Genomic DNA, 72,089 nt, shown 5'->3' with positions numbered 1-72,089 from the left:
CATAGACTTCAATGGGAAGGCGAACTTTAACATCTAGAAAAGACATTTCTGGCCAGAAAAATGATTTTAAAGTTGTTTAAAGGGTGCAACGACCTGGACAGTGGCATGCCAGAGGGGGATCAAGGGCAAAAATGTATCTGAAAAATCTGCCTGTGTGTGCTTGGAAGAGATAGTGTAGGGGGAGAGCTGTTAGTGATTTCAGGGACAGATGATAGTAAGTTTGCTGGCTAGTAATCTGCTTGATACTGCTCTGTATTGGAGGGACAGAAGTCTGCAGGGATTTGAGGGACATTTTAGCTTAGGTAGCTTTGCTGGCTAGTAATCTACTGTTCTCTTTAAACAACTGCCATACGTTGACCTTGTAGGCATTGTTTGGTGTTTTTTCTGGAGACGGTAATATTATGGATATTTAGACAGAATGTGAACAAGGTCACACAGCTCGATGGCGGGTTGAAGAAAACAGTGTGCAAATAATGCCTACAAGGCCAACGTATACACTACTACAGCGGTGGATACGGATTACGTAAAATATATGAATGCTGCTTGAAAAAAGTGACTCCGGTGTTTTTTCTGGAGACGGTAATATTATGGATATTTAGACAGAATGTGAACAAGGTCACACAGCTCGATGGCGGGTTGAAGAAAACAGTGTGCAAATAATGCCTACAAGGCCAACGTATACACTACTACAGCGGTGGATACGGATTACGTAAAATATATTATGGCTGCTTGAAAAAAGTGACTCCGGTGTTTTTTCTGGAGACGGTAATATTATGGATATTTAGACAGAATGTGAACAAGGTCACACAGCTCGATGGCGGGTTGAAGAAAACAGTGTGCAAATAATGCCTACAGGGCAAATAATGCCTAAAAGGTCAACTTATACACTACTACAGCGGTAGTAAAATAAAAAAAAGTAAAATAAAAAAAAAATGAATATTAAAAAAAAAAATTAAAGTTGGTGCTGCTGAACTACTAGGAGCAGCAGATTAGCACACCAGTCCCACTCCCCAACACTGCTAGACTAATAGCACTGGGCTCTTATAGTAGTAGTAGTAGTAGTAGTAGTAAAACAACAAAAAAATAAATAAAAGCAGTCCTTACAAGGACTACTGTTATTGCAGCAGTCAGCAGATGAGATCAGAAGCAGGACAGCTGCCCACTGCAGCTACATACAGAGCACTGCAGTAGAAGGTAGATTACTAGCCAGCAAAGCTACCTAAGCTTAAATGTCCCTCAAACCCCTGCAAACTTCTGTCCCTCCAATAACAGAGCAGTATCAAAACGATTACTAGCCAGCAAACTTTCAACTGTCCCTGAAATCACTAACAGGCAGCAGCTCTCTCCCTACACTATCTCTTCAGCACACACAGGCAGAGTGAAAAAACGCTGCAGGGCTTCGGTTTTTATAGGGAAGGGGAGTGGTCCAGGGGAGAGCTTCCTGATTGGCTGCCATGTACCTGCTGGTCTGGGGTGAGAGGGCAAAAAAAGCGCCAACAATGGCGAACCCAAAATGGCGAACGTCGCGCGACGTTCGCGAACTTCCGGCGAGCGCGAACACCCGATGTTCGCGCGAACAAGTTCGCCGGCGAACAGTTCGCGACATCTCTATCCTTAACCCTAACCTGTTAATATTTCTGGATATACTTACCATACTCTAGAAACTTTCTGGTGCCCCTCCTAATCACTGCTCTGGGCCATGCAGTTTGTGAACCTTTGGTATAGAAGACTGGGTGCGTCTAAATTATGGTTTTACCCTTCATATTCAGCAAATACCATTGCAGTCTTGTGTGTTATTTATTCAAGTTTATGCCATAGGAATTGCAGTAACACAGGGTTATTATTATTTTTATTATTAAGGTTTTTGGGTGGGCCCCTGGTGTCCCAGTCCGACACTGTAAGTGACTGGATATGATGGGTGAAGGACAGGGCAGAATCTAGGTTAACCCCAAGTCACCGGGCCTGGGGAGATGTGGTGATAGTGGAATTTTTAACTATTACACGGTTGCCACTAAGCATGGGTCTGTAACTGGTTCCCTTGGCTTAATCTTTGGGTTTCACCATATACTTCACTTATAGTTGACAGCCTGTCCTAAAAACTCTGCCAAAAACTACAAAGGAATATATTTTTAACCTGTTCAAAGACACACAATTGGCATAACCTTGACATGCAAAAGATTCATGTCCTGTCTATGAGATAAATGTTAGTAAATCAATAAACACAACACCAAAACCTAGAATAAAAAGTTTGCAGTTACTCACAGAGCAAGTTATATGAAAGTTGAACACGCAACCTTATCAAATTGTACAGACCATCAACAATCTTCTATTTATGAAATATATGTAAAATAAATGTTACACTGGTTAAGGAACCGTTATATATACTGAAACAAGTAGAGAGTTGCTTCATTCCTGTTGAGAATCAAAATAACATGCATTAAATTTGAGACACCTGTAGTCCATCTACAAGGTATAGGGCATTATGCAGTACATCCTACTAATGGCTGGCATAGTGGTATAGACATGTTTTTATTTGTCAGCTGTTTGTTCAGGGGCCCTTTATTTGCTAGAACCCCAGCTGAAACATTCATAGTGAGACAAAATGATAATTAAGAGCAGGCTCTGGGCACATTGTAATCTCATTTGTATTTCATTTTGCCGTTAAAAATAAATCACTTTTCCCCAAAATGTAGCCTGAAATTACTAAAAAGAGGTCATTAACTCCAGCTGAAGGTCTAACAGCATTACAATATATTTACAGAGCTCATGGGCAAACTACACTGGAAAACAGATGGCTTTGATTCTCTCCATCACTCTCATTTTCTCTTGCTACCTCTGTCTGTCTTTCTTTTGCTGTTTCCTTTTTCTTAACCCCTGTTCAAAGGGGATGACTAGGGGGCTTGCACTTTGTTGGCACAATTCAGACCGAAAACCCCCAAAATGTAGAACAGAAAACAGTTTCATTCAATTATATCAAACCCCATAATACCATATAGATTACTATGACATCTCATTTTGGGTTAATTTTGTTACAAAGAAATAGCTGTAACTTTGAAGTTTTGAAGCAATACCAGACTCACCTACTCTATTTGTCAGTGTGTTTATCCCAACATTCGCCAAAAACTGGATGTCTCATTAGGTTCATGTAACCCATTGGTATTATGTCCACATTTCAGCTATAATTACTGGTTTCCTCATTTTAATTTCTTTGCAGACATTTTTCGAGGAACAGTGGCTCAGGAAATACTGTCATGGAAGCTTGAGAAAAAAAAGCTATATCCAATGGAGTGAACCATGGGGTTCTTGCCAGCAATGTCTGCTCATTCATGTGGGCCAATTGAATGGGTTTTTTTTCACATTTTTAGTTATGATTTTGCACCAGAATTACTCTACTTTTCCTACACATCATTCTTTATGTCACTGTTTACTTCATTTCATTAATTACCCTTAGTGTTGGTTTATCTTATTTGTAGTGTCTGTTTCCAATTATAAACGTGCCAGATCGATTCCAAGTGTCCTGTTGGAAGAGAGCCTGATATCATTCAGAACATGTTTCTCATATGACCTGTAATCTATAAATCCTTTAGGTTTGTGGGTTTACAAATAACCACTGGCAGATGGAAACTCCAAAACATGTCAGGAAAGGAAACAGCACAGTCAGTTGAGAGTGAAAGGGCTCTTTCTAGGATTGCACACTTACAAAATCGATCAGGCCTGAAACTATAGAGGTCAATTTCCCACGTTCAGGAACATGACTGATTTCTCCCTAATGATTCTCCCTAATGATTTGTTCAAAACTTGAATGTGTGGGGACATTGTGTGAATGCCTCAGATAAGTAGAATAAATACATTTTTCTTTATTATTTTCCTAGACATTTTCTCATTCCAGAGTTACATGTAGATCTTGAGATCACTATAGCCTTGGATATTGTGCTTGGCCAACAAGTTTTTCAAGCCACTCTAAATAGCATTTCTGTAATTTGCTAGCACAACATGGCCCTGCAGGGTATTCCACAGATACCTCGCTGTAAGAAAACATTTCTGCTGCTTCAAGTGTAAATTCTGTTCCTCGGGTCTAAAGGAGTGGCCCGTTCTTCCTTTTTATATAAAAAATATTCCCCCACTATCAGTCTATTGTCCTCTAATGTACTTATAAAGAGTGTTCATGTCCCTCACAAGCTCTATTTCTCTTAAGTAAAAACCTTGATACCTTGAAACCTTGAAAGTAGTGATGGGCGAATAAATTCACCAGGCGCCATTTCGCAGCTAATTTCCACACTTCAGCCAACATTTGCAAAACTGTTGAGAAAATTCGGTGGTGAAAAATCCGCTGCGTCAAAAAAATTTGGGCGCGCATGAAAATTGGTGTGGGTGTCAAAATAAGTAAACGTCTATTGACTTCAAATCGTTTCGCTATTTTTTTACCATTTCACAAAATTCTCAAGTTTTTTGCGAAGCGAAATGGGACAAATTTGCCCTTCACTACTTGATAGTACATTTGCACATGTTTTTATGCATAAAATTGTAGCCCTTTTTATAACTGTAGAAACATTCACTAGTAGACACTGACTGGCACTGCCTAGAGATGCACAGTCTGTTATTTCCAATAACGCCCAAATTCTTCTCATTTAAGGATTCACCTACACCCTTCTATTAAGTGCATATCAAGCATTTATAGTATATCTACCCAAGTGCATAACTGTACATTTATCAACATTGAATCTTATTTGATAATTTGCTGCCCGGTTCTCCAATTTACACAAATCTCGCTGCAAAATGGCAATGTTGATAGTCCATTCAGTTTTGTTAACAGGCAATGAATTTAAATCCATTAAACAGAATTTCTTTTTCTAAAGAACAGTATGAAAAACAGGAGACAACATAATTTCTGGTTTTGATAAAATGCTGAGCTGATCAATGATGAAGTGACTAATAGGCATTGATTTAGCTCTTCAATTATGCTGAGTTGCAATTCACACGTTCTGGGTTTTATTGGTCTTCCCATTAATCTGGGTTAATTATTCTTTTTAATTAGCCGTGGAATACACAGGGGATAATCTGGATGAAGAACCGAAAGGACATCTGGCTCCACATGCTAGGCCCTGTCAGAGCTTAGTCAAAAGCCAGGTATTGCCCTTTGTCATTCACTCTTGGTATTTGCAATTATCTGGCAAGACTTCAAATAGCAACATTTGGAAGCATAAATCATTTCTCACTGCTACCAAAATAAAGTGCATTTCCTCTTTATACAGGCAACAGTGACCTGTTTATTGAATGGGAGAAAAGAAGTTAAATGCCTTATCCTTGTATGTGTTAAGTACCCGTTGGCAAGGAAATGATTACAAGAGTTGCAAACAGGCAATACTTATATTTGGGATTCTCAAAGTAGGAAACATAGGAACTGAAAATATTATGTCCGTTGCTATTTAGTTCACAATGCTATTTAGTTCACAATTCAATCTACACGTTCTCATTGTAGGTCCCTCCTGACATTGTACTGAGTAACAGTATACATAATTGGGTTATGCTTCATCATAGTTAGGCCTAGTGTTGTTATGTAGCCCTGGGCCCCCCTGTCCGACCCTGCCGGTGCAGTTTTCTGCTGATAGGAACACCGGCCCGGGGTTTCAGGTAAGTTGATACAATCACCTGGGAGTGCCTAATACATTGGCCCCAAGTGCACAAAGACTTTCCTTCTCCTTTAAGACAAATTAACCATCTAACAGATTTAGTCAGTGATTACTAGGATTTGCCTAGGTCAAGGGGTAGTTTAAACATCATGTACAATCAGCTTAACTTGTTTCCAGAACAAACTATAATGGGGAATTCCCAAAAAATATGTGAGCGAGTACATTTTGCCCCATAGCATATCTCCCAACTGTCCCGTTTTCAGTGGGACAGTCCCGCTTTTGACAGCTCAACCCGCAGTCCTGCATTTATACTGACAAGTCCCAACTTGTTCTGCACTGAACAGCCAGAAAAAGATACAAAGTTTCTAACTTAATTGGCTTTTGGCAGAGAGTCCAGAACAGCCACCATGTGCATCTAAGATACTTTTGTAACAATCTTGAGATAAGCAAATAAGTATTTGTAACAATTTAGATAAACAGGTCTCTTGGGAGAAGTTACACTCACTGCTTAAAGGGCAATTCACCTTCATTAGCAACAATTTAATAATTGAAACAAACCACAGAAATATGTTTAAACTTTCAGGCCCTGCCAAATGAACATGGTAATTAGGGGGTGTGGCCACAAAATGGACTTGGTCAAAGAGAATTGCGGCAACTTTTTTGTCCCTCTTTTTATTTCCAAAATGTTGGGAGGTAAGCCAAAGCCCCTACATCACTTTATCAGCGATTTTGGCTATATAGTGAGTACTTTGTCAGTATTCTGTGAATCTTTTCTTTATGTCTTACACAGAGTGATGATGTTCAAGCATTTTCCCAGATATGCAAACAGTAACTTAGTTCTTTCTAAAAAAAACAATTTTCCCAATATGCCATTTAAAGGAACAGTAACAACAAAAAATAGGTGTTTTAAAGGATTAAGAATATAATTTAATGTTGACCCACAATGGTAAAATGGATGTGTTTTGGTTTTGAAATACAACTATAGTTTATATAAACTGCTGTGTAGTCATGGAGGCAGACATTCATGCACAGAAAACACAGATAAGTTCAGAAGAATCCCATGTATACTACACAGCGTGAAACGACATTATATTTTCAGTACTTTAAAACACTTTCTTTTTTTTTTTTTTTTTTTTTGCATTACTGTTCCTTTATGAGGATTTTGGAAAATCATCCACAGGGAGTTAAAACATGCAAAAATGTATAAGCTTTTTTTTTGGTTTAGCCCCCTGAGGCAGATCTATTTAAAGCTTCCCATAGCTATATCTGTTTGTTCAACTAAGAGGATGGAAATATTGTGATTCACATGTAGATATTGAATCTATTATAGGGAAGATTTCAGGCAAAAGCCAATATGATTCTAATAAACCAACCCTGTGTTTATTTTTGGGTTATTATAATCATATAAGAAATCCTATAAATGCCAACATCATTTCCTGCATATCAACATGTGTATGGTATGTAGAGAGGGTCTTTTAGGCATCTCAGGTAGTAGTGAGGAAGTTCATGGTATGCGGCTTCAATATATCAAGAAATCAAAAATCTTTGTTATCTAATAATGTCTTATAAAACATGTTACATGTATAGACCGGGTAAATAACAAAACACCACATATTTTATAAATTTGTCACACAATTTTGTTGCCCATAGACTTCAATGGATTTCCGCGAATTTTCACAGTTTCGCAAATTTTTGGCTAAGCGACATGATTCAGATTCACCATCACTACTCGCCAATTAAAAGTTACCAAAGTCCTATAGAAGTCAGTGGGAGGTGTGCTGATCATACTGGACTATTTTAAATCAATCAGAATTTTAGAGGTTTTCGAAAAAAAAATTCGCAATGAGTTTTCTAAAAACTCAAATAATTAGAGCTTTTCATTTTTATAGTGCATCTTTCTGCAATTTTGTCCATTGCCGTTTTCTTTATATGTTTTGGGGGTTAAACAAACAGTGCACTATTTCAATATACTACTACTGGTAGTTTAGAACAGAGATACCGGCACTCAAGGCATTTGCTATGTGCACAAATAAAAAAAGCAAGGGTTTCCCTGCAAGCAAATGCCTTGAGTGCCGGTATCTCTGTTCTAAACTATATACGGGAGGTTGATGAATCCTCCATTACTGAGCACCAGGCTGCAAACTTTAAGGGCTGTTGAGGGTGTGTTTCTGCTAACCTGTTCCACAGACTACTTTGTCTGGTTGTCCCATGTCATCTCATTGAGATGCAAAGGTATAAGGCTAAGGGTCCGGATTTCAGATTTTTGCGGCTACCACAGTAAAATTCCACCATTGTCTACTTTAGAGGTGTATTTATCAATGAGTAAAAAGTCCAATAGGAGTTAATAGAGAGTGATGGAATTTTACTGTGTCAAGCTCTGATTTCACACTGGTCTTCATGTTACAAGGTTACAGATATATAGAAACATTAGGGTAAAAGTCACCCAGCTATAGTTCCAGGGGTACCCAGGGCACAAATAAACACTCACCCCAAATCTCACCCTAACTGGCCTTCAGACTGATCCCCTTAGCTCATAACAAGGTTACAGATATATAGAAACATTGGGGTAACAGTCACCCTGCTATAGTTCCAGGGGTACCCAGGGCACAAATAAACATTCACCCGAAATCTCACCATAACTGGCCTTCAGACTGATCCCCTTAGCTCATAACAAGGTTACAGATATATAGAGACAGTGGGGTAACAGTCACCCTGCTCTAGCTCCAGTGGTACCCAGGACAGAAATAAGCACTCACCCCAAATCTCACCATAACTGGCCTTCAGACTGGGCCCCTTAGTTCATAACAAGGTTACAGATACATAAAAAATGTTGAGGAAACAGTCACTCTGCTGTAATTTCTGAAATATTAAGGAAATGAATAAACAGTCAGCCTAAGGAAGAAATATGCTCCTTCAACTGTGCAACATAAATTAATTTAGACTTTAAACATGCAAGCCTACATGAGTCCTCACAGTTTGGGGGATAGGCTTTACAAGCAAGCTCCAAAGTGCTGTTATTCAAATAAAAACAGAATAAAATTAGCACTTTTCAAAGGCAGTGTATTTATACAATCTATTTGTAATAAAGCTTCTATGACCTATTGCAGATTTCTTTTCTTGGGAGTGTGCGTTACTGTAGCTAAATGTATATAGAAATGAGACGGGAGCTTTATAAACTGATTTCTTAACAATATTTATTTTTTTTAATTTGACACAACAAAGCAGTTGCCTCTCAGGAGACGTGTGCAAGCTTTCAGGCTAAACTAGCTAGATTGCTTGAATTACAAGATAGTGTCATTTCATCAAAGAACATATTTTCAGTTTAAAAGGTTCTGAGAGGCAAAACATACTGTGTGGAATCTGCAGAGAGCTGTTTTGTGCTGAAGGGCTATTTTCACAATTGTTAGCAGCGAACAGGCTGAGATTGGTGCTGCCTTTGGAAGGGCAGACAATACAACGCTCAGTATAGTGTCATCATTTCCACAGCAGCTCAAGGTCACATCTTTGAGAGTTTATAGATATTGTTTATGGCATCGGCCGTAGTGTTAATACTGCACATTACTGTGTAATAATACAGTGTAACAAGTAAATGATATACAAGGGGAATAGACACAAGCAAAGGGGCTGCAAAGGTAAGATAAATAAATGTGGCGTAATAGATGGTAGGCTTAACTTTCCCAATGACTTTCAGTCCGACGTGAAGCTCTTAAAATTCCTGCTAACCTCACTTCACAGCACAGGATTGTGAGACAGTAGATGCTCTGCTAGCCGTTGACTTTTCAGAGCACTTAAAGAAACGGTAAAATCAAAAAAATGAAACGGCTCTAAAGTATTAAAAACATAATGTACTGTTGGCCTGCATCTTTAGAAACTCTACTATAATTTATATAAACAAGCTGCTGTGCCGCCATGGGGCAGTCATTCAAAGGTGAAAAAGGAAAAAAAGAGCAGGACTCACAGCAGATAACAGATAAGCTCTGTAGTATACTATGGGAGTCTTCAAAACGTATCTGTTATCTACTGTGTATACTGTGCTGGAATAACTGCCCCCATGGCTACACAACAGCTTGTTTATATAAACTATAGTAGTGTTTGTGATGCAAACACATGTTTTACAAGTGCAGGGCAACAATACATTATATTTCCATTAATTCAAAACCCTTTTTGGTGTTACTGTTTCCTTTAAAGGGGTTGTTCACCTTATTTCTGTTCAATTCTTTTTGAGGAGCACATATTAATGATTATTTTTCAGTTGCTTTCATTTTTTTACCTTTTTTTCAAGATTTGAGTTTTAAGTTTCATTTTTCGCCTTCCCTGTTCCCTGTTGCTGCTGAGTAAAGATGGGTGTCGACTCTGTGAATTGTTTAAACAAGAATATACCCCCTGCTGGCTGTTGTACACCATCTAAGGCGGTACCCCCACTCTTTGGAATGGTGCATGCCATAGAATTTCCTGGGATTGTGGGGCATGCACCTTCAGATCTAAATACAGCCCTGCTTGTGTATCACCCTTTGTGTTATAGAAACTGAACCCATATACCGTATATACTCGAGTATAAGCCAAGTTTTTCAGCCCCCAAAATATGCTGAAAAACTCTACCTCGGCTTATACTCGGGTCAAGTGCAAGAACGGTCGCCGGTGTCCAAGAATAGTCGCCGGTGTCCAAGAATAGTCACCGGTGTCCAAGAATAGTCTCCAAGAATATTTGCCGGCGTCCAAGAATAGTCTCCAAGAATATTCGCCGGCATCCAAAAACGAGACGCTGGCACCTCCAATGGGAGCAGAAACCCTCAATTTTTTGATTGAAACTTACCAGAAGCTGCTGCATTTCTCACCCTAGGCTTATACTCGAGTCAATAAGCTTTCCCAGTTTTTGGAGGTAAAATTAGGTACCTCGGCTTATACTTGTGATGGCTTATACTCGAGTATATACGGTATGTGCAATGAACTTATCTATTTAAATATTGCACCTCCTGCTTTTATCACTAAAGTAACCACAATTATCTGATGTTACGTGCCTCCCTCCTGCATTATGACAGCCACTATTATATGTGAACAACTGTTCCCAGTCTTCTTGTAAGTGCCAAGCATGACTGTTTCTCGTTTTGTTTATTTTCCGTTTTTACAACAATTCTAAATGAAAAACTATAATTAAAAACGAACCGAAATTATTTTGAAATGATTGGGGGGGGGCTGCATCAATATTTTGAAGCTTTGATGCGTTTAGCAAATGAGAGTATAAAGTAATGCATTCCATATCTGAGTAGAAGAAAAGATACAGGTATATCTCTCATTCTTTGTGGAAGAGTTCCCCCACCCTCTGTTGGGGGCAGATTAATAAAGGGCGAAGTGGCTAACGCTAGCGACTTTTCGCCAGAAATCACATCTGCAGGGACGTCGTCAATTGACTAAAAGTCGCTGATGACAATTCGCTAGCGAGCATATCGTTTGTTTGCACTTTATCCCCAGACGACTTTTCGCTCAGGCAAATGGTCATTGCTCAGCAAATTCACTAAAGTGTGGATTTTACTGAATGTTACCTCTTTTGCCAAAGTCCTGAAAAACTTTTTTTGGGTTAACATTTTTCCCCAGACATTTGAGGGCCATCGAACATTCATTTTACAGTGGGCTCATGTCTAAAGCATTATAGGATCTCTTTTGTCTTTATTAAGGTTCCTTGGACATTTGTAATAGAAAGTGGCCATTTCAAGCATTTGCACCAACATCTCTAATAAAAATGTCCATACAACTTTAATGTTCCCGCCCTATTCAAAGTGACCTAAGCGTAAGATCACTGGAGACTTTTCGCTTGGCATAAAAGAACGCCAGCGAATCTTCGCTATGAAATGCTAGCCCTGAATAAGTATAGCTACGAAAAGTCGACAGCGCTTGGCACCCAGGATGCGTTTTAGTGAATAAGCGTAGTTGTAACGATTTTTCACCTGGCGAATTGTGCGCAACAATTTCACCCTTTAGTAAATATGCCCCCTTGGTTTCTATCAATGGGTGACAGGGAAATTTCACCCTTTTATAAAAATGCCTCTGAAAACCCCATAGAAATTGCTAGAGAGTGGCAAGCTCTAATTTCACTCTTTGATAAATATGCCCCTTGCCCTGAGCACCTGAGTGTCCCCTGTCAGGTAGTCTAGGAGTACCAGGTAGTGAGGTGTAGCTGATTAACACTACTCTGGGTAATACATTTGAGCCAAGGCTGAGCAGGAACCCCAATAATGGATGTATTTTGCCTATGGTTAGCTAAGTCATATGTAAATATATATTGTTATATGTTCCTATTTAGATTTAAGTCATGCTTTATAGATAAATGTTACATACTAGTGTGTCAGGTATCATTGTGAGTCAGAAGGTGATAGCCTCCCCTACACTTCCCACTGGGACCCACACACTGAGAACAGGACAAGCCCAGCTGAGAAATAGCAGGAGTACCAGAGAACCCACGAGTATAAAACAATAGGGATCATGGAAAGCAAGGCACTTAACTGCAGGCAGAGAGCTGTAGCTTGAACCGTAGTGTAGTGGGTCAAAACCAGAAGATCAAGAAACCAAGGAGTCAGAACCAAAATTGGTCAGGAACAAGCCAAAAGTCAGGAATCCAGAAGTCAGTAACAACACAGGAAGAAATGCTTAGTGTCAGTCGAAGACAATCACCTCGCACTGGAGCATAGGCCTCGGTATCCATTTAAGCGCTTGCGTGTGTCAGAATATCCGCATGTTGGGACGCGGGCCTGCATTTAAAATGTGTGCGCGAGGACGCTGGAGCATGCATCAATTGATGTGCATGGCTGACCAGCTTTGACACCATACCTGGACTCGCGCTGAACAGAACATAGGGGGCTATTTACTAAAATTTTAATAGAAACATACTTAACCTAACTCCCATCCACGAATTTGACGTATTTACTTATATTTCAGGTAAAAAAAATCTGAAAAAAAAAGCAAAAAATGTATGACTTTATAGAATTGTGTCAAACACCTCAAAATTCGTAAAATTCCTGAAGGTTACAAACTTTTTCAAATGGTTAAAGGGACAGCTGCCGTTGACTTTTACATGAATTTGACAGTTTTTAGGTGGATTATGTTTGAATTCAAACTTTTAGCAGCTTCGGGGCATAATAAATATTGAAACATCGGAGGGTTTTTCTTCTTGAAAATTTTTTTTCACTGAAAAAACTCAACTAGAAAAATTGAGTTTTAATAAATAACCCCCTTAGTGTTTCAGTGGAAATACTGGTGCTCTGTAAAGGTTGTGTGAGTCTTTACCGTCTTTGAGAGGCTTGAACACACTAGTCAAACCCAATTAAAAAAGCGAATCCTGCCTGAGGCGAGAAATGAATGGAACCCTCGCTCTGCTGGAATCTTCTGCAACAAACAACAAGACTGCATGATGGATGTAACTAGAAGCTTCTTGGCCCCACAGAAAATCCTTTTTTAGCCCCTCTACTTCATAAGACAAACTCGGGTGTGAAATATACTGAATGTGAACATCAGTCAAGACCCCCAACAGTCCAGTTACACTTCTAGGCCCCCTAAGATCTTCTAATGTGTTGTCTTTATTGGGATGCCCCTGGCTCTATGGTTGTTGTGAAAGCTTTGCTGGTCTCCTAAATAACTGATGAATGAAGCCTGGTGGAAACTATTTATGCTAGCTGTCACTCAGCTTCCCGCTCCTCTAAATCCTGCTCCATTTCAATCCAAAGCTTTTTAGAGGGCTCTAATTAGAACTGTGTGTTTGGGAAAATATTCTTAATGTATAAAGGGAATCTATAGTCTCAGGGCATGTCAGCAAATCCCTGGAAATCAGAGCATTCCCCGGCATCATACCCCAGAGACTCATTTTGCTAATGGCATCACTGGAATGGTGTGAATGTAGAAGGAGGTAGAATATCAGCCCTTTCTTCTATTCTATACCAGCAATACAGCTTTACACAAATGCAATCATCCTGCAACACAAAGCATCAGCCCATTAACTCCATTACACCTACACAAGAGGTTAACTCAAATATGTAACCTGAGGATTTGTTTTGCATTTTAATAGACAGCGGCGAAGAGCCCAGTGGCGAGGAATTGTAAAAACATCTGTACATCAAATAACACAAAAGCCATTTCAGCATTTTAATGCAGGCCGAGCTAATGTGTGGTGTAATACTCAATAAGAAAAATCACTTAAAGGTGGTTACAGTGAGGAAGCGGACAGACTTTAATACATACCCAAAGGATGTGGCGAGAGCTGAATGACTTCAATTCAAACAGCTGGTGAAATTGCTTAAGATGCCAGATTTCATTGAGATAATTTCTACTACAGTTATCGGACCTGTTATCCAGACCTGGTGTTTTCCAGATAACGGATCTTTCCGTAATTTGGATATTCATACCTCAAGTCTACTAGAAAGTCATGTGAACATTAAATAAACCCAACAGGCTGGTTTTGCTGCCAATAAGGGAATCAAATTGGGATCAAATACAAGGTACTGTTTTATTATTACAGAGAAAAGGGACATCATTTTTTGAAAATGTGGATTATTTGGATAAAATGGAGTCTATGGAAGACGGCCTTTTCCGTAATTCGGAACTTTCTGAATAATGGGTTTCTGGATAACGGATGCCATACCTGTACTAGGGCAAACTTGGTCTTGAGAATTGGCATGGTAGTTACTACTCCTATAAAGGCCTGGCCAATTGTTATCAGTTTTCCTGTGATAGGTTCTAGCCTGTTTGTCCTCCTATGTAATTGTGGCTGTGATCTGAGTAGCGGCAGATGCAATTGCAACAGGTATACACTTTTACACAATTCATCCTAACAAACAGGATGTCAGTGTAATAAATGCAGAAGTGTAAGGAGTGTGTTTGGATGCAAATACCTGGTGGTGCCCAAGTCAGATCAGATGTGATATATTCATTTAATAGGTAGAACAATATGCGAAGACCATCTTTTTAATGCACATTAAAAAGTTACAGACTCCCTGCCACTCACCCTTTTAGCGGAAATTACAGTGTTCTAGCCACACCCACTTCTTGAGGTATCAGACTGGCCCACTGGGGCACCGGGAAAAAACCCGGTGGGTTGCGGTTCTGCTGGGCCCCATCATCCTAGGCACCTTAGCAGGATGTGGTGCAGAGGTGGAGCTCTAGGGGGCAGGCAGTAATCTGGCAGTAATCTACTCTGTGCTGGTGGCAGGTAATCATGGGGGGCGGAGTGGTGTGCCAGACTGGTGGATCTTTGGAATGTGTGACCAGAGTGGTGGTCTTTTGCCAGATTTTCCACTGGGCCCCACCTCCCCTAGTTCGACTCTATATCATACTATTAAAGAAAATAAAGAAGGCTGTGGCCAGTTAGAATAATTGTCGAAACTGCCAACTAGATTGTAGTAACCTTAACAATGCAAATGGGTGATGATTATGATTATTGTATAATTACATGTTAAAAGTATTATATTGTTATTACATTATTTTATATTCAGCTCTTAAAGGGGTTGTTCACCTTTAAATGTACTTTTAGTATGACGTATAGACTATAGAGTGATATTCTGAGACAATTTGCAATTGGTTTTCACGTTGTATTATTATTTGTGGTTTTTGAGTTATTTCGCTTTTTATTCAGTAGCTCTCCAGTTTTCAGTTTCAGTAATCTTGTTTCTAGGGTCCAAATTGCCCTAGCAACCATGCACTGATTTGAATAAGAGACTGGAATATGAATAGGAGAGGCCTGAATGAAAAGATGAGTCATAAAAAGTAGCACCAACGATTCATTTGTAGTCTTACAGAGCATTTGTTTTTAGATGGGGTCAGTGACCCCCATTTGAAAGCTAGAAAGAGTCAGAAGAAGGCGGCAAATAATTCAAAAACCCTAAAAAATAAATAATGAAGACCAGTTGAAAAATTGCGCAGAATTGGCCATTTATAACATATTAAAAGTTAGCTTGAAGGTGAACCACCCCTTTAATAATTCCTTTAGACAAACAGAAATTCATTTTTCATTTAAATAAGTAGAAAAACCACACTATTTAAGTTTTAGTTGTGTAGGCTTTATTGCCGAGTTACATATCAACCATCTGTAACATGCAGGGAGCAACAGCTTTAGAAAATGTGTCATGGCATTTTTTTTTTCTTGTTGCACATTATTGTCATAGGAATTCTTTGGAAAATAACAGCTTTCTGTCATGGTTAAAGGAGGTGTGACAGGGATGGGAAGAATTCATAGAAAAAAAGAGTCAGCTTGACCTTGGAATGCTATATAACTCTTATAGCTTTGAGCGATGCTCCAATGTCCTCAGCTGCAGTAAATAAAGTGCCTTGTAGAGTGACGAACACCATTCGCAGCCAATACATGAAACAAGCCGTTCACAGGAAAGAAACATTACAAAGGATACAATGTTCTTCACAGATCCATTCTCAATGTCTGTATCATTTACTCAGGTTTAGCCTTTTGTCATCCTAAATGGCTTAGAATTTTTTTTTTTCTAATAAATATAGCGTGTCTTGATGCTAAAACTCATTTTATATAAGGTACAAGTAAAAAGGACCTCCATTAAGAAAACAAGGACAGTGACAATGAGGTATAAAACTATGCTATGCTTTAAGCTCCCAGCTCAAGGTGCAGGAACAAAGAACATGGAGGCAGATTTAAAAAGATTAGGTGAAGGTCTCATTGGAGGATTCTGCATTTTAAAAGGGTCGGTGACCCTGGAGGGCTAGGGGAAAATTCTAATGTGCAATAACACTTTAGAAATGTTTTACAGATACAACTCTAGTGTTGCTGTACTTTTGCTGGACATTTGCTGGATTTGTAATACAGAAGCAATTGGGTAAAAGTGTGGTGTAGTGAGGGGCGAATCTGTCCCGTTCGTGAGAATTCACGAAACGCATTGAAGTCAATGGGCGTCAAAATAATTTTGACTAGTGTCAATTTCTACGCCAATGACAATTTTTATACGTGTGCCTATTTTGTTCAAATGTATTAAAGTCAAAGGCTGTCCGAATAATTTTTACGCATGACAATTTTAATGTGCACGACTATTCTGAAGTGCGCCAAATTTTTTTGACACAGTAGATTTTTCGCCGGTGAATTTATTCGCTGATAAGAAAAATCACTTAAAGGTGGTTACAGAGAGGAAGCGGACAGACTGAATGACAATCAGATTGCACTGAGACAATTTCTACTACAGGTATCGGACCTGTTATCCAGACCTGACGTTTTCAAGATAACGGATCTTTCCATAATTTGGATTTTCTAGAAAATCTAGAATTTAGATTTACTAGAAAATCATGTAAACATTAAGGGGCCGATTCACTAACTTCGAGTGAAGGATTCGAAGTAAAAAAACGTTGAATTTCAAAGTGTTTTTTGGGCTACTTCGACCATCGAATGGGCTACTACGACCTTCGACTACGACTACAATCGAACTATTCGAACTAAAAATCGTTCGACCATTCGACCATTTGATAGTCGAAGTACTGTCTCTTTAAGAAAAAACTTCGACTCCCTAGTTCGGCATCTAAAAGCTACCGAACTCAATGTTAGCCTATGGGGAAGGTCCCCATAGGCTTGGCTAACTTTTTTTGATCGAAGGATATTCCTTCGATCGTTGGATTAAAATCCTTTGAATCGTTCGATTCGAAGGATTTTATCGTTCGATCGAAGGAATAATCCTTCGATCGTTCGATCACACTATTTGCGCTAAAATCCTTCGACTTCGATATTCGAAGTCGAAGGATTTTAATTCCCAGTCGAATATCGAGGGTTAATTAACCCTCGATATTCGACCCTTAGTGAATCGGCCCCTTAGAGTTGAAGTATTTCTGGTCAGGTGATCTCTGAGGCAGCACACAGACCATCATGAAATGGTGGCTCAAGGCAAGAGATGTAAAAGGGCAATATTTACTTACATATATATTCCAGTTTGGTAAGATTCTTTAAAATGCCACTTAATATGATGATCTGTTGCTTAAGTGTTGATTTTGGGGGTATAGTTTTCCTTGAAAAAAAAGTGTTAATTAACCCTCGATATTCGACCCTTTGTGAATCGGCCCCTAAATAAACCCAACAGGCTGGTGAATTTATTCGCTGGTGGCGAAACGTGGAAATTAGGTGCGAATTTGCGCCTGGCAAATTTATTCGCCCATCACTAGTGTGGTGGAGAAAAAAAGTTTAAACTCCCTTTAAACATGCATTCCTGAGTGTTATATTTGCCAGCTTTTGTCTTCGTCTGCATATTATTAGAATAGTTACTGGTTTTGTATGTAATTAAAAGTTATATGGGTTGCACTATAGCCATGAAGATATGTTGGACATGACCCCATGCAAACTGACAGTTTTAAATCTGAAATACAAAGTCAAGGTATTTAGAGAATCACTGACAGGTGAATGAGTTTATTTGTGGGTGTCTGTGATCCTCAGCAATTACCTGGTGGAATATTAAGGTTTTAAGTCATGTTATCTAGTATAAATTTCTTGAAGGGAGGGACTATAAGGGGGTTAATTATCAAGGTCCGAATATCTGAACTTGAATAATTCGTCGTTTTCGGAGCAAAAAAAAAAAAAATACTATGAATATTTCGTGATTTATTAAATTCTGATGGTCTAAAAACACTGAATCCAAAACCCCGGCATCTAAAAGCACTCGAGATCCTGTATAAGTCAATTAGGAAGGTCCCAGTGTCTGCACTGATGTCTGTACTGATATCCGTTGATATGTAGTTTTTGCGGAAAACTCTGAACAATACAGAGTTTTCAGGGAAAGCTCCGAAGTTTGCACTACACTATTTTTTCAGGCTTTTTTCTGCATAAATAAGGTCCATTCAGGGAATTCGGAGTTGCTCGAAGTTTGATATTAGAAATACTGGGATAAATTCGGACCTTGATAAATAACCCCCTAAAAGAGGGCTCCAGTAGAAGGAAACTTCTAATAGAAGTTAAACTTGAAGTGGTTTTTCATTAACTTTAGTTATCTAATATTCTGTTATGAGTTGGACCCTTTTGGTCAGGTTACTATTCCTTTCCAGCATCCTCAGTTGTGTTCCGTGGCCAAATAAAACCTGGGTGTTATATTTTATCTGCAATCCACAGGTTGGTTTTCAGTTGTAGAATGAATTCTTCTGTCGTATTGATCTGTGTAATTAATTTCCTGACATTAAACAAAATAGTCTATTTAATTCACAGGCCTTTTCTTCTGGTGCCCTTGAGCAGTAGTTCAGATAAAGCCGAGTACATGAGTCTATCTGTAATGCAATATGTCATCATCCAGATATATTAAACGAATCTGTGTATCTAGAATAATTCTGCTGACATTTAGTCTCCTGACTTCTGTTGCATGACAAAACATATGGAGCAAGTCTTAATAGTCAAAGAGGCAGCATGCACCCAAGCTGAAATGTGGGATGTCCTACTGACCTAAGCTGGATGTCTTAATAAAACCACACTCACTTGAAAAAGGTTTGAGAGGGAGAGAAAATGCATTTGTCAGGGAAGAAGCTTTATACATTCAGTGCATTCAGCAATTAACTTTGTGTCCACTCATCATTCCTTCTCCTTATATTTGTATTTATACATATGGGTAGGAGGTGCCATATTGTTTCTCTTTGACAGTATAGTATGGGAGTATAGCGAATTGTGTTCCCAGGACATTCAGTCTCTGTATATTTCAATTTAAAGATATTGGAGGAGTGCTATATTGTTTCCCTTAGACAGTACAGAATGAGGGTATAGTTTATTGTGTGCCCAGAACATTCCTGCCATTTTATTAATATGTAGATAAAGGAATAATATCTTTGTTGACTGCAAGTGTGACACTAACCTTAAATATCATAAACAAGCAAATAAGCGTATTTATGCTCAGAAATTGGGTGCCCATTTATTACACATGATAGACAGCAACCAATCAGTACATAAAGACTGTCATCAGACAGTTTTTTTTATGGAGCGCAAATATGGCAACTCCACCTGGAAATATAAATCCAAATCTGCAAGTGTAAGAGGCAATTTAATGGAACTGCTAACACGGAGTAAAACATACAAATGAAAAAAGTATTTAACGTGTATTTTTTTTTTCTCTCTCATTTGTTTCTTTCTCTTTCAGTTCAGGCCAATAAATCAAGTGGCTGTTGCACAAAGGGCAGATGTGGGGGAAGAGAGATGATTCTGTCATTTTACCCTTCTAACCTTTCCAACTCACCTTTCTATTTTTAAGACTTTCATTGTTCCCTTAACAGCACTCTTTCCATCTTTTTCTGTTTCTTTCATAGAGTTTAGATATTAAAAAAGTGAAGAACTAACCATTAGACAAGTTTTGGTTTTGACTTTTTGAATTGTTGTAAGATGAAAAATGGCTCCTTGGATGTGCATTTGCCCTTTGGATAAACAATGCACCCCAGTTTGATTGGCCAAATCACAAACTAGTTGAATAATGGCAACAGTATCTGTGTTAGAGTCCTGTATATGGTCAGCTACCCATGGAATACGAGCAAAGTGGTGGAGTTTTGTGCAAAAAGTCCCCAGTTCCCTGGCCGTGTGGACAGTCTGCAGATGACCCGCCGAGGTACCTGGGTAAGATGCCTGCAAGTACATGCCATTTTGTAAACACTGAGTAAAATGTTTTGTAACATTAAGTAAAATGGAAAGTGAATGTGACTGCCTGCCCCGCCTCTATACCTGAGACATGGGTGGGGCAGGCAATATATGATTGATTTTTCATAAAAAATAGAATATGGATTCCATGTTTAATTTGAAAAGGACTTTATTATATAGCTGGTCCCCTTTAAATATGCTCATAATTGCTCAAAATCTTTTGCATAGAGTAAACCTTTTTTGTTGATACCATCCCCTATTTAACTTTATTTGTGAACCCCTCCTAAGGTAATGACTGTGCAGCAGCCTAGTTGAAGGCAGTTTACTCCCTGTCAGTTGAGTCTTCAAAAGGAGGGGGTAGCATATACTACAGTAATTAATACTTTGTATTTTTCAATTAGTACCCTTAATTATCTGCTTCTACATGATCTATGAGATGTGAATGAGTCCCTGCTCGCTGCCATTGTTCCACAGAGTATTTCCAAGTAAAAACCATCTTGATTGCCCCAGGAAACAAACTCATCTCGATAACGAATAGCATTTCCTATCTTAGATGAACTTCTCATTAACTTCTCCTTCTCCTGCACAGACATAATGACTTGCTGCTTTCAATCTACATTCATATTATATCTGTGCACCTCCTGCCGTACAGTAAGACTAACGACTTGCAGCTCAGCGAGATCCTATTTTGTCAAGATGCCAAAGCGTAAGTGCAGAATTTGGAGAATGTTTTGTTCTTGTTGCGATTACAGAATTATCTACAGAGAAAAGACTTTAAAGGAACTTGGAACGAGAGGGCCCTTGTGTGCTTTAATTGTTCATGCGGTAAACACTTATGGTTTTAATTGACAAAGGTAATTTTCTAATTCAGCATGAAACCAAGAAATTCCAAGTTCTGAAATTTCCTTTATTCATAATATCCAAGTTTTAGTTTAACTTTCCTCAGAACTTGAATTTCCTCCAATTTAAATTAGGACTGAACTCAAGCAGCAAAGAAAGTTTAAATGCACCGGCCAAAAAAAAAACAGTTTTTTTCAAAGATTAGTGGGTCACTTTGCTGCCAAGGGTTTAACCTAATTAGACTTCAATTTTTTTTAGAAAATGAAGGAAATTTACAAGACAAGAGGAGTCTTATATTCAAACATTCAGTGGAACTAGAACACTCTGGTGGCAGCTTATGGGGGGGGGGGCAGCGATTCTATGACTTATGCAGTTATTGGGGTTAGAACAATCTGATGGCAGCTTACAGGGGGCAGTAAGTCTGGGACTCAAGCAGTAGGTGGGGCATGAGAAAACTGACGGCAGCTTAAAAGGACAAGGAAGTCTGTAACTTGTGTGGAACTAGAAGACTACCATGGAATCTTCAGGAGGACAGAGAGTCTGTGACCTAAGTAGCAAGTGGGGCTAGAGAAAACTAATGTCAGCTTAAAGGAGAATTCAACCCCCTAGGAGCAAAAATCCCTCCCCCCTCCTCTGCGTAGGGGACTTTCGGGCACATAGTAGCTCCGTACCGGCAAATGCCTCCAACTGCGCATGTTCCACCGAAAGTCACAATGTTTCCGATTTCTTTTTTCGGAAACTTTGTGACTTTCGACGCATGTGTAGGGATGTAGCGAACGTCGGAAAAAATGTTCGCGAACATGTTCGCGAACTTCCGGGCAAAAATGCGAACGGTTCGCGAACGTCGCAAACCCCATAGACTTCAATGGGAAGGCGAATTTTAAAAGCTAGAAAAGACATTTCTGGCCAGAAAAATTATTTTAAAGTTGTTTAAAGGGTGCAACGACCTGGACAGTGGCATGCCAGAGGGGGATCAAGGGCAAAAATGTTTCTGAAAAATACATTGTTGACACAGCGCTGCGTTTTGTGCTGTAAAGGGCAGAAATCACACTACGTCACTCAGATGATGTTTCTGGACACGGAATGTGAAAAAGCTCACACAGCTAGGTGGCATTTGGTTAAAGACTGAGCAAACAATGCCTGCAAGGGCAACGTATACAGTAGTGGATACGGAATATATTATTGCTGCTTGAAAAACGTCACTCAGGTGGTGTTTCTGGAGACGGTATTATTATTGATATTTAGACAGAATGTGAACAAGCTCACACAGCTAGCTGGCAGTTGTTTGAAAATGAAGAACACACTGGGCAAACAAATTGAAACAATGCCTGCAAGGTCAACGTATACACTACAGCAGTGGATACGGAATATATCATTGCTGCTTGAAAAACGTCACTCAGGTGGTGTTTCTGGAGACGGTATTATTATTGATATTTAGACAAAATGTGAACAAGCTCACACAGCTAGCTGGCAGTTGTTTGAAGAACACACTGGGCAAATAATGCCTGCAAGTGCACTACTATTAGTGCACTACTATGAAGAATAGTGATGGGCGAATTTATTCGCCAGGCGCGAATTCGCGGCGAATTTGCGCGATTCGCGCCGAGCGAATAAATTCGCGAAACGCCCGCGAAAATTCGCGGTAAAAATTCGCCGGCGTCAAAAAAAAAATTTTCGAAAAAAGTCGCCGGCGCCAAAAACGGGCGCCGGCGCCAAAAACGGGCGCCGGCGTCGGAAAAACGGGCGCCGGCGTCAAAAACGGGCGCCGGCGTCAAAAACGAGACGCCGGCGCCGTTTCGCGAATTTTTCGCCGTTTCGCGAATTTCGCGCGAAATTCGCGAATTTTTCGGCGAAGCGAAACGGCGCAAATTCGCCCATCACTAATGAAGAACAGCAAACAGCACTGGACACGTTAAAGAAAAGTAAGATAAGTAAAATAAAAAAATATGTATAGTATATTAAAAAAAAAAATTACTCTGGTTGGTGCTGAACTACTAGGAGCAGCACACCAGTCCCACTCCCCAACACAGCTAGACTAATAGCACTGGGGTCTTATAGTAGCAAAGTAAAAAAACAAAAAAGAAAATAAAAGCAGTCCTTACAAGGACTATTGGGTTACAGGCAGCAGTCAGCAGATGAGAGATCAGCAGCAGTGCCCACAGCAGCTACATACAGAGCACTGCAGTAGAAGGTAGATTACTAGCCAGCAAAGCTACCTAACCTAAAATGTCCCTCAAATCCCTGCAGAGTTCTGTCCCTACAATACAGAGCAGTATCAAGTAGATTACTAGCCAGCAAAGTTACTATCAACTGTCCCTCAAATCACTAACAGCTCTCTCCCTACACTAGCTCTTCCAAGCACACACAGGCAGAATGAAAAAACGCTGCAGGGCTTCAGTTTATATATGGAAGGGGAGTGGTCCAGGGGGTGTGGTCCAGGAGGGAGAGCTTCCTGATTGGCTGCCATGTATCTGCTGGTCTGGGGTGAGAGGGCAAAAATAAGCGCCAGCTAAGGCGAACCCAAATTGGCGAACGTCGCGCGATGTTCGCGAACATTCGGCGAACGCGAACACCCGATGTTCGCGCGAACAGTCCGCGACATCCCTACGCATGTGCAGTAGATCCTTACCGGTAAATGCCTCCTACTGCGCGTGCGCCACCAAACGCCGGCGAATACAGGAAGAAGAGCACTCGGGAGAAGATGGCTGCCGTGAACGCTGCTGGAGAGGACCTAGAAGGAGGGGTAAGTAACAAGTTAGGGGCATTTGCCCGGGGGGGGTAGGCCGGGGGGAGGAGGGAGGGGGCCATACGCAGGGAAGGGGGGAGGGATTTTTGCACCAAGGGGGTTGAATTCTCCTTTAAGGGTGGCAGGGAGTCAGTAACTCAAATCGTTGGTGGAGCTCAAGCACTATGATGGAAGCTTACAGGGGGAGGGGCAGGGAGTCTGTAACTTAGTGAGTGTTAGTAGCTAAAGGCAGTTTACAGGGAGGAACAAGGAGTCTGTGATTTGAGCAGTGGATGGGACTGGGACACACTGATGGCAGCTTGTAAGGGATGGGGAATGGAGTTTGTCCCTCCCCCTGTAAAGCAGTAGGTGTGGCTATAACCTGTGATAACAGTTTACAGAAACTGAATGATCCAAGCAATCAATACTGTCTTAGAAAAGTTTGCAGTTCCAACCCATATATATAGGTACACATATACAAAAATGAATGTTCTCTTCTTATATTGTAGTAACAAAGAAAACAGTACCAAAGCATTCAATGTATTTTATAAATATAAAAGAAGGAATGTCCAGGTCAGAGAATACGTGATACCCTCCTGCTGTACTGTCTGGTTCAGAGAATATTAATGGACTTGTGTCTATGAGCTGTCTGTGTTCAGGTAGCAAACTGTAGGCACCAGTCCATTTGTAAAGCCCATAGGAATTGAACACTTGTGCTTTATTGATGTTTAGCTGTACAGCAATTCTCTAGCCGGTAACTTGAAGCCAAACCTGTGCTCCCTTTTTACTGGAAATCTGTGGCCTCTGTAATCTTGATGTGACATTGGGCAGGAAAGGAAACTTAACATACACATACAGGAGCAAGTATGAACCTTTATACAAAGCAGCTATTGCAGGTACACAAATAATGCCACAAATTATAAATGAACAAATATAACATGTTGCAGGTATGACCTATCGAGCTTATCATTTCAGGCATATTCTTGTTTCATCCATTAAAATTGAAAAAAAAGGGGCTTAAGTTATAATACAAAATCCAAAAATTCACCATGTTTTACCCATGTGATGTAAGGGTAATTTCTTCATTTTGTGTCAATTTACCTGTAATTACAGCCAAACTAAAAGCTCCAAGCCAAGCTTGTTATAAAGATGCTTAAGGATCTGAGCTGTCAATCACATATTACATGCCCCACCTCTATGCCTGAGGCATACAGATGGGACAGTCAATTACTTTCATTTTCCATTCAGCACTTCCTACATGTCACTGCACTCCCTCCTAACACTCTATAATTGTGTAGGGCACTGTGTATGGTACCCCATTCTGGTGCATACACAAGATTTTGAGGTGATACACAACAATGTCTCCATTGTTAACCCAACAGCAGGGACAGTATTTTTGGTTTAAAGAGGAATTAGTGTAACTCACACCTGGATTTTGGTGCCCTCATGAGACCAGCAGACTCAACCCAGGGCATTGCATGGCACAAGGATAGTAGAAGAATGCTCAACCTGATTGACGTCTCTAACAATAATGGATTGTATTTACTGATAAGAACCCTCGCCCTGCAGAGCACATTACTGCATATTGACATCCCATCAGATTTGAACTCAAAGGGGAAAGCAAAGAATAAAATAATACAAAAGTTGCCAAACACCACATTATCTTTTGGCCTTCAACTCCTTTCAAAACTGTTTCCAACAAACTGGGGAGAGAGTGGGAAAAATAACAATAAACTGTGCTTCAATCTGCTCTATCAAAAATATGAGGCTCCTGCTAGTCTGGAGGATTCCGAGATGTTCCGTATAAGGTTTCCTTTATCAACTTGTTTCCACTGCCATCAAAAAGTAGCAACTCTCATTACAATCTGATATCTCCAACTAAATATATGTTCATGTTCCCAAAGCAAAAAGCTGACAGTACACTAGGTATTCTCAATGATGTACAAGATTGCACATTAAAGGGCAAATAACTGAAATGCTGATGATTCCTAAATGGAGGATTGCTAGCAAAATGTACAAATCTATAGAGTTTTTTTTTAAATTTCCTCCAACCTGCTATAGTTCCAGAAGTACACAGGGCAACAATAAGCATTCACCCTATAATCAACCTAATTTGCCTTCAGGCTTCAGGCTCATAAAAAGGTTACAAATAAATATAAAAAATGCGTTAGCAGTCACCCTGTTATAGTTCCAGGGGTTGGAAAGAAGTTCCCAGAGCACTCACCCCATATATCACCCTAACTGGCCTTCAGACTGCCCCCCTTTAGCTCATAATAAGGTTACAGATATATAAAAAAAATTGTGGTAACAGTCACTCTGCTATAGTGTCAGGGCTACCCAGGGCAAAAGTAAGCACTCACCCCAAATCTCACCCTAACTGGCCTTCAGGCTGGACCCACTTAGCTCACATCAAGGTTACAGAAATATAGAAAAAATGGGGCAACAGTTACCCACTATAGTTCCAGGGGTACCTAGGGCACAAATAAGCACTCACCCCAAACCTCAAAGTATAGATGCACCTGCCTGAGTTTTAAGAATCTAGAACCCCAAATAAATCCACCCCAGATTTTACCACAATGGACCTTCAGGCTGGGTATGAAGCCATATCTAGGTGAATAAATATGTTTTCTCCCCAAATTGTGGCCTAACTGGCTTATAGGCAGAGCCCAATTGTCATTGGCCTTACTATTTGGGTCCTACTGATTTTTGATATTGAGCGCAGGTGTTATATAAATATGTTGGTGTTGTGTACATGTAAATAATAGGCACATACTGGGGCCCTTTATATTCTGCAAGCCTGAAGCATTGGATAAACCAGGCAGTATAAAAATGTAGTTGAGCTGCTGTAATTATGACTAGAAAACGGACACGGCAGGCAGGACTATAAAGGAAGGAGGTTGTGATATAAAGAGGCATTTTGTATGAATAAGTGTTTTACTGCACACAGAAGCAACATTTATTTTGAATGCAGGGTTTGTAGGCCAATCAGGGGCCCCAATACACAAGATAACCAAGAGTGTAACCTCAAGGTCACCGGTCCAGATTCAGCCCAAAGCACCAGTGCAAAGGAGAAGGTTATTTTCATGCAGAGAAGAGCTTAGAAGCAAATTGCTTGTCTTGGTGCATTTCTCCAGAGGTGGGTGCTCTGACTGAAAAGATTGACAGCTTGTAGTTGCTACTCAACAGACCTGTCAATAAAAAAATGACTATAAAGACTAAATGTTCTTGTTGGAGAGGCCGACAACTGTTAGTGGAGGCACCAAAGGGAGATTTTGTACTTGTAACTAATAGAGTTTCTTATTTCTGCAAAGCACAGGCTCTTTGTGAGGACGGTGGGAGGTCAGCTAATAATAAATGATCGCAGACGATTATTGGCTGAAGGATACAATCAATAAAAAATGTATATTTCCCTTAACATAAAGGAGAGATTGAAAACTCAACTCACACATTTTGTGGTCAGTCTGCCGCCCCCCCCCCCCTGCCCGTCGTGCTTACCTTAAAATCTCCGACGGGGGTCCAGGGGGGGCCGCATCGCTAGCGCAGAGAGCGAAATTGCACTCTCTGCACTAGAAGAGCCGAATTTCCGGTTTAAAAAACGGAAATTTGGCTCTTAAAGTTACAAGGAGCGGCTTTTTGCCACCCATTGTAACTTCTGGGGAGATGTCTCCTGAGGTAAGGTACTCACCTTGCCTCATGGCAGAAACGCCCCTGGTTTCTCCTACTTAGTGTAACTGGAGGAGTTGTGGTCGAGCTTGTGTGTTTTCCTATAGAGTGTAAATCACATATCTACCACTAGGTGGGGAATTGGAACATTTTCTTTTCTTATTTAGCAATGCAGGTGTCCAGGAGCTGTTCTCTTGTTACCATCCCATTGTTCTGGGGGGAGTGATATCAACTTGTAATGCAGCAGTAAAGAGTGACAGTAGTGACTGAAGATTATCAAAGCACAAGTCACATGATTGAGGGCACCTGGGAAAGGTATTTTTCCTAAATCTTTTCTCTCCATTGTAACTAGTAGGGTGAGTGCTTTTTTGCTGCCCTGTGTGATAGCAGGGTGATTCTTACCCCAATATTTCTATATATCAGTAACCTTGTTGTGGGCTAAGGGGGCCCAGTCTGAAGGGCAGTTATGGGGAGATTTGGGGTGAGTGCAGGGCCGGAACTAGGGGCAGGCAGTATAGGCACCTGTCTAGGGTGCAACAACAGGGGGTACCAGACACATATCTGTAAAAGTGTATTCTGTCTACCACTAGTCCCTGTTTGCTGCCCTGTCTCTTTCTCTTCTCCCTCCCCTCCTCTCTGTCAGTCTTCCCTCCCATCAGCAGCTCTCCCCTTCCATCAGCTGCTCTCCCTCCCTCCCCTCCCATCAGCTGCTCTCCCCTTATTCCCTGACTTCCCCTCTGCTACTACACATGGTTAAGCGCACTGGTTACGTTCAATTGCTCTTGCTTTCAGACGTTTGCATGGGGGGAGTGGGCTGGCCGGCCGGCAGTAGCGATCCTAGAGGGGGCCGGGCCCTGGTGCCAGATGCGCAGCTGGGCCCCGCCCCCTCCGTACGGCCGCATTTGGCCGCATTTTCAGCGGCGCACGGACTGCCGGGGGGCCCTGAGGGGGTGCGGGCCCTGGCCACTGCCGGCCGGGTTGCCTATAGGGTTCCCAGTCGGCTTGGCCTGGCACTGGGTGAGGGCTTAATTGTTCTTTGAGTACCCCTGGAACTATAGCAGGAGAAAACCACTGTTCAGTAGTGCAAGACCATCTAAAAGGCTGCAGGTTGTCTCTCTGTATTAGCAATTCAAAGAAAAACAGACATATTTTTGGTTACTGTCGTCTGTGGGATTTGGGATCCAACAACAAACTGACCTATTTGCAGAATCCTTGTAAAACTTGAGAAAACTTTGATTTCACACATTCCCCTTGTTTTTAGGTCAGAGGAGAGACAGGACAGGTGTGAAGCCATTTTTCTAGAACCACAAGACACTTTCACTTGTTGAAACTCTTCTTAGGTCTGTGACCTGCGACTCCACACGCACAGCTTTATCGGCCCCATCTCCCCTTGACACTGGGGACTGTTGCTTTATCCTTGAAAGTCATGTAATAAATCATTTCATGTGACAGCGAGGCTCATTAATATCACAATTGTCATGTTTTTCTCTTGCTTATTGCAATATCTGTTGGGATTATCAAGCAATGTGCAAAATATCTGACATTCGCTTCTTCAAAACATTCCTAAGGCCAAAAAATCCACAAAAACCATGAGCTAAGGCAAAGGAAGAAGAAATTGAACAAAAAAAGAAATGTACGCTGCTATATCTGTGTAACTATGTTAAAGAGGAACATTTTAGAGAAAGCATTTTCACATGGGGACAGAGGCAAATGTACTTGGGGAAAAATACCAAGAGAGAGATGGGGGGTGCCACTCGGCCGCAGATGCCAATTACCAGTTGCCTTTTTCAGAAATAACTTTCACGGAGAAACATTCTCTATTTTTGTACATGAAAAAGCTCAGGTGGAGGAATAAAACTTTCAGGCTCATGTAAATGGGAAGGGGCGGATGTAGAGTCACTTCATGGGAGAAAGGTCACTAATGAGTCGGTGCCTCTGTACCATCTGAAACTGCCTGCCCCTCCTCAAAGCAGTCTGCAGTGAGACCCAATCTGATATTCAATTATAGAGAAGTTTTTATTGAAGGGGACATATTACTGCTATAAAAGAAAACCTTAATCCATTCCCTTAAAGGTTATGTAATTTTGCCTGCTGAAAGAAATTGCAACAATTTGCTGACTACATTGTTTCATCAGTCAGAGCCAGAGAAGAGAAAGGAACAGACAGGCACAATGACAATTGCACACCCATTGAGAACATTGAATTAATTTTGGAAAGTTGCTTACAGTTACAACTGTTTTTCAGAGTTATATTCGGGGTTGGGAAAAAACCCGGTGGGCCCCGCCGGCCCAGACCTGCTCCCTGTCACTGCTGCCCTGAGCCAGCCTACTCCTCCTGTTCTGGTTGCAAAATGTTAAAAGTTGCGCTCGCTAGTGCTCGTGCTAGTGCTCGTGCTTGCTCCCATCATTTGCTGCCCTGAGCAGCAAATGAAAAGGTACAAGGTTCAATGAAAGGTACAAGCGAGGGGCAGGGGGCACTCGCTCGTGCTCGCTCTCTGTCACCACTGCCCTGAGCCTACTCGTCCTGTCTGAAAGGGTACAAGCAAGCAAGCTCTCACGGGGGAAAAGTAGCTGCGTTGGGCCCCGGGCCCCCCAGTCTGGCCCTGGTTATATTTCTTTAATAAGCTACAATGAAGACTAGAGTGTGAGCTGTTTTGATGTATCTTGCCAATATATATATATATATATATATATATCACTCCAGTAGAATCCAAAAAGTCTAAAAATATTCATTATAAACACATAATTGACATAACTGACGTTTCGGCCTACACCAAGGCCTTTCTCAAAGTGCTCAATTCACAATGAATGTGCCATAAATAGCCTTACTGCTGGGAAAGCAGAAACAACCGTGACATCTACTAATTGTAAAAATTATGCGAATAGCATTTACCCCATATCAAAGTGAATATCAGCCAAATTTTCATGTGCAAAAAATATAACAGACCCCATAGTTCATCTACCCATGTCGTCTGTTAACAAATCCATCATTAATACACAATCAGCAGCAACATTGGTTAAAACCGAACACTTAGGGGCCCATTTACTTAGCTCGAGTGAAGGAATAGAAGAATAAAAACTTCGAATTATTTTTTTGGCTACTTCGACCATCGAATTGGCTACTTCGACCTTCGACTACGACTTTGAATCGAACTATTCGAACTAAAAATCGTTTGGATATTCAACCATTCGATAATCGAAGTACTGTCTCTTTAAAAAAAACTTCGACCACCTACTTCACCACCTAAAACCTACCGATGTGCAATGTTAGCCTATGGGGAATGTCCCCACAGGGTTCCTAGCAATTTTCTGATCGTATAAAAATCGTTCGATCGATGGATTAAAATCCTTTGAATCATAAGTCGAAGGATTTACATTCGGCAGTCAAATATGGAGGGTTAATTAACCCTCGATATTCAACCCTAGGTAAATCTGCCCCCTAATAACACAATCCTGATTATATCGATACTGTAGCTAAATGGCACCGATTTCCAAACGGATGCTATTCAGTTAAATGTATGTATATATAGAACTCAGAGGTCAGACCGTGAAATCAGTCACTGTACTAAGCACAATTCAGCAGGAACAGCCCCCTAGACTTGCTCATATTATATATATAAATGGAGATACCATAAAACTACAGCAGCAAGTATTTCTAGCACAGTTTGGCACACATTTTAAGTTATAGTGCATTTAAAGAACATTTCAACAACCATGATACATGTGGATGAATCTAACAGTCCCCAGGAGCAGGAGGAACAATTAGATGGTCCGATACAACAATCCTCCGGTGCAAGCTGGGCAGTAGAGAAGCCAGCCACTTCTTAGCTAGTTGAGAATATTCCACTTCTTTTACAAAATTCCAAAAGGCCAATCTGATTTAGGATTATGACTCTTGTTGTACATCGTGAGATGTGATGGAATTGACATGGCAAGTTGTGTGATGCACTGCAAGGGTGTTGGTGGCTCATTCATGCACAATGACAGGCTTTGCCAACTGAGCCAGGCAACCAATTCACTAAGATGCACAATGTTCTATAGGAACCCTGATTGTGCTTTTGAAACCCTGTACAGCTATATACATTGCTGCATTATATGGACCAATCAGCATGCAGAGATAAAGTAAAACTTGAGAATGCAGCATATAATATATTCCTCCCATTAGAAAACACTGCAGTTGCACTGTGTTACATTAGCACTCGTTTAGAGCATCTCTGGATCTGGTTAAGTGGTGTTAGCTATGAAACATTGTAGACTGAGGTGCCTGAAAAAATTCTGGGTCTCATTATAAGTTGTGCGACTTAACCCCTTGCCTGCCGCAAGGCAAATGGAGCTGGGTACATTATGTACTTATACAGGCAAGACTGAATGAATGGTAAATGCAATATATGAAACTTAAAAGGTAACTAGAACTCCCAGCATTCCTTTAAGTCTGGTGAGAAAATGAATTAACATTTATGTTGCAATATTGCCGCAATAGATACCTATCCAGTGCTACCAATACCAATTTCTGTAGGGGAAATGAAAGCTGAACAGGCAGTAACTTTTCCACTATTACATGGCAAATGCGACATTTTTTAAATTTTGTTTTCCTTTTTTTTGTCAGATTTTTTTTGTGTTTTCTCTATGTGTTTTTGCTATGCCAGGTATCTTGGATGATAATTCAGAACCTCTAATGATCTTGTCAGATGAACAGGAGACTGACTTTGCTGAGACTGCAGATGAGACCACAGAATTCGGTGTGGGTGTCTGTACAGAGTCACACAAGCACTGAAGCTGACAGATAACAGCAGTATGGATGCTGAGCAGCAGGATTTTACTTTTTTGAAATGAGTTAAAATTATTGTTTCTACAAATAAATATAACGGTGTCATCGCGAGGAACCAAAAGCACCCTGGATTATAACACCCTACACTCCTCTTTTATAGTTTTAAACACAGAATTCTTTGAAAAGAATACCAATTAATGCAGTATCCTAATTAATGCATAATAGTGTACCCTTAATGGCTCGTTATAGAGATTAGAAGCTTTCTGCTTAGATTTTGTAGATAATTCCCACAAAGTGGAAAAAAAGTTTATTTAGCTTGATTTCTTTTCTATGATATCCTGCACCATAAACCTCTTCCCTCTCACTTATAAATAGACAATTGCAGAGAGGGAACTGAAATCTACTAAGATGTGAAAAAGTTTCACTTATTCCACCTGAACCTTTTGGCTGTGTATTTGCATCACGTTTGCCAACCAAAATTCATACAATCTAGAACCTTACCAACACTTTTTTTGCTCATTCATAGATTAGCATGCCTTTAATATGTGTATTATTTCCATGCACTATAAAATGTATAAAATGAAATGATCCTTCTGCCTTTCCATACATTCGAGAAGGAGCACTTTGTGTCTTTCGTTGGGAGAGAATTTTAGTTTATAATTGGTATCTTGAAAAAAAAAATGAATCTAAGGGGGTTATTTACTAAACTCCAAATGCCAAAAATCTGAAAATTTGTGTTTTTTTTTGTATAAAATCCGAATTATTAGTAAAAAAAACACACACATTTTTCGGAATTTATTATACCCTGAGGATGGAAAAGTCTGAATCTGAAAATCCGGCATCTCAGACCTACAGAGGTTGCATATACTGTAAGTCAATGGGAGAAGTCCCAAAGACTTTTTGATCTGCGCTGGGTTTCGTGCAATAATCCGAAGATTTTGGGGTTTTCGGGCAAAAATCTAAAAAAAAGTTACAATTAGTATTTTTCACAATTTTTTCATTTTTTTCCTGCCAACAACATTTTCGGGAAAGTGTATTAATAAATAAGGCGAAAAAACCCGTGCAGATTTGCTCTGAGTTTTTTTGCAGAAAATATTGAGATAAATTCAACAATTTCACATTCAGTGGCTTCAAGGTTTTACATTTCCTTCAAAAAGTTTTGTCCAGAGGAAATCAATATCAATAAAATTGCAAAAAATTTGTTGAACCCATCATAAATGAATCCATTTGTTTGGAATCAATCATCGTGTTAATTAATATTGGCTGTTTATTCCATAACAATCTATCAGTGATAATCTGATCATGATGCCATGATTCCCTAGCCAACCTTCTACTGAGTTGAAGCCACGGGGGCCCTCTAAAGGAGAAGGAAACTCCCTGGGCGCAAAACCCCTCCCCTGTGTTTCCCCCCCTCCCTCCTCTCCCCTGGCCTACCTGTCCCCCTGGGCAAATGCCCCTAACTTGTTACTCACCCCTCTGCGCAGGTCCTGTCCACGGAGTTCACAGTCGCCATCTTCTCCCATTTGACTGGCGTATTCTGGCGCATGTGCAGTAGGAACAGTTACCGGTACGGATCTACTGCGCATGTGCCGAATGTCACGAAGTTTTCCGAATTCACTTCATGAACACAGGGGAGGGGGGGAGGGGTTTTGCGCCCAGGGGGTTTCCTTCTCCTTTAAATTATCTCTATGGGTCTCACATGTCATTTCCATCTAATCTCCTATTGCCTTTTCCTAAAACATTTTCTTTCTTTATTCACTTTTTTCATTGATCTCCTTTTGACGAGAATGGGGTTTTTAAATCAGATGACTTTATTGAATCTATATGCTGTTGTTTTAACACATTTGTAAGGGAAAGTGAGGCCCCCTATTGGGTTTAATAAATCACAGAGGAGATGAGATGTTAGAGGGGCAGGAGGCTCCATGCTGAGTGTTTTACATACAGAGAACACAGGGATAGCATCTCCTCAGCGTCTGTTAAGTTTATTTGTTATAGTGCACAAAAAAAATCATATCAGCAAAATATAAAGTCAGACTCATGAAATAAACAGCCGTAAACAGTGGTTTTGTTGATACATACACACATTCATTGCCCCTGCCACACAGTCACTTATCCCTTACTGATGTATTTGAAGATGGAGATCAAAGCACTGGAATGATACATACAATGTATGGCATAATATACCCTCTGATGTCAATCAAAAATATTCTGGGAACCGCCACAGAGATCTATGATCTTACAGGTGCAGGCAAAATCATAGGGAACAATGACACCTGGGAATTGATTTATCTATGGATCTTCGTTCAAATACAAGAGATGCTATTTATGGTTCAGATTGAATATATCAGTTCTGAAAGGAGAGAAATAGAAAGATGGAAGAAAAAACAAGACAAGGAAACAATATCAGCATATAACCTTGCAATTTTGGCTTTTGGTACGTTAAGAGTGTAATGTGTATGCCTATTGGATAATTTAAACCCAAGGAAGAATAATCCAATATCCATGCATGCTGTGTGTTGTAGCACAATGGGCTTTGGGTTGCACATAAATTTGCCCCTTCAACTGAAGTCACTAATAGTCAATGAATCCAGGGTAATTCTCCATTGTTCTCATTTTCTATATTGATTACTGAGTTACTTTTCTTCTTTTTTTTTGTTAGGTGAAAGGTCATTTTACTTCATAGTTATGGTTCCGTATACCTCCATTCTTGCAAAAATTTTAGGATCAATGCTGCAGAGGTCTGACCATAAATCTATATCCTTCAGTATAGATTTGTACTAGCTCTAAATTCTACACTTAAATCCACTCTGAGCTGCTTTGCTGGATGACCCTAATGAGATTCACATAATTATGTTTGATGTCCAGTAATGTGGCAAGATATATTATCAGAATGGGGCAAAATGTGCACAGACAAAAGCGATATTCAAACCTTGATAATTGACCGAATCTGTGCAGCACAGAAACACATCAAAGGAATCTCAGTGCAGAAATCTCTGTGTTATGGAATATACAATTAGCTCCATTCTTCTCCTTTAGCATTGAATCTCTGTGGCGTTCTATACTGACTTGAGTAATAGGCGACTGTCTGATACCAGATTGTAGAGCTGAATAATCAAGTAGAAACACTTTCCATTCTTTCATTCAACCCTCTACGGCTCGGTAATCACAGCTCCATAAATAAATAATAATAATTTTGGAGTTGGGTTTGGTGCCAACCGAATCCGAATCTTAATTTGCATATGTAAATTAGGGGCGGGGAGGGAAATCACGTGACTTTTTGTCACAAAACAAGGAAGTAAAAAATGTTTTCCCCTTCCCATCCCCAATTTGCATATGCAAATTAGGGTTCAGATTCGGTTCGGTATTCGGCCGAATCTTTTGCAAAGGATTCGGGGGTTCGGCCGAATCCAAAAAAGTGAATTCGGTGCATCCCTAGCCAATACTAATGCCTTTGGGTCACAGAACAGAGGAACTTGAGAGAGCAGGGTCAAACGTTGATACAAAATAAAGTCACTTAAATGAGGAAACTTTAGTGGGACATTCATGGTTCAATATGGTTACACCTGCTGCAGGGAAACTGGGTTTCAGTGCACAAAATGGAGTTGTCATAGACAGGTCCATGAACATATCTGTGTCATTTACATTGACATATCAAACCCTTGACTTTTTAATTGGAGATATGAAGAGGACATGTGAAAACCCATGAACCCCTCTAAAACCACCACTGTGGCATCATCTAAAGAACAAGAACTGCTGAATGATATTATTCAACCTGTTTCTCCCATCCCAGTAGATACTTCATTTTAGGCATTTAGATAAAAATATTAGGTGCAAGCAACAGTTAAAAGGAGATGTGTCTATAATAATAATAGCATCAGCAGATACTGAGATCAGCGTGAAAATCACCAAAATGAACTTATCGTTCAGGTTAAACAGTTTAAATATAGGATTGAATTCATTACAAACTGCTCAATCCACCTTCAGAGAGAATATAGGCAGAACTAAATATATAAACTAAATCTGTATACAGGCAACTCTGAGTATCACTCATCATTATAAGGTATGATGTACCCCCTACTGTAAATTATAAGGATATTAGAAATCACTGAGGGGTTCTGTGACCATATAAAGGCACAAGGCTGGAAGCTGAGTTATACAGGGAACTCATGTATTATAAGGGATAATGTAACCCTTACTGTAAATTATAAGGATATTGGAAGTCACTAAGGAGTTATGTGACCATATAAAGGCACAAGGCTGCAGGCTGAGTTTTAGAGGGAACTCTGAGGGGAACATTTACTTAGCTCGAGTGAAGGATTAGAATGAAAAATACTTAGAATTTCGAAGTACTACGACTTCGAATCGAACGATTCGAACTAAATCGTTCGACTATTCGACCAGTCGACAGTCGAAGTACTGTCTCTTTAAAAAAAACTTCAACCACCTACTTCGCCAGCTAAAACCTACCGTGCACCAATGTTAGCCTAGGGGGAAGGTCCCCATAGGCTTTCCTAGCAATTTCTGATCGAAGGAAAATCGTTTGATCGATGGATTAAAAACTATCGATTTTTCCTTCGATCGTTCGATCAAACAAATTGCAGTAAATCCTTCGACTTCGATATTCGAAGTCAAAGGATTTAACTTCGATGGTCGAATATCGAGGGTTAATTAACCCTCGATATTCGACCCATAGTAAATGTGCCCCTGAGTGTCACTCCTGTATTATAAGGATAATGTTCTCCCTACTGTAAATTATAAGAATATTAGAAGTCTCTGAAGTGTTCTGTGATCAGATACAGTAAAGGCACAAGGCTACAGACTGAGTTATACCGAGAACTTTGAGCATTACTCATGTATTATAAGGGATAATGTACCCCTACTGTAAATTATAAGGATATTTGAAGTCACTGACGGGTTCTGTGACCATATAAAGGCACATGGCTACAGGCTGAGCTATACAAGTAACTGAGTATCACTCATGTATTATAAGGAATAACGTACCTCTACTTTAAACATCCGATTTGTCAAACTTTCTCCTAAAAAGTCCTAATGGCCAGACAGGTATTACTGTTATGATATTATCAGCGCAGGCAGAGTTCATATTATAAGAAATGACAAGACAAACACTACCCACCAGAATTAACTAATAAACTCTGAATATAAAATTCTCATCATCCTCATTGTGATTCAGCTTCTTCTCCGTCATTGTCTTAACGAGGTCTCGTTGAACATGTTTCTATCAAAAAATACCAACAAAGAGTGTCAGATGAGATGTCACACAGATACGGACTAAGTGCCAGATTGATACAGTACAGAATAAGGGTCTTCGCCTTCTGCTTTTTAATTGGAACCATCTGTTCATGAGCCCTTCATTTGTTGTCTACTCTCATGGGGAAAAAAGTTCTGCTATCATATAGTCTGGTGTCGCGTGAATCAGACATGAAAATTTGCTACATGAACACCTACACATCGTGCAAAGGAGCTGTCACTGCCTGAAATAAAATAGAAAGAATAGCAACTGTGCTGTAACCGCCAGAGACTGGTTTCCTTCTCCATTCCCTCTCTTTCCTATTGTAACTGCAATATTACTATGGAACTATGGATAAGTTGCAGTAGATGTATGTCTAATATACAAGGGCTCATTTATGACTGCAGTTTTTTGAGGGCATTGACCCCATTCATTAAAGATACTTGCGCCCATAGACACCCCTTGCTCTTCCACATAGCAGCACATGGCATCAATGTAATTCCGAATCTGTCAGGTTTTGAATCAGGGGTTTGAATCAGGGACCTGTTATATACTGCCACTGCTTGAGCCACAGGAGGTAGTGTGACATAGAAAGATTCCTTTATTTGTCTCATACAAAGTTATATAAGTACAACCTGTAGTGAAATGTACCTTGATCATTTCAAAACTGTGTAATTTTTTGGCATTAACTTGACCCTGACAAAGTATAATCTGTGACTCTGCCTCCATTTCAATCTTCCTTCATCCACTCTCACTGTCTTGCTATGGGCAATAGCTCATTAAAGGGGACCTGTCACCCTAAGAAATAATTTCAAATTCTTTTCTATCATGTTAGTTGAGCAAAATAAACTTTACTTACACTGTATTTATTATTTAAATTTTGTTTCCTTCTGTCTTGGAATTATACAATCACAGCAAGCAGGCAGCAGCCATTTTGTGGACACGGTTATTAAGAGAAATTGTGTATCACCACAAAATCTTGTGTATGCACCAGAATGGGGGACCTAATGTCCATGTGCAGTGCCCTACACAATTATAGAGCCTGAGGAGGGAAGGGGGAATGTGAGGAGAGCAGTGACATGTAGGAAGTGCTGAATGGAAAGTGAAAGTAATTGACTGCCCCTCCTCTATGCCACGGGCATAGAGGCGGGGCAGGTAATATTTGATTGACAGTTTAGATATTTAAACACCTTTATAACAGGTATGGATGTTTTAATGAAAAACATTTTTGGGGTTTCATATTTAATTTGCAAAGGACTTTCATTATGCAGCTTTTTATGTGCAGATGACAGGTCCACTTTAAAGGGCTATTTATGCCCGCTTCCCTGATCTCTGACGCTGGACCATTGGCCATTCTACCCATTTGACTCCAGTCAGCCAGATCAGTAGAATCACACTTAGGGCATGTAAAGACAAAAAAATAAAATACCATTTTTACTTTCTTTAATGAAAAAGAAACCTATCTCGAATATATTTTAATTTAAAAATGTGTACAGTTTTTATAAGAAACCTAACTGTATGCAGTGAAATTCTCCCTTTATTTACTGCTGTGGATAGGAATTGTCAGACAGTTCCTAACTGCTGGGCAGGGAAACAATCATACTTATGAACAGAAGGGGGAGCCCCCAACTTACTTCCCAGCCGTGCAGAACTCAAGCAGCTTTGTTTGTTTCCCTGTAGAGCAGTCAGCGACTGTGTAGAGATTTGTATTGGATTTTATTTTTGCCTTTACATCCCCTTTACTGTTTCCAACTCCAGCTGCAGGGACAAAGATCATGGCGCCAGATATACTGGGATTCTATTTTGAGGATTATTTTGCTGCAGCTATTGGTTCTGCAGAGTTGGGGAAAGTTTGTATTAAACAATACAAAAACTATAAAATCCACATTAGATTACATGACATCACAGGACCCAGTGCAGTCTGTATATTCTGATTATTAATCAGTCTTGCTGTATCAGCTTCTGCCAGATATTATTTGACTTATTTGTGTTGTTTTGATTTATGATGACCCCTAAGAAGCTCAGACCACACTGAGAATGTGCACAGTCTTGGTCTTACAAAGATGTTTAACAAAGTTACAAGATGGTGACCCCCTGTGGCCAAATTTGAAAGCATAAATCATTTGTTTGATTAGGCTTGTGGTGCAGTAAGTTCATGTTTATGTTTAGTATACAAAATACGGCATATCCAATCTTATTTTATTTTAGACTTTACTTCTCATTTAAATACGCCTTTAGACCTAGGAGATCCCTGAAGGCACCAGTAATTCTATAGCCCCTTTGGGCTGCATTAATCAGTGCAGCAGACTGCTACCTAAAGAATTAAACAAAGACTGCATTTTGAGGCCAAGTGCCAGAAAGACACAATTGCCAGATGTAACTTCCTTTCAGCGACAATTATGTTGGCATTGTGGGAAAACGCAAAATTGCTAGTGCAATTAAAAAAATGTTTTCAAACCAGACACAATAACAATGAAAATGCACAGAGGATACTGTGGTACTAGGTATAAACTATAGTCTGCTGTGACATTTTAGGCACAAGTCTACTGTGATTGTTGGCGCATAGACGACTGGGCATGTGCAGTGGTACTTGTGGTGGTGCCTATAGTTAATACTTGCAGTGATTGTGTCCATTGTATTGGAGGTCTCTCTTATTCTAAAGGTATCTTGTTTTCTCTCCCAAATGACTGCTGACACCTCTATAGTCTCTCTGACAACTTCCATTTCTATATATTTCTGGACTGAGGCTATTGTAATATACTGATATCAGTGATTATATTTCAGCCAGTTCCTAAGATCCATTCCTAGATGTAAACACATGTGAGATGCTTCTAGATAAATCCCTCTTGAAAGCAGTTGTATGTGCATTAAGCATTTCTCACGATGAAACAAATAAATGCTGAAATTGCACGGTTTCTCTTTAGGGGGCATAGTCTATTCAAACTTCTATAAGCCATTCCATAAATCATATCCCCAGAATGAAAAATCCTGCTGTGCCTTTCACACAAATGCAAAATAGCCGAGAAACTTCAGTGAATAAATAGCAAATATTGATAGACACGTGTAACAACTTTACCTGGTGGTCTAATGGGGGGATGGCAGGGACGCCTGCCGCCCTCCTCGGCGGGGACACCCGCCGCCCCCTCAGCGGGGACACCCGCCGCGTCACTCGGCAGGTGCTGGTTCCTTAAGGTGCACGCCAGCGCGTATTGGCGCAAAATTCAAATGCTATTTAAGGCGCAATTGGGCTGGTGATCATTGCCCGTTATTGTGATTCCTGATTCCTGTTGTGACCCTTGCCTGGCTTTTTGACGATTCTGACCTTTGTATCCTGACCCTTGCCTGATATCCGACTACGCTTATTCTGAATCCCTTCTGATTGATCTCCTGGTTTTGACCCTTGCCTGCCTGACTTCATTTGTACTCTGCCTGCCCTGACCCGGCCTGATCTGACTACAATTCTGTCTACGCCTTGTACCGCGACCTTCTGCCCAAAGACTTTGCTTTACCGTTGTGCCCCTTTGCTTGTTCAGAACCACTAACCTTGCACCTCTCTTAATAAGACCTGGCGGCATCTAAGTAGCTGAGGGCTCCTCCCGAGGCCAAAGGCGGCTGCTACAGACAGAAGCAAGAGCCAAGACAAGGGTGCTTGGCATCGGTTCTGAATTTAGGGTGCCAACCGTGACAACAAGACTACAATTACAGGTATATCAAGCGAATGCTCAATGCAAACATCTAGTGACTGGGATCTCTGTGCTTAGGGAAATGTTAGAGCTGAAGGAAAGAGGAAATTGAGAATTAATGCTGGATTTATAGTTCAGAAAAATATCTGTTTCCTGACATTTGGATAATTTCTGATCAGTTCTAGGAAAATTGGCATTAAAAACAGGGCAGATTCTGTATAAATGGAAATTGGTTCAGATAGGTTGCAATCAACCACAGCTTTTCTGTGACATCATTCACTACTAGAGACATGACTGATGATGTCACTGATGAGTCTTACAGTATAATATATAGTAAAGAAATGATTATGCCCTATTTGAAAATTAGTATTAGCACTTTTTCCCAGAATTCCAATTGTAACCAATATGCAATTTTAGACATTTTGATAAATGATAAAATGTGGTCAGCAAAAAATGCCAGCAACTGCTAAATTCTTATAGGTTGAAGTTTGTCAGCAGTGAAACAAATAGGGAATCTGTTTTGCCAGGAGCTCATCACATTGTGGAGCATTTTGAGCTAAATACTACCTTTATCATTTACTTGCCCATAGAAAAGTTTCATGTGCAATGGCAAAGGAAAGTGGTCAGTGTAATGTCACAGGAAATGCGTAATTAATAAAAAGCATTTTCTAAAAATAAATGTACTTGCATATTGACTGTGTTCAGAAATTATAAAGCGTGTTGGATTTTTAGGGAGTAAAATAATAGAGTTCATCCAGCAAACTCTGATCAGGGTTTTCTTTGTTCCAATGACACAAGTTAACACCTTTAATGAGATCTAACACTCCCACTGGCACTTCCATTGCTGTTTCCTAGTTAGCCATTTGCCTCAAGAATCTCAAACATAATAATCCTATAGATTCCAAAAGAAATGCTTTTGGCGACAATTCTTCTAGTAAAACAAATTGCTGGTCCCAGCGTATAAGTTCAAAAAGTGTATCGCTGTGAATTCCTAGGAGCCTGTGTCACACTCCCAAAAGGTATAAGATACTGTAATAAAGTTGGAATAAACAGCTTCAAAGCAGTATTTTCAAACTGCATGTGTTTCTTTTATTAGCAGTGCAAAACACTACATGTTTCGGGTACAACCCTTTTTCAAGTGTTGAAAAAAGGGTTGTACCCGAAACATGTAATGTTTTGCACTGCTAATAAAAGAAACACATGCAGTTTGAAAATACTGCTTTGAAGCTGTTTATTCCAACTTTATTACAGTATCTTGACAATTCTTCAACTTAAAGTAGAACTATCGTCTCAAAAATAAAGAAATTCTGTATTCTGTATACTGATCTTCTTTACCAGACCAGAGATTCAGCACCCCTATAACAGTCATGATCCCCCTAGCAGCCCCACAATATGAACCCTACAAAAAATGCAGGGATTTGTTTGAATCCTTAACCAGATCCTGGTTTATCTCTGTCAGCATTCCATAAATATATCTTTTCAGTGGAAACCTATATTATGGGTAACACTAGAAACACTAGATTCTGGGAAGGGACTGTGGCTGTGGGATAGCAGGTATAGTAGGGAAGAGATGGTGCCTATAGTAACAGTGGGATAATAGTCTCTGGGAAGGGACTGTGGCTGTGGGATAGCAGGTATAGTAGGGAGAGATGGTGCCTATAGTAGCAGTGGGGATAATAGTCTCTGGGAAGGGACTGTGGCTGTGGGATAGCAGGTATAGTAGGGAAGAGATGGTGCCTATAGTAGCAGTGGGATAATAGTCTCTGGGAAGGGACTGTGGCTGTGGGATAGCAGGTATAGTAGGGAAAGATGGTGCCTATAGTAGCAGTGAAGATAATAGGGGTTTAAAAAAACTGCCCTTTTATCTTTAAAGATCTATTGATTTTTACATGTTATTCTGTCTATGGAAGATGAAAGATTCTCCGCTGTTGGGAAGAGACCATTGTTTGATATATATAGAATAAAAGAAGAACATGAGCGGAACGAGATGTTTTAATGAACATGGCTTCTAAGATCTGCATTATTCACTGTTCAGTAGGATGTGAGAGGGGAAATCTATGAAATAAACAGAAGATGAAAACTAATTAGTTTCTGTGGAACAGACACAGTGCAAAAGACAAATTGGATCCTGAAATGGTATTTTGTTTCTACATTGCACAGCTAAACCACAGGGCAAATTACCTGCATATTTCATACAATTGCCGGCTGACAGACTTTTTACATGGTTAAAATGAGATGAACAAACTGATCACGGCTCATTTCACTCTACAAGACTGGAGTTAAAGATGTTGGAGCTGCGTGAGCTAAAGAAAAGCTACTGAACAGATCTTAGGAAAAAATTGATAAAACTGCCCAACCTGCGACCCTCCCATTTTTGTTGATTTTTTTACAACTGACACCCCCCAGCAACCAAGAGCTAGGGGCCACAGGTTGTGAAACCTTGATGTGCTCAATAATATATCCAACAGTTGTCAACCTGTCTGAAAGGCTCTGTTTTACCCCATGTTGATTCTAGTTCTGCCTCCTCATGGGAAGGTTGAGCCAAAATCATTTGCTGCCCTACAGTCCCCACCCCAGATCTGCAAGGGAGGATTTGTAATTGTAGAATCCTTTCTGATTAGTTGACCTTTCTGATCCCCCAAATTCCTTTATGAGGGGGCTGCCATATTTGTGCAGCAGTAGTCTGTTACCAGTTTTAAATGACAGGTTGAGAAAGGACAGATAGGTTGGCAAAACAGTCAACATTACCTACAGTATAGGTAACTTTAATGTAGATTAATATTTTGAAGTGTAGTTTATAGTGTCAGTATAGCTTTAAGGCAGAGACACACAAAGATTTCGGAAAATGAAGCGCTCTGCCATTCTAGCTGGCGGGAAGGCAGTACGGGGAGATTAGACACCAGAAAAAGAGGTGATTTGTCTCCGGGCGACTAAATCTACCCGAATCTTTACATGTGTCTCTGCCCTTAAGGGACAAAAGCTATTTTTTTCTACTTTCCAAGGAAAACACATAGCATGTGATGCACTCTTAAAATATTCATTTCCAAGAAAAAAATACTTTAATTAGCTTGATTAACAATTAAAATCCCATCTCACTCTTATTACCATTTCAATACTTTCTATCAGCAGTTTACCACTTGTAAAGTAGAATTTCTTGCTAGCATTGATTTGCTTCCATACTGTTCCATAAGCAGCATGGTGTCCTGTATTTCTGACAAGGTTATCTGTGAATCATACCACTGAACCTCAGGCAAGATTTGGAGTGCCTTAATGATCCCTGAAACTATAGCAGGGTGATTGTTATCCCAATGTCTATATCTATATTCTAATCTACATTTCTGAAGGTGAAATGAGAGCAGAGCAGGCAGTAACCCATCCAACACTTTCCCCTTGTCTCTTTCCCTATATACAGTATTTGGCTACCTATCCCTATTTAGAAAATCATAAAAACCCTGGGTGGCTATTGTTTTATTTATATAAATGGGGATAAAATGAGTTGCAAAGACCAGAGCATAGAGTGCCTTACTGATTGCTATTTGCAAATACAAATGCTTTTGTGCTTAGCTGAATCGGATATATTTTTGAGCTTGTTAAATTATGGTTCGAGTAGAACAGTAACATATCAAATAGAGCAGGGAGGTCTCATCAAGCCTTTGTTGAAAAATAAATCTTTCTACTCCTGTTTGGATGATAGCAGTTTGCGCGTGAAAGCCTCCATCTGTAGATCAGTGATTGTGTGTAGCTTGTGCTTGAACTTTTCTGTAATCTCTGTAAATCACTGATGTGCCTCCTATTATTTGTTCACTGGTTTGTATCAATACAGATGCTCTTATCTTTTAAAGTTGTTACCATAGCAATAGTTGAGATAGATAAACCCGCGGGCCTGAGAATAGAAAATAAATTAGGGGGGTCCTTACTGAGTGCAAAATCTGAAGTTCTCATGCAAACAGAGAGAGAGTCCTGTAGACCCCCCCTCCATCAAACTGCTCACTATGATACAAAGCTCACTCATAGGCCTATATTTGTTGTATTTCATACACGCCAGGTATTCCAGCGATGACAATATCTGTTTAGTGGAAATGTTAAATAGGAAGCTTGTCTGCTGCAGAGAGAATTATAAATGAAAGCACAAAGGTAATTACTTTCAACGATAATTCACCACACAAAAAAAAACAGGTGTATTATTCAGTGTTAAGTGAGATTATTTTTGATCGTGCTTTAATGAAATAGAATATTATTAGATAGTCATATTATTAGAATTGGATTCTCTTTATTGGATATTGACCAGTACACCCCAACCCAAAATGATCTCTATGCGGCACTATTTATTTCCTGTTATATTCGCAATATCCAGTTATTGTTTATACAGGAGATGTCTGTCATTCAAAACTTCATTTCTCTTAGAGATTTCTCATCTCATTCAGTGATACCTTTCTTTTCAGTAGAGCTCTGAGCACTCATAAGGTGTGGGGGCTGGGATTCAAGGGCACTTTATGGATTTAGATTCTGAATATAATGTTAGTTATACGGATATTAGAAGTGAGGGGTTCGCTGACTATATAAAGGCACAAGGCAGCAGGCTGAGTTCTACATGGAACTCTGAGTATCACTCATTTATTATAAGGTATAATGTACCCCCTACTGTAAATTATAAGGATATTAGAAGTAATTGAGGGGTTATGTCACTATATAAAGGCACAAGGCTGCAGGCTGAGTTATACAGGGAACTCTAAGTATCATTCATGCATTATAAGGGATAATGTAACCCCTACTGTAAATTATAAGGATATTAAAAGTAACTGATGGGCTCTGTGATCATATAAAGGTACAAGGCTACAGGCTGAGTTATACAGGCCAGGGAACTCTAAGGTAAATTCTAATATCATTATATTCTATAGCCAAGTGTATATTATTGCTTTGAAAGAAGGAAAGAAACAATTTAGCCAGTAATGTTGGCTGTTTTTCTTTTCCTTGGCCTAACCTTGTAGCATTTCTCTTTGGCTTCACTGGTTTGTTCAGCACTACACTTGTCTGCTGCAGATACACTAAATTAGATGGAGACTGAAGGTTACTCATTGCCTGACAAGTTATATAAGAACACAAGATTACATAAAAATAAAATACTTCTCCTCTAGACTTTGCTTATGTGCACCCATAGATTACTGTCCTATAAATCTTCCTTCATGCTCTATACAGTAAGATAAATAACTGCAAAAGGAGCTGGACTGAATTTGTTCAATAAAAACACAAATGTAATAAAAAACACATTTTTCTTGCGTGTTGTTATTAATGATTATTTTAGGCAAAAAGCAAGACAAATATCCTCAGCTGAGTCTATTAATCTCTTTCTTCTCAGCAGCAAGCCTAAGGGTGTGCAAGAGAAAGGACAGCTCTTCTGAGAAGCGCATCGTTTCAAGGTAATTTAATTGGTTCCACAGACTAAAAGTCTGATCTATAGGGTAATACTGGAGACATTTGCAATTAAGGTGTTTTGCATATTTGTAACCTGATTTCAGCTGACTGTTACTGATTAGGGGAAAAAAGTTATTCCTGAGCAGATTATGCTGATCTTCTGTGGCTTTTGAAGTTCTTTGTGGCTTGGTGTAGCACTCAAAACAAAAGGAAGCCAATTATCTTAATTGATCCCGTTATGTTCTGTGTTTAACCTAGAAAGCAGTGTTAGTCTAACACACCACTCAAGTGTGATTTACAGTTGCACTGAATGACTTACCTAGAGATGGAGCACAAAAAGATTGCCTTGACCTTTTCTCTCTTAAAATAAGAGATGCACCAGATGCATCAACAAAATGAGTCTGAAGAAGAGGTGTCACCATTTCGGACAGAATAATTCTGAATGGGCAGAACATTAGCATAGCAGTTGGCATTGGCTGCCCTCAGCAGTGGGGAAGTTTGCAATAAATGCTGTAGGTTTGTCCCAGAGCCCAAAAAGCAAAGACATTCACTAAATTCCAATGAAACTTATACTAGTTTATATGCCCAGGGTAGGAAAATTATATTGCAATTGCAAGCTCTACTAGTGAAGACAGTAATTGGACTGATTAATCATTTGCTGAGCAGTTGATAAGCAATATATAAATAAATTATATTCATGAAAATCAGTGAGTTGAGTTGACACTAGCTTATACAGTATACCTCTTGGTACAACCACCCTTTGTTGGAGCCTTGGTTCTGCTTAGCACTTACTATTTTATGTTAGTAGCCATACCAGCATATCACTGACTATGCCTTATGTTCTGGGTCCCGGGCCCAGGCTGAACATTCACAGCATCCTCCTGCCACATGCTGTCAACTGAGAGGTTGACTTTGGGACAGCCCCTTATATGTGTATGCTTAGCTGGTCATCTGATCCTGCTTCATGCTTGGAACTACCCTGGGCACTCCCACATAGGGTCTACTCCGACCGTTGCTCTTCAGCTACCTTTAACTAGGAGAAATACCTTTGCTGCAGGTAGGATCCTTCTTCAACTTTTTCTAGGTACACCAAGACACTAAAGGGGGGAATGTAATTAAAATTGCAAGTAATGTTAAAATTGCATTTTTGTGAATGTTTAGCACTGCTTGCGATGGAAAAGCATTCACTTTTCTAGCAAATATTACAGTGCTTATTATCACTAAGCTACAGTTAGCGTTAACACCTGCTCTGGAGTTTCATTAAATATTTTTTGCAAAATACACTACACATGTCCGCAAAAGCCATTTGTTGTTGAGGTATAAAATTGGTCAAAAAGGATGTGAAGCATAAAAATCTTGGTTGCTAACATTATTAATGGTCTTTGCGAATGTTTTTGTGTTAATATAATAAAAATATAAAATTCTCTCATATGAGATATGCTGCATCTATTGAGAATACCTACACTAGATCTGGTCTCAAAGCAGGTGCTTATTTTTGAATTCCAGGCTTGGAGGCAAGTTTTGGTTGCATAAAAACCAGGTGTACTGCCAAACAGAGCCTCAATGTAGGTTGATAATTAACATAGGGGCTACTAAATGGCCAATCACAGCCCTTATTTGGCGCCCAGGAACATTTTTCATGCTAGTGTTGCTCCCCAACTCCTTTTACTTCTGAATGTTGCTCACGGGTTCTAAAGGTTGGGGATCCCTGATCTAGAATAACTTCTCCTAATGTACTTGAAGCCCAGGGCTCTTATGTGCTTGAAACACTTACACTTCTTTAAGTGAGAGTTTAGGGACAGTTTGGGCAAGTTGCCAGCTCTGCTATCAATAAATAAACATGAACATTAGATAATGAATGACAACATTCAGTTTATAGATGTTTGCAGAGTGGAGGCAGGAGTTTGTATAAAGACCTTTTGGGAGAGTATTGATTGAATAGTGAAATCTGATACAGACCGGTGTCATGTAACATGTCACATTGCGGTCTTGTTAAATTTCTCCATGAAAGATAAGTCAATTAAGAAACAAAAGGTGGCGAGCGTGTACTCCCAGTAGAGTAATTTTTCCTAGTAAGGGATATTAGCCTCTTAAAATAACCATAACGTACTGAAATGTCATCAAATTACACTTATACTTAACACTCTTCTGTAGTGATTTACTTACCTTCCTACACACAGCCTGACCCTGGGGCTAGTAATCATTAAACCAGTGGACTTACTCACATTGGTTTCTTATGGGGATAGCAAAATCAGGAGGCATGTATATTTTTTTGTAGTTTTGGACAGACAATGAAAAATTGTAGCAAATCTAAAACAGAATATTACATTATTTCACTTAATTCATCTACACAGATCCAAAACTCCTTGGTATGGAAATGATAAATATGGTGCCAGCAGCCATCCCTGGAAAGCAAAGCATCAGAACAAATATTCAAGTGCAATGTATATACTAAGGAATGACCTCTGCTTCCGGGTTGATTGGATTCTGCATGAAACTAGAGTTGGTGGACAACTTGAGTTTATCTACATCTTGGCGGAAATTGATTTTCCAAATGAAGAGTTTTGGTTCTCAGAATATGAAATTGGTCACCACTATGCACTAATATATCTTTCAGAAATCTTCCAACACATTTTTCTAACGCCTTCTCATTCTTTGGATTATATTTGCATGGGGCTGAGAAACACATAGGAAGGTTTGATTAATTTTCTAATTCAATCACAGGAAAAAATGTGATTAAACTTGATGGATTTTTTTTTCCTTGATCGCTAGTATATTTACAAAGACTCAAAATGAGAACAAAAAAAATTACATTATTTTTTAAAATTAGTATTTTATACACCAAAAAATAAAATAGCTTGAATGTTGAATATAAACCTCCCAATCACGTAAATAGAATGTTGCCAGGTTGCTGGATTTCTTCACTGGAATTTGTGAGATTTTTTTCAACTGATAAATCTTGAAAATTCAAGTTTGTTCTTATTTTGCACAATCTCGAATTTTAATATTCCCTTATGTCCACTGCTGTCCACTGCTGACAGGACCCCTACACTGGTTAAAAAAGTGAGCTCTACTAAGGAATTCGTAGATGGTGTGGAGCCAGAGACATCGTCATTTCAGCTTTTAAAGAGGCCTATAATGTTCCCAGTTCATGCTGTTATGAAAGAGCTTATGTCAAGAGAATAGCAGAATCTTGAAAAGTCACCTTTAATAATTAAACAGCATAATTTACTTTTTCTTATTCAGGAGGAGGAACTTAAAGACTGGGAAGCTCCACCTAAAGTAGATGTGGCTATTGCCATGTTGTCTGAAAAGACTTTGATTCCGGTGGAAGACGGATCAGGTCTTAAAGACCCTGTGGACAGAGAGAGAAGCCTTCATATTCCACAGCCGTAGCCTTGTGTAAATCTGCTTTAGCAGCCTCAGAGTTTGCTTGTGCTTTTAATTTAGAATAAAGAAACTGGCAGAAGATACACATAATAAAGTGCCCAGAGATTCTCTACTGGAGTCTTCATTAAAGATTGGATCAGTTGGAGCTGAACCTGGTCTGCTGGTGTAACATCCGAAAGCAGCTTTTGTTCTTGGTCTTTGAGCCTGGTCATTTATTTGGGATAGAGCTTAACAAGTTGCTAGAATCTATCTCTGGCTCTAAAGGAGGAAAGTGTCTTCTGCAGGAGATGAGCAGAAAGAGCAAGATTAATTTTTTTTCAGTCTAGAAGATATTGTGGTGGTCTAATTTCCAGAGACCTAAGAACAAATCTGACCGGGGTTCCTTTCGTTCATTCAGAAATTCCCTGTCCAAAAAGAAAAACATAACAACGCCTCTCAAAAGAAGAAGGGTCCCTTCTGACACCAGAGACTCCCTGCCGGTTGGAGGGAGACTAACATTTTTTCTTCCAGAATGGGAAGAGATGGTTGGAGTCCCATGGATTATAGGATTTACTGCAGAGGGATATAGAATATAATTAATTTCTACTCCTCCTACCAGGTATCTAGTCCCATGGATTATATGATTTACTGCAGAGGGATACAGAATATAATTAATTTCTACTTTTCCTACAAGGTATCTAGTCACTCTTGACAGAAAGCAGCTTGCATTGGAAGAAGCTACAGTATAACAGACTTTTTTTGCCACCAGGATTTGGGAACCAGTTCATCTTTCAGAAATTGGTCTGGGGCTCAAGGGTTTTTTAGTTCCAAAGCCAAAGTTTTGAACCATTATAGATCTAAGGTTTGTCAGTTTGTTGACATAAGTTCTTCTCACATGGAAACCATCAGGTCTGTAACAAGTGGATCAAGGAGATTATATGGCCTCTCTAGATTTGAAAGACGCATATCCCCATGTACTGTACTGGTATTCAAAGCTCACAGGAAGTTTCTGCAAATACCTGTCTACGTCAGGGGAGTCCTACACCACTAACAGATTAAAGCTCTGCCTCTTGGGATAACTACTGCTTCCCACATCTTTACCAAGATTATTTCAGCAATAGTTAGGGAACAAGGATTAATCGTAATCTCCTACTTGGACAATTGGCTTGTTGTTGCAGTATCAGAATATCTCCTAAAAAAAACACCTGGTCAGGTCCACATGCTACAGAAGTTGGGCTGGTTGGTGAACCCCAACAAGGTCCATTCAGTTCATGTGGTTTTACATCAGTTCCGCAGAGATGAAGATGTTTCTTCCCAAGGGTAAGATAAATTGCATCCTGTGGGAGGTTCATGAGGTTTTTGCTCTCACTTCTTCTTCTCTTAGAAAAGTGATGAAGGTTCTAGATCTCATGATTCTGATGAGATGGGACAGAGAGTTCTCCTCTCTGGACACAGAGATTATCCTTTCCATGGAGACACCAATACAATTAGAGTGGTGGCTCCAGAGGGAAAAGTTGTCTCAGGGTCTTGCACAGACAGGTTGGTCTGTATTGACCACTGATGCCTTCCAGTTGCGATTGGGAGCCCACTTGGGACATCAAACAAGGACTTTGGGACAACATGAAAGCCTCCATGTAATCAAACTTCAGGGAATTGAGAGCAGGCTTCAAGGAAATTCTGGCATCTTTTGAAGGCAAAAGATCTGAGGATTATGTCGGACAATGCCACTACAGTGGCCTACATCAACAAACAGGGTGGAACCAGGTCCACAATCCCTATTGTGCCAGAATGTGCACCTACTGACCACTTGGAGACTGACCACTTAGGAAAGACTCTACTAATAAAGTTTATAATAATATGGATGATTTTTCAGACCTGGTAGTTGAGATGACAAGTTACAGAGGATTTATATTCTAACCACGCCTTTCTTAAATTTCTTCAAGAAGGGCTTGACAAGGGTCTAGCTGTCAAAACCTTCAAGGCGCAGATCTCTGCCCTTTAAAGGGATTCTGTCATGATTTTTTTATTTCTAAATTCCACTGTTTACACTGCAAATACACTCTACCATATAAAATGTAATTCCTGAACTAGCAAGTGTATTTTTTTAATTGTAATATTGGTGTGTAGGCAGCCATCTCAGGTCATTTTGCCTGGTTTTTGCTTTCAGAAAGAGCCAGCACTTTAGTATGGAACTGCTTGGTGGCAGGCTTTTGTTTCTCCTACTCAATGTAACTGAATGTGTCACAGTGGGACGTGTATTTTGCTACGGAGTGCTGTTCTTAGATGTACTAGGCAGCTGTTATCCTGTGTTAGGGATCTGCTATCTGGTTACCTTCCCATTGTTCTGTTGATGGGCTGCTGGGGAGGGGAGTGGGGTGATATCACTCCAACTTGCAGTACAGCAGTAAAGAGTGACTGAAGTCTATCAGAGCACAAGTCACATGACTGGGGGCAACTGGGAAACTGACAATATGGCTAGCCCCATGTCAGATTTCAAAATTAAATATAAAAAAATCTGAAAGAGATTTCAGTGCAGAATTCTGCAGGAGGAGCACTATTAACTGATGTATTTTGATAAAAAAATTCCCATGACAAGCTCTTTTCAACAAGCCCTTATCATCCTTTGCCCTTATTAAGGGATTTTGTCAGAGCCCTCTCTAAAATTAGTCCGAGTTAGCTTCAACCCTTTCCTCCCTTTCATATCAGAAGCTATTCCACCAGGAATATATCTACATCTTGGACAGAGGTGGCCAGTGTTTCTGTGTACAATATTTGCAGGGCAGCTATTTAGAGTAACCCTAATACTTTCATCCAGCAGTATAGAGTGTCCTCTTAGCCTCTCAGGAAGCTTCCTTTGGCAGTAAAGTTATCCAGAAGAAGGTGTAATGAGAGCCTGCCTTATCTCACTACTTCTAAGGGTTGCTGCCATAGGGGACACAAGGGAATACATTTTATACCTACCAAAATTGACTTCAGCAACAAGTTTTTGCTCCCCCCCTAATATATTCTTGCACTCTTATGTGTGTACTTTTTTTTAATTCATAGTGATTGAGGTAGCTAACACCTATTTATAGGTGGAGCTGGGGGTTTTAACTCTTCTAATGTTAATGGATGAGTCCCAACTCTGTCTCAGAAAATACATGATTATTCAAAATTATTTCTTTAAATATGCCAGATTTTTCTAAAACTAATTCCTAGGGGTTCAGTCACATTTAGGCCTTAGCATCCAGATTAGGAAATGTAACTATCTAGGCTTAAGAATGAGAAATCATTTAGAAAAGCGAAATTTTCACATGTGTATAGACTTCTGTCTCTGTTGGATTCTGTGGCACACGAGGACCTGGGGACCTCTCAGACAAAAGGATGCTGCTAGTCTACAGGTGCTAAAGAAAATTAGATACAGTGTGTGCATGAAATTACATTGCTTGGTAATTTATTTTGAATTGCAAAAAACTTATACGGGAACAATTACCTTTAAACAAATAAAACATTGAATTTACTGCTAGCAGCAATACAACCTATTGCAGTTTTTATCACAAGGAAACTAGAAAATAAAATATGAATTTAATTTTAAGCAGAATATGAGGCAAGAGAAATGTACTGCTCAGTTGCTAGATACGTTACTGATAAGAAAAGTGCCCTGAATCCCCTTTGCTAAGATACTGGGAATTATTAATGTGCAGTGGGATCTAGGGATGCACCTATGATTGGCCATACAAGTACATACAAGTACAGCAACATTTACAACTTGATATAACTGGCAGAAATGTCAAAAACAATTACATATCAATGTGGGGAAACGGTGTGGTAAGTCAAAGAAAAATCCAAGATTTCTGTAGTTCACTCCCCTTGCCAGTTCAGATGATTCGTTCTCCTTCGGATAAGCAGCAATGAAATTTGTGTAGAATAAACCAGCGCTGTAAGCTCAGGGTAGACAGAGAGAGGGTAATATATAGTATAGTATTTCTTACTTCATTATTACACCCGCAGTGATAGTGGGGTTAATTAACAATGGGTAAAGTGTCTGCTTCCCTTTACCTGTGGGATTAGCTTGCCCTTTAACCAGAACAACTTTAAATGGCACCGTCGGTGTTTCCAGATTTTATACTTACAGACGTTTATAAGATGTGCTCAACATCGTGTAAAAAACCTTTAATAAATACGTTTAAAAGAGAAAATTTCACTCGCATAAGTATCCTTGGAATTAGCATATAAAAGTCAATCCATGGGTATTTCCAGCTCCAATGTATTCGCTCTGCATAAGTGATGGTAGTGGCGGGCGTTGGGTGCGTGCAATGCTGGGCTCCCTTGGATGACATCACAGCCGACGCATTTTGTCTCACAAGACTTTCTCAAGGCTTCAAAGCCTAGCCTCTTTACCAGGCACAGTCCCATACTCCACTTTGGGTGAAGAAAGACAGTCTAAGTTCAGTCCTTTCCCCAAGAGCTCTTAAACTTTCTCCCGGTACCACTACCTGCCTTCTCTTGTTGGACAAAGGTAGTTGCTCCCATGTAGCAGGCACACGGACAACATCTGTCCTCAAACAGGGGACCACACAGTGGAGCCTTTCAATAGCCTCCCTCAGGCATCACTCATTGAGGACTCCAGCGAGACTTAACACATGGCAGTTCTATAAAGAAATTGAGCAACAGTGACACCTTCTGGCTAAATGTCCGGGCACAATTCACTGGAAACAGAATTACTCCCCCTCCCATATCCAAAACAGGCCCAACACTTAGCTGGCTACAACAGGGTATTTCCAATCATGTGGGGACTTTCAGACCTTGGGGGAACTAAATCCTATGGACCCCCATAACTTTAAAGTAAAAAAAGTAAACATAGTGAAAGGAAATACATGAGTGAGTGAAAGGAAATACACGAGGAGTAATTTAACTATACTGCATTGGTGTCATTTAGAACTGTGGATATTATATACCCAGTTTAACGGACAGTTGTATAGAAGAATAGAAGACAAAATATGAGAGGTGTATAGAAATGAAAAAGAAAAGCCCAAAGTGTTTTTTTTTTTGCCATTTTTATTATTGCTTTAGAAATCAGAAAGCATTCCTTTGAACAGGATATAAGAAGCATTAGTCATTATTTCTAAAACACATGAATTAACCAGAACAATGTAAAGCAAAGTAACACAACTGTGACAAAACACTCTTTTTATCCATAGCTGAATAGCTGCATAGGGCTCACTGGTGTGCTGGTGTGATGTAGGGCATTTTTTAAAGCTCCAGAGGCTCACTAAATATATTCCTGTAATCATCATCGATGGAGTCCACATTATGTCCTTGTACTGCATATGTCACTGTCTAAGTGCTGCAAACTGAACTTGAAAGCAATTGTAGGGGAGTGATAAATAGTGTCCTCATTTATTATGCAATTTCTTAATGGTTGGCCGCTAAAGGGCCCCTTGTCAATGGAGGAAGTAATTCTCCTGTTGCTGGGGTCAAAGCATGACCCTTAGCTTTCCCGTTGTTTAGCCAGAAGGTGGCAGTGTGCTAAAGTACAAAAAGGAAAGTCATGCAGTTCTAAGTGTTTTTTTGCCAGAGACTCCACTAGGTGGAAGGGAGTCAAGTTGGTGTCCATTGTTAGTGCAGGATTTAGCTATCTGGCAATTGGGCAGCTGAATGGCAATGGGCAGCTAAGTGGCAAATGAGATTCAATGTTGAGTCAGTGTAAAGTCATGCACCTGGGATGTAAAAATATCCAAGCCACTTATACCCTTAATGGGACTCCACTAGGCAAATCCATAATAGAAAAGGACCTTGGAGTCCCTGTAGATAATAAACTTGGCTGTAGCAAGCAATGCCAGTCAGCAGCATCAAGGGCAAATAAGGTCTTAAGCTGTATTAAAAGGGGCATACATTCACAAGTGAGACGCTTAAGGGGTGATATGATAAATATGTATAAATATATAGGGATCATATAGTGTAATAATCTCTCTAATGCTTTATTCACCAGTAGGTCACCCATTCTGATTAGAAGAAAGGAGGTTCTGCCTAAATATTCGGAAGGGGTTTTTTTCAGTGAAAGCTGTGAAGATGTGGAATTCTCTCCCTGAATCAGTTGTACAGGCTCATACATTTGATAACTTTAAGAAGGGGTTGAATGGCTTTTTAGCAAGTGAGGGAATATAGGGTTATAGTACAAGTTGATCCAGGGACTAGTCAGATTGCCATCTTGGAGTCAGGAAGGATATTTCCCCCCTCTAAGGCAAATTGGAGAGGCTTCAAATGGGTTTTTTTTGCCTTCCTCTGGATCAGCTAGCAGTTAGGCAGGTTAACATAGAGGTTGAATTTGATGGACGTGTGTCTTACTACTATACTACTACTACTATACTACGTACTACTACTATGAGTACTATCTCCTGTCATAGGACTCTCTGGGAGATATAGGTACAGGGTCAGACTGGTGGGCCTGTGGCAGGTCCAGGGTTATCGAGCTGAGTAGTTTTTGGTTCTGCCAAGAAGTGTTAGAAGGGGTTGGAATTGTGGCCTATAAAAGGGAACCAGAGTCCAGAGTTTAGATACTACATAGTTGAACACCTGGGTTCCATTAAAAGAGTCCTCAGAGGAAGAAGAGAAACACTTATGTGCTTTATCGACGGGTATGCTCTGCTGTTTATAGTCCTGCTATTTACTATTCAATGACTGTACCCTGTGTTATAGTAATATTTTCCTATGTGGATTGTTCTAATTAAATCAGTTCTGGTTAATGTTTAAGAACCACAAGCACCCATTCTTTAGCGATATTAAGATTACAGTTACACTACGTGCTGCCTCCTCTTTGGGTAAAGCTGATAGTTTTGAGTAAAGGTGCTGCTCCATTTACTATAGCCTTACACAATCAATGTCCACCAGCCCTTTGGCAAAACCTTCAATGCGGTAAGAGTCCAGCTCAAGGTTTTCCCACTGCTATGGATGATGGAAAGGAAATGACTCATGGTATTGCCCTTAGTGCTGAATATTAGCTCACTCATTGTAAGGGAGAATTACCTCCTGCCTCAACGCCGACGCTGCCCTACTGTCCAAGATGGCGGTGCCCAGTCCTTCCACGAAGTTCTTCCCAGGTGCGGCACTGTGACGCCAGCACGTTTTCGCCAGCGTCAGAATGGACGCCGGCGCCTGGATGGACGCCAGCGTCAGAATAGACGCCGGCGCCTGGATGGACGCCAGCGTCGGAACGCCTGCACAATTACGCCAGCGCAGTGATGTCATCACGTTTATCTTTTGGCGCCAATGGAGGCCTATTTAAGGAGCCTAAAGGTCTGCAAACATTGCCCAATTATAGGTTCTACTTCGTGTGTTCCTGGGTGTGCTAGTGTATATTGATTCTTGTTCCTGATCTTGACCCATTGCCTGTTTATCGTTATTGAACTCTTGCCGCCTGAACTGACCTATTTGCCTGGACTTTGACCATTGTTTTGCCTAATCCTATTGTACCGCGAACTGTGCTGAACTTCAGCTTCCTCTTTGGTCCGCTACTCCAGTTTGAGCCTTCGGGCCCTTACATTATAATTGGGCCATGGACCCTTCGGAGGAAGCCCAGCCCGATTTCGGCAGAGCTTTTCGTGGATTGGCTGCCCGCATAGAGTCTTACGAGGCTCAGCAGTCTCATTTCGAACAGGCGCTGGAGGCCATCTTGGAGAAACTGTCTATCCTTACGCCCGCAGCTCCTGCTCCAGTTCCTGTTGCTGCTCCGGTTCCTGCTGCGTACGCGGTTGAACCACGTATCCCGGCACCTCCTCTCTACAGTGGCGATCCCCAAGCTTGCTGAGGATTCGTTAATCAGTGCCAGATCCAATTCGTTCTGCAACCAGCTCAATTTGGATCTGAGCGTGCCAAGGTGGGATTTGTCATCACGCGTCTGGCAGGAAAGGCACTCGAATGGGCGTCTCCGCTGTGGGAGAAGGAATCTCCTTTAATTGACGACGCCAAGGCTTTCCTCCAGGTGTTCCGGACCATCTTTGATGCTCCTGGCCGAGTTGTGTCTGCTTCATCGCGGCTATTTCAGATTCGACAAGGGAGCCGCAGTGCCTCTGAGTATGCCATTGAGTTTCGTACATTAGCTGCAGAGACAAGTTGGAACAATGACGCTTATCATGCCGCTTTTTACAACGGGCTCTCTATCCGCCTGAAAGACGACCTGGTTTCTCGCGAGCTGCCTATGCTTCTGGAGGACCTAATTGCTCTGGCCATCAAGGTGGACACTCAGCAAAGGGAGCATCAAGTGGATAAAGACCGTCTCAAAAGGTTCCAACCCACTCTGGCTCCTCACTTTCAAAGACCCGTGCTGCCCAATACGACTTCTCCTCCATCATCTTCTTCCTTGTCGGCTTCTCCTTCTTCTACGGTTGAAGAACCCATGCAGATAGGACGAGCCAGACTTTCCGAACAGGAGAAACAGCGGAGACGGGTAGCTGGACTTTGTCTTTATTGTGGGGGCAAATCGCATTTTGCCCATGAATGTCCCATGAGGCCGGGAAACGCCAACGCCTAGGTAGGTTTGGGGAGACCTACCTGGGCGGGATTGATCCTTTTCCCCACAATTCTTCTCATAGATTTCTTTTTCCAATACAGATTTGATTTTCCACCAAGACCATCCACTCCCAGGCGTTCCTTGATTTTGGTGCAGCAGGAAACTTTATGGATCGAGTCTTCTCTGAACAACATGCCATACCACTACAGCCCTTATCTGTTCCGCTTCAAGTCTTGGCCATCAATGACAAACCTTTGTCTTCTGCTTTCATTTCGTAGTCCACTGTTGAGCTTTCCATCATGGTCGGCTCCCTACATTCTGAGAGACTTTCCTTTTTTATCATCGACTGTCCCTCCACACCAGTAGTTCTAGGATTGCCTTGGCTTCATCTTCATAACCCGGTTATTGACTGGGCAACCTCTCAAATCTCCCATTGGAGTTCTTTCTGCCAGCAGAACTGTATTCCTAGCAATCCTCTCCTGAAATTATCCTCAGTTACCATGGACTTCTCCTCTCTGCCCTCTGTTTATCAAGACTTCTCCGACATCTTTTGCAAGAAGTCTGCTGAAACCCTTCCACCCCACCGACCGTATGACTTTCCTATTGAACTACTTCCTGGTACCATGCCTCCTCGTGGACGTACTTATCCACTCTCCCCTTCTGAGACCAAGGCTATGAAAGACTACATTCAGGAAAATCTCTTAAGAGGCTTCATTCGTCCTTCTTCGTCTCCAGCTGGTGCAGGATTCTTCTTTATCCAAAAGAAAGACGGCGGTTTACGGCCATGTATCGACTACCGGGGTCTGAACAAGATTACTTGTAAGAACCGCTATCCCCTTCCCCTCATCTCAGAATTATTTGATCAACTTAGGAGACCCAGTCTCTTCACAAAGTTAGATCTACGCGGAGCTTATAACTTGATCCGCATTCGTGAGGGCGATGAATGGAAGACTGCTTTTAATACGCGTGATGGACATTATGAATACCTCGTCATGCCTTTTGGACTTTGCATCGCACCCGCAGTCTTCCAGGAGTTCGTAAACGACATCTTTCGAGATTTACTGGGACTTTGTGTTGTTGTCTACCTGGATGATATCTTGATTTTTTCCAAATCCTTGAAAGAACACCGGCTCCATGTACGAGAAGTTCTCTCCCGCTTAAGGAAGAATGCTCTTTTTGCTAAACTGGAGAAAAGTTCATTTGAAACTCTCAAAATACCAGAATAAGAAGGCCGATGCCCTGTCCAGAAGTTTTCTTCCCGAAGAGCCTAGTATTGAGGAGGCTGAACCCATTGTGCCTTCTACCAAAATTTTGGCAGCCCTTACTCCTTCCTTAGCTTCTAAATTATTATGTGCACAGTCTTCGGCACCAGTGAATACACCCTTAGGGGTAGCATTTGTTCCTCCAGAACTACGCCAGTCCATTCTCAAACAGTCTCATTGTTCCAAGCAGGCTGGCCATCCAGGGATTCGTAAGACAATGGACTTGATTTCCCGTCTTGTCTGGTGGCCTTCTCTTCGGAAGGATGTTAAAGACTTCGTCTCGTCCTGTGCAATTTGTCCAACATCTAAATCTGGTCATTCCCCTCCCAAGGGACTTCTTCTGCCTCTATCTATACCGTCTCGTCCTTGGACTCATCTGGCCATGGATTTTATTGTTGACCTTCCTGTTTCCCTGGGACACATGGTCATCTGGGTGGTAGTAGACAGATTCAGCAAGATGGCTCACTTTATTCCTCTTCGCAAGTTGCCTTCTGCTCCGGAGCTCTCTAAACTCTTCATTCAACACATTTTTCGCCTTCATGGATTTCCGGCTGAGATCGTGTCCGACAGGGGGTCCCAGTTTGTTTCCAAATTTTGGAGATCTTTGTGTAAGGCGCTTCATATTTCTCTTCAATTTTCTTCTGCCTACCATCCACAGTCCAATGGTGCTGCAGAGCGTGTCAACCAAGCTCTCGAACAATTCCTACGTTGCCATGTTTCCTTATGCCAAGACGACTGGGCAGATCTCCTTCCCTGGGCCGAGTTTGCCCACAACAATGCTTTGCATGCCTCCTCTGGGAGATCTCCTTTTTTTTGTGTCTTCGGACAGCATCCTATAGCCTTTCCTCAAGACCTTCTTCTCACCAACGTCCCTGCAGCCAATGACCAAGTTTCCCACATGTCAGCTATCTGGCATGCTACAAGGTCCAATCTGGAGAAGAGCTCTATTTCGCAGAAGTTTTTTGCTGACAAGAGAAGAGGTCCTACTCCTCAGTACTCCCTGGGAGATAAAGTTTGGCTTTCCACCAGGAATATCCATCTTAAGATTCCTACCCCCAAACTTGGTCCCAGGTTCATTGGTCCTTATCCTATCATTGAGGTTATCAACCCAGTGGCAGTCCGGCTTCAACTTCCTCCAGAGATGCGGATCCCCAATGTATTTCATGTATCCCTTCTCAAGTCTGCCTCCTTTTCAGAGTCATCTTCCTCTTCTCCCTCTCCTGCCATTGTAGATGGTCTTCAGGAGTTTGAAGTAAGAAGAATCTTGGACTCCCGGGTTTCTAGAGGTTCCCTACAGTACCTTGTGGAATGGAAGGGTTTCGGTCCAGAAGAATGTTCTTGGGTGAAAGATTCAGATGTGCATGCTCCTGCACTCATCAAGAAATTCCACAAACAGTTTCCTTCGAAATCCAGTCGTGGTGGTCCTGAGGCCCCACATAAGGAGGGGGGTACTGTAAGGGAGAATTACCTCCTGCCTCCACGCCGACGCTGACCTACTGTCCAAGATGGCGGCGCCCAGTCCTTCCACAAGGTTCTTCAGAATGGACGCCGGCGCCTGGATGGACACCAGCGTCGGAACGCCTGCGCAATTACGCCAGCGCAGTGACGTCATCACGTTTATCTTTTGGCGCCAATGGAGGCCTATTTAAGGAACCTAACATTGCCCAATTATAGGTTCTACTTCGCGTGTTCCTGGGTGTGCTAGTGTATATTGATTCTTGTTCCTGATCTTGACCCATTGCCTGTTTATCGTTATTGAACTCTTGCCGCCTGAACTGCCCTATTTGCCTGGACTTTGACCATTCTTTTGCCTAATCCTATTGTACCGTGAACTGTGCTGAACTTCAGCTTCCTCTTTGGTCCACTACTCCAGTTTGAGCCTTCGGGCCCTAACACTCATGCCAGTCAGCAAGAAATAAAAGCTGGTTTCTTGGGCTGTTCAACTATAAGAATGCAAGCAATTTCCACATCCCAGATGCATGAGACTGGCATAAGGCATTCTGGCATGAATTAACATCTCAACATCCAACAGAACATCAACAGAATTCATATCATTCCTAAAAGAACGAAGAAGATTGATTTTAATTGAAGGAATTGGTAGCTGCCAAGCAGACTGCTATTTATGCCTTCGTCTCTATTCCTTTTGGTTCACGCCACCTCTTCCTGCTTATAGGTGATTCCTCCTATGATTCCTTCCACAATGTTTCACCTCCCTACCATTCTATCACTATATCTGAAAAGCTGTCTTTTCCATGAAAATAAAAGTTTACAAATTTGAAATAAAAATTCTAATAAAAGTTACGTTTTTTGCATGGTGGAATAATAAATGAGTTGTACATTTTTTACAGGAGCTTGGCAGGTTTTCAGACAAATTTAGGAAAAAACATTGAGGCTTATTTATCAATTTAAAAATCTGTGATTGTGAAAAAAATAAAACTTGTACAACTTATTACTCTCTAGAACTAGCATATGAAAATTGTTTAGTTCCACTCATATTCAATGGACCTATAATCTCAAATGTTTTAATAAAATTATAGAAATGTATTGAGCAGGATAAAACTGTATTTTATGTTGAGCTTTCTTTAAGGAACAAAATAAAACAAATACCCAACTGGCAACTGAGTCTGACATTGAGCAGCTCAGTGTTGTGGAATTGTATACTCAATATCAGGTAATGTAAGATAACAGCGGTGTCTCACAGCTGATTCCAGTGTTTATTTTTATTCAAATAATATGTCTCGAACACCTCCATTCACCCAGCAGGAGAAAATTGCACCAAAGTGCTCTGACTTATTTGTGTATCTGACTTCACAGAAAGAATTTTCATTTTAATTATCTCTTTTGGAGGAATATTACATTTCACTCTGTGATGCAGAAATATGAAATTGATTCCATCATGATAGATTAAGTCACCAAAACGAGACTCACTTAACGTCCAAGTAAAGGTTGGAAAGAGATATTCTTACCAGTTTAATTTAGTGATTTAGTGTAATTTTGTTTTTTGGTTGTTTGTGACCTTTGAGAGCATGAAGACGTTAAAAAAAATCCAATTAAATTTCGTACTCTTGAAAGTTACAAGGAAAACAAGCAATGATTGTCCTTTAATGTAGGTCTTTGCTGTAAGGGAAGTAACAAATTTTGAGTGAACAAGACGACAATAGAGAAAAGCCATTTCATTTCTGAACACAACAGCCAGCAAAGCATTGTTCAATTATTCACCAGGCCTAGAGGGTGATACAATGTTGGGAATTATTTTTAACCTGCAGTTGAAAAAAAATCTAATATTTACTGAATGGTACAACAGTTAAGTTATGCTTAAAAAAAATTGCCCTGTGCCCAGAAGCCTGCTCTATAGATCTAGCCCTAGGGTACTGGGCAGTACGGTTGGGCCTGCAATTTTATGAACCAGTGCACCTAGCGCTGCTGACATGGGCAAAATCCCAGTACTAGAATTGTAAAATTGCTAATATCGCAGATAAATTTTAAAATAAAGAATTAAAGGCAGAGAACATTTTATGGTACTGCATCTCTCTCTCTCTATGAGCAAACCTGGGGGAGGGGGGTTATCCAGTTATATACAGTAGAACCCTGGTATTTGGTGCACAAAAATTAAATTTGACTGGAAACTATGGAGTCCAGTGCATGTAAGCACCATTTCTTTCAGAATTTTATGTTTTCCTGGAATATACGTTAATTTATAGGGATGCACCATTATTTTGGATTTGGCCAAACCCCCGAATCCTTCACGAATACTGAACCGAATCCTAATTAGCATATGCAAATTAGGATTCGGATTCTGATTTGGCCAAATGAAAATCCTGATGAAAAAGTCCAAATCCTGGCCGAATCCCGAACCAAAACCTGGATTCAGTGCATCCCTATTGATTTATCGTGATCCTAGTTAAACGTAAACATCAAGATAAGTGCACAAAAAAAAATCATACATGTAGCCAACATTCCTAAAATCAAAAATATCACATCTTCAAAATGTAAAATGCATTTCGCCAGGAGGAGCTCGGGGGCCATGGGACTGGCACTGGTGATTTTTTGTAATTTTGAATACCTTTTTTTCATCTATCAAATAAACATTTCATGTGTGACAGGGCCTACTTCTTGTATTACTATATTTTTTATTAAGTTTCTAGAGCAGTAGCCATGTGTATCAGGTGACTTACTTTGCTACAAATAATCATTGGATTTATGTAGTGGCTGCTATGCCTGGACCTAAGAGCCAGTCACTCCTGGGTGGGCTTCCATTAAGGAATATATAATAAAATACAAAGGCTACTTGGAATTCTAAACTTGTTAGCACCCTAAAACACTATGGCAGCGTAACACTTGCTTAACAAATCTAAAGGAAAATAAATGCTGATGACCATGGCAGAATGTAATACAATAGAGCGAGCTTTTTTTTTTTTAAAACCATAGTCGATCAGGTACGTACAATACTTTGTGCGTATAAAGTGGGAGATGAGACATCCGATATTTGCAAAAGACTTGGATATTGGTTGTCTCAGCAATCAGCCAAGATGGAAAATTTTGATTGGGCATCTTTGAAAACATTTGAATATCAGCCAGGGTTTTCTGCTGAATCATCAGATAGAGATAGAATTCTATTGTTTCTACCAGTATATCTGATTCAGCTCTTAAAGGGATACTGTCATGGGGAATTTTTTTCCAAAATGAATCAGTTAATAGTGCTGCTACAGCAGAATTCTGCACTGAAATCCATTTCTCAAAAGAGCAAACAGATTTTTTTATATTCAATTTTGAAATCTGACATGGGTCCCCAAGTCATGTGACTTGTGCTCTGATAAACTTCAATCACTCTTTACTGCTGTACTGCAAGTTGGAGTGATATCACCCCCCTCCCTTTCCCCCGCAGCAGCCAAACAAAAGAACAATGGGAAGGTAACCAGATAGCGGCTCCCTAACACAAGATAACAGCTGCCTGGTAGATCTGAGAACAACACTCAATAGTAAAAACCCATGTCTCTCTGAGACACATTCAGTTACATTGAGAAGGGAAAACAGCAGCCTGCCAGAAAGCATTTCTCTCCTAAAGTGCAGTCACAAGTCACATGACCAGTGGCAGCTGGGAAATTGACAATATGTCTAGCCCCATGTCAAATTTCAAAATTGAATATAAAAAAATCTGTTTGATCTTTTGAGAAATGGATTTCAGTGCAGAAGTCTGCTGGCGTAGCACTATTAACTGATGTGTTTTGAAAAAAAACATGTTTTCTGATGACAGGATACCTTTAACGTTTGTAATGAAAACAAACAATGTTTCCTGCAACCAAGACCAGTCCTTGGCAGAGTTAGCCTCAATTCAGTATTTAGTGTCTGTCCAGAAAATGTTTTTCTGACATTTGGGGGCCGATTCACTAAGCTCGAGTGAAGGATTCGAATGAAAAATACTTCGAATTTCGAAGTATTTTTTTGGTACTTCGACCATCGAATTGGTTAAATTCGTTCGAATTCGAACGAAATCGAACGAATCGAACGAAAAATCGTTCGACTATTCGACCATTCGATAGTCGAAGTACTTGCCCTTTAAAAAAAACTTCGACCCCCTACTTCGGCAGGTAAAACCTACCGAAGTCAATGTTAGCCTATGGGGAAGGTCCCCATAGGTTTGCTAATCTTTTTTTGATCGAAGGATTTTCCTTCGATCGTTGAATTAAAATCGTTCGAATCGTTCGATTCGAACGATTTAATCGTTCGATCGAACGAAAAATCCTTCGATCGATCGATCGCAGGATTAGCGCTAAATCCTTCGACTTCGATATTCGAAGTCGAAGGATTTCAATTCGAGGGTCGAATTTCGAAGTATTTTTAACTTCGAAATCCGACCCTTAGTGAATCTGCCCCTTGGGGTCTGTCCCTTAATTTTGGGGCCGATTCACTAAGGGTCGAATTTCGAAGTTAAAAATACTTCGAAATTCGACCCTCGGATTGAAATCCTTCGACTTCGAATATCGAAGTCGAAGGATTTAGCGCTAATCCTGCGATCGATCGATCGAAGGATTTTCCGTTCGATCGAACGATTAAATCCTTCGAATCGAACGATTCGAAGGATTTTAATCCAACGATCGAAGGAAAATCCTTCAATCAAAAAATCACAGGCAAGCCTATGGGGACCTTCCCCATAGGCTAACATTGACTTCGGTAGCTTTTAGCTGCCGAAGTAGGGGGTCGAAGTTTTTTTTAAAGGGGAAGTACTTCGACTATCGAATGGTCGAATAGTCGAACGATTTTTCGTTCGATTCGTTCGATTTCGTTCGAATTCGAACGAATTTAACCAATTCGATGGTCGAAGTACCCAAAAAATACTTCGAAATTCGAAGTATTTTTCATTCAAATCCTTCACTCGAGCTTAGTGAATCAGCCCCTTAATGTTGGCACAGTCTGTGATTTTAGGTTTTGGGAGGTTCTGTATGAAATGGGATTAATGGAAATGGGCAAAAATAAATTTTCCTTTTTTTTCAGCCATTTTAGTAAAATTAACAAAAATTTGGAGCTTTTCAAATATGACTTATTTGAAGGACCCACCTCACTGGTAGCCATGTACTCGTCTCACCTACAGATAGCAATTATACATTTTTAAAGGGGAACTCCACAAAAACATAACTTGAGCTTTTTGAAAAGTAAACATAATTTCAAGCAAATTTGCAATATACATCACTTATGTAATTTTAAATATGCAGACTCATGATTTTTAATGGTTTCTGACAGTTCCCTAAGCCTATCCCCCTGCTCGCCTGCTGATCTGTCTGACTACTTTGCTGAGCTGGCAGACTACTGTTTATATCAACAGCCACCTGTCCTTAGCCTGCATCCTCCAAACCCCACAATTCCCTGCACACATGATATCAATAAGGAAAGGAACATCCCAGTGCAATGCATTGTGGGTTATGTAGTTCCTGCATGCTGTCTGTAAGCTGCAGGGAAGTTGTTACAATTTTAAACATCAGTGTTTAGTCCCTCCATCCCTGCCAGGATTACAAATGATGCAGAAAGAGAAGAACTGTTAAACAGTTGGATTTCAGCATAGAAATGGCATTTATTTATACTTTTTGCAGAAACAGGTAACTGTAATGGGTATATTAGGGGTTTTTGTGTTGTGCAGGCCTCTTTATCAAAATTTGGTTTGGAAGCCGGAGTTAATGATGTTAATCCCTTTAAGATTAACATCACACACAAATATTTATGAGCTCGAACCATTAGCAGTACCTTAGTAGCTGGAATGTGCCATGTGTGTTTACAAGTGGCTCACTAGTTATTTGCCAAGGATGTAGAAACATGTCCTAATTTTTTGTCATTTTGATGGTTGTTGCCAGTGGTTTGTTTATAAAGCTGATAAACTCAGTTGAAATATTCTCGATTATGCAATGGATGTTGTATTGCTAGTGATCATGTCATTTCAATCCCTTCAACTTAATTATTGTAGGTAGGAAAATTATTATGTTTTTCTCTTCACACAATAGAGGTTCTTTGGACTATTATTTATTTTGATTAAATATGTTTTACAACTAGACATTCCAAAAATCAAAAACATTTTCCAGTTTCACTTTAAAAAAAAATAGCCCAAATTCTATTCACTTTACTTAATAAATAAGATACCGGTAGGTTTCTCCAACCCATGACAACTAAAAGGCTCATTTCTGTGCAATAATGGGGTTGTATTACCTAGAGGGTGACTTTGAATGGATAAACATGAAAAATGCATTTCACAGACAGTTTGATCAAGAACAAAATCATAGCAATTTCTGTCTCATAAAATCTGTTTACTAACAACAGTAGCCTAAATCTGATGTACTCTGAATATAGTCCTGAAATTGTCCCCATTTAAGCAAACAGATTGAGGCGCATACCAACATCAAGCCCAGGTACTCCTAACCACAAATCCCCTAATGAATAGATATCACAGTCACATACTCAGTCTCAGGCAGGTTAATAAGAGGGTCACGAAACACTTAGTTGCTCCACAGCTTAGAAAACATTCACAAGAGAATGATTTTGTTTGACAGGCAGTTAGTCAGTTACTACAAACAGATTGAAGCAGCCTTTCATCCGGTGTCAATGAGCTTTTCTAACACCCATTAAAACTTTATGATGAAGCCATTGGCAGACAAATAAAAGCAGCTTTGACATTGATATTGGACTTGAAGTTTGACAATTTCATTAGATTTTTTTGTTAAACATCAGAATTTGTTAAGTTAGTAAAATGTGTAAGGGTGGTGGCACACTACGCTACCAGGAGAGATTAGTCCCCCAGTGACAAATTGCCTCTTCTTCAGGCAACTAATCTCCCCTAAATGCCTTACCGCCGGCTAGAATGTACAGTGCCAGCGAATTGCACTCAGAACGATTTGTTTTCCGAAGTTGCCTCACAAGGAAACTTCGGTCAAAGTGATCCAAGTGCCATCCTGCCGGCGATTTACATTCAAAAGGAAAAGTAATACCAAAAATCTGTTTTAAAGTAATGAAAATGTAATAATCTGTTGTGATGCACTGGTAAAATGGGTATGTTTGCTTCTGAAACTCTGCTATAGTTTTTATAAACAAGCTGCTGTAGACTCAGTATATACAGCAGATAACGGATAAGCTCTATAGTATACAATGGGATCCTTTAGAGATTATTTTTTATGTATTGTGTATCCTGTGCTTGAATGGCTGAAACAAACACACCAGTTTTACCATTACAACACCGCAGTACATTATATTTTTAATACTTTAAAACACTTTCATTTTTTGGTGTTACTGTTCCTTTAAATACAAAGGCAAATTCACTTTTGACCCAGAAAGGTCCTTGTCGGTTGCCAAAAAAAGCCATTAAGAGAGACTGAATAAGACCCTGCTAGGATGAACCACTTGGGCTTCCTACTCAAAATTGGCAATTTTCCTAGATGTGAATATGAGAGTGCAGTTCTTCAGATTTTTGGTATTATTTAATGGAGTTGGCTAATGGGTCCAACTCTATGAACAACACTATAAATGCTGGTCACATTAAAATTTGAGTTGGAACCGAAAAAAGTATAAACTACATCACTCACATTCAGGAACTTAAAGGACAATACCATGTATTCTAATAAATGCTGGCCAGTCCTGGCAATCAGGTAACGAGTATCCATGCTTTAGAATATATGATCTATGACTGGTAAGCAGTAAGAGGACACTGTGGTAGAGCAACTCTTTTACAAAAACTATGGAAACCCCTGGTATGAACATTATGCATTTATCTCTAATCACATTTAGGAGAAAAACAAGGTAAAAGAAGAAGTTAAAGCTTCTCATGTAAAGTGGAGGGTTCTCTAAACAGTTTGACAGATGAATCATTCTCCCATAATTTGCTTTATAGGTACTCACTTTGATTCTGCCAATTCCCTGATTCATCGAAAATGCTTTTCTCATCCTTCGCCCTCACAGATAAGCGTTTTAAAAAATCATTCACGATCCATTTGAAGTTCCAATATAAATAAAAGCGACATTGCTTTAGAATTATGCAATAATTATGTCCTATTTTTTGTAGAGAGAAAAAAAATTAGGCAACGCGTCCCACTTTTTCAGCCACTAATTGTGTTTATTTCAGCAACTTCTTTATAACCTGATGCTTTGTCTTTTTACTTCTGACAACTTAAAAGATCCAAAGCCACTTACAGGGAGGCAGTGTGTGCGCAATTTGATAGAAGAAAAATGAAAAAAAAAAAAAAACTTCTTTGCTTTTCACAAAGATAAGGGGACAAAAGTAAATGTATTCTCTGCACAAAAAGAAGTGTACTGTATGGCTCCTCAACTAAACACAATACGGAGAAAGAATGAGCAGGAATTATCATAGAAATATCACATTATCGTGAATTAAACTGTTCTTAACCTTGGTGGCAAACAAAAGTCACAACTTTTCTGTGCGTCAAATTAAAAAGAAAGATTTGTGAAGTTCTTCTATCACAGAAAAGGTTTTTTGGCTGCCGTGAGAAAATCACTTTGATGCAGAATTGGACAAAAACCCTTTTACTTGCTTATTAAATTCAAAATCATATAATAGCCGGCAGCAACAGGAATTGGAGTTTCCAAGTTAGGTCCTCATTAAATCATAACTAGATTCATCCCAAAGTGATTAGAAACACTCTCTTTTTTATGCCTTCAATGTGATCCCTATAACTGGAAAATGATTTATTTGCTTAAAGGGATACTGGTGTGGGAAAACATGTTTCAGTTACTAGTGCTGCTCCTGCCGAATTCTGCACTGAAAAGAGCAAACAGATTTTTTTATATTTAATTGTGAAATCTGGTGTAGGGCTGGGCATGTTGTGGGTTTCACAGGTTCCTTCATTCATGTAACTTGTGCTCTGATCAACTTCAGTCATTTTTTCTTTTTACTTGGAGCACAGTTAGGAACAGGTGAATGGTGAGTAAACATTGCATAGATGTCAGAATACAGTGAAAAATGCAAATTACATCAGGTATAGCGACTCCTGTATACTGCGCTACCAAAAACATATATAACTTCAAATAGAAACTTAACAGGTAAACACTTTTTACTAAAATTCGATCAAACCCCACAAACCCAGATCCCCTTAATTTACCAAAAAAATCGGTGCGATAAAAAGTCATGACAAAATCGAGAGTCAATTTGAGACATGCGTCTTTTTCGAATTGTCGCTCCAAAAAACTCAAAACTATTGAAATTCCTGAAGGTAAAAACATGTTCCAAAGCTACATCATAGGTACCCTAAGCAGTCACCTCTTATCCTCCTTGATGCCAACCCCAACCCCAATTCTGATAAGAGTGTATGCATAAAAAATGACAATATATATGTAATTTTTTTACAAAGAAAACTAATGTGCAATTTCTGTGTATTTACATTTCTGCGAGCTGGGAGTTGTTCAGTCCTTGCGGTCCCAGGACCATGACTGTTTGTACTTTTTATTTTTACAAATAAAAAAATTATTTAAAAAAAAAAAACATGTTCCAATTGTAAAAGGAAACAATGTTTTTAATGGATCCGCACACACACACAATTATTTGCAGTTGGGGAGCTTACCCTTTTTTATTATGCTACCATCAGTACTGACGTTTCAGGTGGGAAAACCCTCCCTTCATCACGACTGATCCTGATGAAGGGAGGGTTTCCCCTCTCCCCGAAACGTGACCAGCACCAGTGCAGTAGAAGTGAATTGCAGGTGTGCGGTGGATTTATCACATTTATCTGAAGTTTTGGCACCAGTTGTAAAAGGACCATCTGCCATTGACTGCTACATGATTTTTGCTTAAATAGGAAATCATCTAGATCAGTGATCCCCACCAGTGGTTCATGAGCAAAGTTGCTCACCAACCGATTGGATGCTGCTCCAAGTGGCCTCAAAGTAGGTGCTATTTTTTGAATTCCTGACTTGGAGGCGAGTTTTTGTTGCATAGAAACTATGTCTAATGCCAAACAGAGCCTGCCATTCCACTTAGGGGGCTTCATATAGGCAATCATGGCCCTTACTTGGAACCCCATGAACTTGTTTCAAACTTCTGTTGCTCCCCCACTCTTTTTATATTTGAATGTCGCTCATGAGTAAAAAAAAGTTGCAGACCTCTGATCTAGATCATTGTCCCAGTCAATGTCTAGTAGGGCAAGCTGCACCTTGGATACATAATGTTTATCTTGTCAATAATAGAAAATATGTGTGTTTATCATTGGGAAGAGAGTGGATGCTCTGTGATGCTTAGGGCTGTTTTCCTAGTTATGGATAGCCGTTGGCTTACTCAACTGATTCCATTTTGGTCCCAGTCAATGAGAAATTTAGGCACAAATAATTTAAATACAATTAGAGGCAATGCTTTCTGACACCTCAGACCCCCTTACCCTTCCAAAAAGTGTGTTTCCTGTAGGCTGAAAAAAATGTGAGAATTGCAGATGTCAAAATTAAATCATAAATCATTTGCATTGCATGATAGTAGCACCCAAGCAGGAGAAACCCTGCATTGCCATTGCACAACTTATGTCATACTGAGAAGTAAGAGAGTAGAGTAGAGTGAGTAGAATAGAGTAAATAGTTGTAAAATCCCTTTAATATTGACTTTTATGTTAGTTGAGACAAAGGAGATTCAGTTTATCATATTCACTTTGCTTACATCAAAATTTGGATATGCCACTTATTGACATGTACAGATGAAGCCACTTTCTGGTCCTTACTGGCCCCCTAACCGTCAGGCTCACCTCTGCTTTCATTAAAGTAATTGTTCAGGGTAAAAATAAAAACTGGGTAAATAGATAGGCTGTGCAAAATAAAAAAAAATTCTAATATAGTTAGTTAGCCAAAAATGTAATGTATAAAGGCTGGAGTGACTAACATAACAGCCAGAACACTACTTCCTGCTTTGCAGCTCTCTTGGTTTCCATTGATTGGTTAGCAGTCAGTAACAGGGGGG

This window comes from Xenopus laevis, chromosome 9_10S (genome assembly GCF_017654675.1).
Source record: "Xenopus laevis strain J_2021 chromosome 9_10S, Xenopus_laevis_v10.1, whole genome shotgun sequence".
In the NCBI taxonomy this organism is placed as follows: domain Eukaryota; kingdom Metazoa; phylum Chordata; class Amphibia; order Anura; family Pipidae; genus Xenopus; species Xenopus laevis.
This window is presented reverse-complemented; position numbering follows the sequence as displayed.